This window comes from Megascapheus bottae, chromosome 12, assembly GCF_031878675.1.
Source record: "Megascapheus bottae isolate mThoBot1 chromosome 12, mThoBot2.hap1, whole genome shotgun sequence".
Classification (NCBI taxonomy): domain Eukaryota; kingdom Metazoa; phylum Chordata; class Mammalia; order Rodentia; family Geomyidae; genus Megascapheus; species Megascapheus bottae.
Window position 1 is genome coordinate 55,338,811 of NC_143520.1, and position 72,089 is coordinate 55,410,899.

The 72,089-nt window shown below is 40.0% G+C and overlaps 1 long non-coding RNA gene across 1 annotated transcript; it reads right to left on the reverse strand.

Annotated features, from left to right (window-relative positions):
• Positions 1-30,056: 30,056 nt before the first annotated feature.
• On the reverse strand, positions 30,057-31,163 carry LOC150056568 (uncharacterized). The gene is made up of 3 exons (XR_016537237.1): positions 31,051-31,163; positions 30,637-30,736; positions 30,057-30,133 (listed from the first exon to the last, which is right to left on the reverse strand). It is a non-coding gene; the product is annotated as an uncharacterized LOC150056568 (long non-coding RNA).
• Between the last annotated feature and the right edge of the window lie 40,926 nt (positions 31,164-72,089).

The window sequence follows — 72,089 nt, forward strand, 5'->3', positions numbered from 1 at the left end:
CACATACATAGAAAAAAGCCAGAAGTGGTGCTGAGGCTCAAGTGGTAGAGCTCTAGCCTTGAGAAAGTCCAAGGACAGTGCTCAGGCCCTGAGCTCAAGCCCAGGACTGGCAAAAAAAAAAAAAAAAAAAAAAACAACAAATGGGACAATGTCATTCTTTCTGATGCCAGCATGGAATTCCATTGAGTGCTAATGGCTTTAGTATGTCCTTTTTTCTGGACATTTGGGTAAATGCCAAGGAGTGGGATTACTGGGTCATAGGGAAGCACTATGTTTAGTCTTTTTTTTAAATTAAAGAATTTATTAACATTGATTTTTTACATCATATTTCAAATGACATGTTTAATAAACAGGTATTCAAGAAGGGAATCTCTATTATAAAATCACTGACACTTAGATTTTAGAACATAATCAAAATTAGGCTATGGGTTTGTATGTCATAGATATATAATAATCTATGTAATAAAATATTGTGACTATAGAGTCATAAGTTTTTATAACTATGTAGTTGTGTTTATATTTCCAATACCATAGCATTAGGTATACAAGTTTTGAGTCCTCACTCTTGAACTGTTTGGATCTAATAGCCACATATTAAGGAGACCATGTGCTTTTTGTTTTTTTGGTCTTGACTTGTCTCACTCAACATGATTCACTTTAGATTCATCCACTTCCCTGCAAATGTCATTATTTTATCTTGTCTGTTAACTGTGTAGAATTCCAATGTGTGTGTGTGTGTGTGTATATATATATATATATATATATATATATATATATATAATCACATTTTCTGTATCCATTCATCTGCAGTAGGGCATCTGGATTGTTTCCATCGCCTGGCTATTGTGAATAGTGCAGAGGTCAACATAGCTGAGCAGCTGTCCTTATCATATCTTGGGTTATGATGTTCAGGATAGATGCCCAGAAGTGGTATGGCGGGATCGTAGGGAAGGTCTATTTTCAGTTCTTTAAGAAACCTCCACACTGCTTTCCAGAGTGGCTGAACTAGTTTACAATCCCACCAGTAGTGCAGTAGAGTTTCTTTTTCACCACAACCCCACCAGCATCTGTCATTATCTGAGTTCAAAATCTTGGCCATTCTTGTTGGGGTAAGGTGGTATCTTAGGGTTGCTTTTATTTGCATTTCCTTTATGACCATGGATGATGAACATTTTCTCATATGCTTTTCTGCCATTTTAATCCCTTCTTTTGATAAGTCTCTCTTTAGTTCCCTTGCCCATTTAGTGAATGATTTGTTGGATTTGGGGGGCATTAGTTTCTTGAGTTCCCTGTAGATACTGGATTTTTAGCATTTGTCTGATGTATTATTGGTAAATATCTTTTTCTAGTTGGTTGGCTTTAGTGGCTATGCTTTTATCTGTGCAGAAACTTTGTTTTCAGGTAGTCCCATTTAGTCTCTCTCCAGTCTGCTGTGACCCTAGGATTCTGTTCAGGAATTTTTGCCTGTGCCTATGAGTTCCAGTGTCTCTCCTACTCTATCATGTAGCAGTTTCACAGTTTCTGGTCTGAAATTGTGGTCTTTGATCCACTTTGAGTTAAGGCTTGTGCATGGCGAAAGGCTAGGGTCAATTTTTAGTTTTCTGCATGTGGCTGCCCAGTTTTGCCAGCACCAATAATTGAATAGACTGTGTTTGTTCCACTGTATATCCTTGGCTCATTTTTCAAATACAAGTTGACTATAGGTATGTGGATCTATTTCTGGGTCTTCTATTCTGTTCCACTGATCTTCTGTTCTATTTTTGTGCCAATACCATGCTGTTTTTGTTATTATGGCTCTATAGTAGAGTTTGAAGTCTGGTATTGCAATACCACCAGTATTGCTCTTTTTGCCTAGAATTGTTTTGGCTATTCTATGTCTTTTCTTGTTCCATATGAATCTTTGGATTATATCTTCTATTTCAGTAAAGAATGTCTTTGGGATTTTGATGGGGATTGCATTGAATTTGTATATCAATTTTGGCAGTATAGCCATTTTCATTATGTTGGTTATTCCTATCCATGAGCATGGGATGTCTTTCCATTTCCTGGTGTCTTCTTTAATTCTTTTGTTAGGCTTTTATAGTTTTCATTGAATAATTCCTTTACATCTTTGGTTAAGTATATTCCTAAGTATTTTATTCTTTTGGGGGCTGCTGCAAATGGGATCATTTTCTTGATTTGGCCTTCTGTTTGTGTATTGTTGGTGTACAAGAAGGCTACTGACTTCTGAAGGTTAATTTTGTACCCTGCCACTTTGCTAAAGTGGTTTATTAGTTCTAAGAGTTTGGGAGTGGAGCTTATTGTTTCATTCAAGTAGAGGATCATGTCATGTGCAAATAGGGATAATTTAATTTCTTCTTTGCCTATGTGGATCCCTTTGATGTCCTTCTCTTGCCTTATTGCTCTGGCTAAGGGTTCCAGCACTATATTGAAGAGAAGTGGAGAGAGTGGGTATCCCTGTCTAGTTCTTGATTTTAAGGCAAATGGTTCCAGTCTTTCACCATTTAATATAATACTGGCTGTAGGTTTGTCATATATGGCTTTGATTATTTTGATTATTTCTATTTTTTCTCGTGCTTTCGACATGAATAGTTGTGTTTTTTCAAATGCCTTCTCTGCATCTAGAGAAATTATCATATGATTCTTATCCTTATCTCTATTGATGTGATGTGTTTCATTGGTTGATTTGAGAATGTTAAACCAGCCTTGCATCTGTGGGATGAAGCCTACTTGATTGTAGTGTATAATTTTTTAAATTTGTTTCTGGATTCTGTTGGCTAGTATTTTATTGAGGATTTTTGCGTCTGTGTTCGTTAGAGAGATAGGTCTGTAGTTTTCTTTTTTTTTTTGTTGGGTCTTTCCCTGGTTTGGGGATGAGAGTAATATTAGCTTCATAAAATGAGTTTGGTATTGCTCCTTCTGCTTCTGTTTCTTGGAAGAGTTTCAAGAGTACAGGTGTTACTTCTTCATCTTTAAACGTCTTGTAGAATTCTGCAGTGAAACCATCTGGACCTGGGCTCTTTTTGGTTGGTATTTCCCTGATTGCTTCCACAATTTCATTGTGAGAGATTGGTTTGTTCAATTTGTTTACCTCTTCATTGTTCAATATGGGTAGCCTATATTTATTTAAGCAATCATCCATTTCTACTAGATTTTCTTGTTTCTTTGAATATAGGCCCTTGTAGTACTTACTCATAATGGACTGAATTTCTTGGATATCAGTTGTGATTGTTCCTGTGGGGTCTCTAATCTTGTTTATTTGAGTCTCCCCTCTCCTTTTTTAGATTAATCTTGCCAGGGGTCTCTCTATTTTGTCGACTCTTTCAAAGAACCAACTTTTTGATTTATTAATTTTGTATATAGTGGATTTTATTTCAATCTCTGATATTTCTGATTTTATTTTTGTTATTTCTGTCCTTCGAGTTGTTTTAGAATTCACTTTTTCTTGCTCCTCTAGGTGTTTCAATTTCTTTTTTAGTTTATTTACATGCTCTTCTTCTGTCTTTTTAATATGTGCTCCTAGTGTGATAAATTTGCCCCTTAGAACTCCCTTTGCTATGTCCCATAAGTTCCTTTGTGATGTCTCTTGATTGTCATTACATTCAAGAAAGTTTTGAATTTCTTCTTTGATCTGATCTGTAACCCAGAAGTCATTTAGAAGTGTGGTGTTCAGCTTCCATGTATTTGAGGATAGAAGTAAGACAATAGGCCAGGTCAAAGCTATAGTGATTCAAGGTGTCTACAAAAATGAAGACTCATGCCAATTGTCAGTCCCCCCTTTCCTCATATTTTTCCTTTACTCTATCCTGCTTCAGTTTTCAAAAATGACTCTGGTTCCTTTATTGTTGGATTGATGGGTGAAAACTCATCTTCTATAACTTCTTCCAGGTGACACAGGGGCATGGCCCCTCCCCAGCCAGAAACCTATAGCCTTAGCTTATTTTTCCTATTCATTGCTAATCATTGCTTTAACTCCTTATACTTCAACTTTTATTTTCATCTGAAACCTTGAAGTTCATTTCCTTGGAGTCACCTATTTTAAAAGAGGCATTTTTTTCCCCATTAGAGAACCTTTGAACTCAAATGGTAATTTTTCTTTAATGCAAGAATTATAAGTACCATCACAATACCACAAATTCCAGACTAGCATATGCCTCTTATTGTAAAATAAATAAATTCAATTCCAAAATAGTATTGAAACTAAATTATACCGATAAACCTTTTAACCCTCTTTCTAAAGTTTAGCCCTCTTTTCAAAGTTTCCGAAAGGAAAATTTTTAGAAATACCAATCACATCATCTACATCAGATTTCCAGTGTCAGTCTGCAATGAAGTCTACAATGAAGAGTGTGAAATTGGTCCACTCAGCCCCTCCAACTAGGTTTAGATGAACCATCTTCATGCCAGCTTATTCTCTTCCACCATGTGTGGACTCTTCCTAGGGCCTGCCCCACTATATATGGACTTTTCCTAGGTCTATTCCTTTCTCTTGATACTTAAATACCCAAGTGGTTTTGGATGGACAGACAGACTAAAAAGTTTCTAATACTAATAGACCTTCACATTTAAATTTCTAATGCTTGAAGGATTGACCCCACCTGTTTTCTCAAGTGCATACAGAAATGAGGTAGGCCACTGAAGTGTAGACTGTCTCACTCCAGCAGGCCAATCTAAGCCCTAATCTTGCTGTGAACATTCTATCATGAGTCCAGTCCAAAAGCCCTTCATGTCCCTTGACCTAGTTACTTTTTCATTAGCCTTTACCTCCTTGCTTAGACCTTGTAGAAACCCAACTTCTGTTTCCAGTTTGGACACACAGTCTCCAAGGTTAAGGCAAGGCTGTGTCCCTTGTTGCTTGATCTCAATAAATAGTCATCACTCGTAGAAGATCAAGTCCACCGATTCCTTCATTTGTCCTTCATTTTTAAAAAAGCAATATTTGACCATAGATTTTAGACAAAGAAAATAAATCTCAAATTTCCCTGATGTTTTTTCTAAGTGGGATAACCTGATTACAGTATAAACAGCTTTATCCCTTAAAATACCAGATTTCAATTTGCAAAATGCTAAAACTTGATGATCTTTTTGGAGTTTAAACTCACCAATTTACCTTTTGGAATGTCAAGCCCATTGGTTTTTTTCCAAGAGATTTAGTGACATGAGCTACGAATGCTGTCCCATTTTCAAGTCCAATTACCTGTGGGAGACTAAACATAGACACAATCTCCTGCAGCAACTTCTTAACATCTGGGATGTCTCTATCTTAATTTGTTAAGCCTCCAACCATCCTGAGAAAGTGTCTATAAGGACAAGCAAATACCTATATCCATACTTTCCTAGCCCAGTGAAAACTACTTCCCAGAACTTTCAGGCAAAAGTGCAATGAGCTCTGACTCCTTCTGCAACAGAGGTTGTTTGGTTATTTACTGGTTGTCAGCTAACACCCCTAGAAACAATACTATGCCCAAGATTTTACAGGTGGGGAATAAAGTAGGTTAGTAACCATTGGTAAAGCTTTTCCCCTATGTTTGTGGTTTGATTTGCTTGTTGCACAAGTTGTTTTCCTAATGCACAAGGAATTAAAATTCTTTCATCTTCTAATGTCTTCCAACCACAAGGCTAAGTATCTAGAATCATTTGTTCTTCCACCTGTAAGTCCTCATTTAAATAAAAAGGATTTTGGGAAGTTCTGGAAGAGGGATCATAACTAAAGTAGAGGGGTCATGACTGAACTATCACTATGCTTTACCTCTCCTTTTTGCTGCCAGCCTGACTTGTCAGTAGCCTGTTTTCCCCTTTCCTCTGGGGAATTATTCCTTTGCTGGCCTTGGCAATATATAATGACCACCTTTCATGGGAGCCAGACTGCATCCAACACCACCAAGATCTCTTCCACATTCTTTGTTTTACTGTTGACATTAATGGGCCTTTTTCTTTGTACATGGACATGGGCTGTGACAGAAGCATATTTGCTATCCGTGAAGAAGTTTTACAGTTTTTCCTTTTGCCTACTGTAGAAGTTGACTAGGACAATCAGTTCTGCTTTCTGGGCAGAGGTGCCTCTACTTAGGGCCTGAAATCAGCTCTCCAGGGATCCAAGTCAGAGTTGGAAAGCTGGAAAGGCTTTCGCAAATTGGGAAGGGACAATACTGGTGCCAACATCAGGGCCAGCTTTAAAGAGTCAAAGGCCTGTTGTTGCTCCTCCCCAATGCAAGAGATTATCTCCTCCAGCTGTAGTCCAACACAAAAGGCTTAGCTACTTCAGCAAATCCCTGAAGGTGGTAGTATCTTTAGAATGGATTTAGTTCTCCTTTTGGACAGAGTTTGATGTCCCTTCAACTCATAGCCCTGATAAGCAGCCTGGTATTCAAAGCTGTACTTTTTAAACTGATACCTTGTAGCTCAATTGCCCAAGCTTTTTGAGCAAGTCTCACAAACCTCCTTGCTTGAGGCTGCCAGTAGGAGGTCGCCAACCTTGTTAAGAGTTACTTTTGGATGATCTGTATAAAAGTCTGCCAGGTCTTGACTGGTCTTGACCTGGGGCTTCACCAAAGAGAGTTGGAGAGTTCTTAAAACCTTGCAGAAGCCTTGTCCAGGTTAGCCGGCTGGAGAAGCCGTCCTCTGGGTCTGCCAATTTGAAGGTAAAGATGAGCTGACTGGCTTTTACCAAGGGCAGACGTCATGCTGGTTTCAGTCTCCTGGAAGGTGGATTGTGGCATGCAGCTTTGAAGCCACCTGATGGTTCTGATCTCACACCTTGGAGGTAAAGAGGATGTGTAAAAACTGTTGTCAATCGTTCTAAATGGGTTAATGAGTCAAGAAAATAGACTCAAGGAGTTAAAGCCTGGAGTTTTCAGACAAAAGGGGTCATCATCCGTGAGGTTCCTGTGTTTCTGAAGAACTGGGGAATTCCGAAGCACTAGGGGATCTGGTTTGGGTGACTAGATCCCTGGAGATGATCCTCTGAACTGAGTAAAGAAGGGGCAGATTAAAGGAAGCCTTGGGAAAGGGTATCAATGTATGTGAATTAATGTACCTTCTATCTGGCAAATATCATGTAACCCTTTTACTAATTACAATAAAAAATTAAAAAAAAGAAAAACAAAAGGAAAATGTAAAGAAAAAAATTGAAACAATAATAAAGAATGTATAAAAAAAACAAAGGAAGCCTTGGATGGCCAGTTTCCACTGAACTCCTGCCGTTCAAGCTCACAGAGAGCTCAGTGATGGCCCATGAGCACTGGCTTTACTCCTGAAACCAGAAAACACTCAAGCACCAATTCCACTGAGAGTAGAGACTGATGTCAATTGCCTCATGTGGTCCTGTTGGTAAATGGAAGCAGCTATGCACAGAGACAAGGCGTAAACAAACAAGTGGCCACACAGACAAGCCTCAGGTGGGACTCCAACCAACCCAAGTCAGCACTTACCTATCCTGGTCCGGTTCTGATGCTGGTTCAGTTCAGGTTTAAGTCCAGTTCATTTGGTATACAGAACATAAAACACTCACCAGTCTATTTTTCGTTGTTGTTTTGTTTTGTTTTGTTTTAGGTTGGTCGTGGGGCTTGAACTCTGGGCCTGGGCATTGTCCCTGAGCTCTTCAGCTCAAGGCTACCACCCTACTCCTTGAGCCACAGCACCACTTCCAGTTTTCTGGTGCCTAATTGGAGATAAGACTCTCAGGCTCTTTAGTGCCCAGGTGGCTTTGAACTGCAATCCTCAGATCTCAGTCTCCTAATTAACTAGGATTACAGGTGTGAGCCACTGTGCCTGGCCATCACCAGTCTATTTCAACTGCTGTCATCCTGTTTCAGTTGGTCCATACCAAATGGGACAATGTCTCATCACCAGCTGAGTTGGGGTATACAGCCATGTCCAGCTCACCCACGAACCCATCCGAGGCCAGCACACACTGGCCTGTTTCAGCGAGTATACAGAACATGAGAGATGCCCACCAGAATGATTCAACCAGTGCACAGGACACAAGACACCAGGCTATCAATCAGTACCCAAAACACAAAATGTTCATCAGTCTGTCAGTCAGTACACAAAATGCTCACTTCCAGAGGATTTTAGACAGACTCCTGCTTAACACTGACCATGGGAAAAATCTGACTGGGAAAAGCTACTGCCATTCTCTGCAGCTGAGAGGAATTTGTCTCAGAGGCCACTCCCTTTGAAAGGTTGGGGTTCACCCATCCTGGGCTTCCTGAAATCAAGGCCTGAGGCTGGGATCTTGTTGCCTCCATATGTAATATCCCAGCCATTTTGGGTGGTCCCAAATTCCCCGGTAATAGTCACCAGCACTCAGTGAACCAAGCTAGGGAGTCAGATAAATAGAAGCACAGTGTCTACTCTTCACCCTCAGGAGAGAAGCCCTGACTTTCAGTGGGGCTGAGCTTTTAAAGGCAAACACCACAAGCAGGTGGACATCCCCTTATGATTTCCATAGTCAATAGCCACAAGGATGAAACCACTCGCAGGTGGTAGAGCAGGTTAAGCATTTTTACAATACCCAAAACAATTTGGCAGCTAAGCCTGCCAGGTTATTACAGGGAGAGCATCCAGGCCCTGAGTTCAAGCCCTAGAACCAGCAGAAACACAGAAAAATCTGACTAATAACTATGTTAATTAAAAACAGCACAAAATTAAGTATTTCTTTCAAAATCTTTTATATCAACCAAGTGCATAAAACTACATGCCAATTATTGCAGTGTATATATTTAAATTGCCCAAGTACGAAGGCTTGACATTCACCAAGCAGGTGCCCTTTCAATCTGTGATGCACACTAAACGAGCTTGTACCTATGTGTTTCTAACTTTAATGAGAAAAGCTTAATGGCAGCCACAATGCTACCAGTCTTACTCAGCATTTTAAAATGATATGTGCAATGAAAACAACTAGATTACTTGCTGTTTCAAACATTCACCACTGTCATTGCAGATTTGATCTTCTGGAGCATTTGACCCTAAAGGGTCTTCTTGGCACAGACTCACACCTTACCTGTCATTCACCCCCTCTTATACGGAAGTAGACTATCTGGGACTTCTTATCCCAACAATGAGCAACAGTCTTTCTACTAGTTTGCCTTTCAGGTAGAGTTTTTCCCTTCTTTTAGGGTAATCTTGAGTCATGATCTTCCTCCTTCTGCCTCTTGGGTCGCCAGGATTACAGACATGCAGCACAATTCTTGGAGAAGTTCTATCTTTTAAAAGTAATACTTCTTCTAGGCCCTGGTTGCACATAATTTTTTTTTGTCAGTCCTGGGCTTGAGCTCAGGGCCTGAGTCCTGTCCTTGGACTTTCTCAAGGCTAGAGTTCTACTGCTTGAGCCTTAGCACCACTCCCGGCTTTTTCCTATATATGTGGTACCAAGGAATCGAGCCTGGGTCTTTGTGCATGCTAAGCAAGCACTCTACCACTAGGCCCAACTCCCTGCCAACATACTTTTAATCCTAGGTACTAAGAGGCTGAGATCTGATGACTACAATTCAAAGCCAGCCTGGGCAGGAAAGTCTATGAGACCCTTATTTTCAACTAACTAGCTAAAACCTGGAAGTGGATATGTGGTTCAAACGATAGAGTACTAGCCTAGAGAAAATAAAGCTCAGAACAGTGTCCAGGCTCTGAGATCAAGCCCCCAAAACAACACACACACACACACACTCACACACACATAATTCCAGAGGTCAACAGGGTGTGAGAACAATGAAGGAGAATTTCTTACATGTAAAAGTAGTTTTTAATTGTTATCACATAAGATCTAAGAAATTCTGGGTCTTGGGTTCCCCAGGAACTACATAAGACAATTTTCAATGTATATGATAGATCTATGAAACCTATGGATTTCCCAAAGCTGGTCAGGGCTCTTACCACTTTCAGCATTTTGGTATGCATTGACACACACGCACGCACACACACACACACACACACACACACACATGCACACACACACTCCACTGATAACTAATAAATTCTCCATTGATTATTTTCTTTTTTAATATCTTACTCTGCAAATTATATGTTCAAACTACCAACTCTTTAACTGTTTTGTCACATGTTTGTATTTTCTGGTTATTGACTTGTTAGAGTTCTTTTTATAGTCTGATGTAAATCCTTGATAAAAAAATTTTCCCAGTGTGTGGCTTCCTTTTATTTTTCTTTTATGTCTTTCAAAAATCAGGTTTTAATTTTGATAAAGTCTGATCTACCAGTTTTTGTTATAGTTCATACTTTTTGTATCATATATAACAAATCTTTGTATACTCAAAGCCACAAAGCAATTTCTTTTCTGCTTTATTTTAGAAATTTCAGAGTTTTAACTGTTAGGTTGATATATTTAGACTATATAAAGAAAGAGTTTTATCAATGGCTGGGTCCATTCTTCATTTACGTGTTTAGTTTTTCTGATACAACTTGAAAAGAGCATAATTTCTTCACAGAGTTATCTCTATAGCTTCACCCAAAACCACTGAGTGTTGGAAATGAACTTTACAACTGGTGTGTGTGTGGGGGGGAGGATTGGGAAGAAGGGAAAGTGGGAGAAAAATGAGGGAAGAGTTAACAATGTTTGACAAGAAATGTACTCATTACCTTATATAACCCCTCTGTGTAGCACCTTGGAAATCACATTGAAAAAAATGGAGTAACTATATATAGATACATGAACTATATATATTTTCTTTTGGCCAAACAACTTTGTGTTTATCATAACAGCTTCAGAGTAAGTTCTGAAATCAGATCATATCCTTCCTATCATTTTTTTCTTTTTCAAAATTGTTTTGACTATTTTAAGTTCTGTGTACTGTTCTATAATAAACTTCCCAATCCTTTAAAAAAAATCTGCTTTCCTTTAGATTGTATTTCATTGAATCTATAAGTGAGTTTAGAAGAGTGAAAACCTTAAAAAATGAGCATTTCAGTCCCTGGATACAAGTTGCCTTCTTTATATCTTATTTAATTTTTAATTAGCTATTTATATCTTATTTAATTTCTCTTAATTGAATTGTGTATATTCCTTAGTATTCCTTAGCAGACTTTGAACATCTCTTGAAAACTCTGTTGCTGTAAATTTAATAGTTTGGTTTAATGCTATTGTCCTTAAATTATGTTTATTAATCATCCAATCATTCATATTTATTTAAGATACAGATGAAGTAGAATGGACTGGTAAGTGAATGTGTAATCTGTGATTTTGTCAAATAACAGACTGGAGCAGTACTTTCACAGATTCTCTGCATTTTCTATGTAGATTAACATTTCATCCACAAATACAGATATTTTTACTTCAGTCTTTCCAGTCTCCATGGCTGTAACTTATTTTTATTTCTCTATTATGTCAGGAAGGGCCAGAATATAATGTTTATAGAAGAGGCGAACACTATCATTCTTATTCTGAACTTCTCCTCTATGGTTTTAATAGTATGTTTATCATAGATACTCATTATTAGACATATGAAGCATACTTTATTTCCAAATTGGTGACACTATTTAGTTAAAACTTTATTGGATTTTTAAAATAAATTTCCGATCTCTATTGAGATGGACAGTTATATGATAAAAGTGTCATCTAACCTTCCTCCTTTATTCTCTTAAGGTGCTAAAAGTGTTGTCTGATTTTCTTTTCTTAAAATGTAACCTAACCTAACATTCCCAGGGTAAACCCTGTCTAGCAACAATAACAATTACCTTTGGGTACAAATTGCAGAGGTATTCTTTTATACAAAACTAGCTTTGTACAAAATCTTTGTAGGGCTTCTGCTTTCTTGAAGATGGTGCATATGTATATTTTTTCTCTTCAGTTAACTAACCCTTGATGTGTATATAATCAAATTTGAGGAGGTATGAAAGGAGAAGAGAATGAAGCATCAACCAAGGATTTCAGGATCCAGAGAACACTGTGATGGTAAATGCTCTGAATTTTATTTTCTTCCTGTATCCCTGCCACACAACCATAGTAGCTGGTAACTTGGGAATGCTAATAAGCACAGATGGAAATAGTCCCAAGAAGAACCTGCTCTTATCACTAGAAAACTAGAAAAATCACTTAGCTAGACAGAAAATTTTCATACAATAGCAACTACTCAGCTTGCATGTCTCTGAGAAAGGTAGTTCCTACTCCCATATCATCAGGTAAGCCGCCCAGCCTTCTGCCCTTAGCAGCCTGTGACGAGGCCTCAGACTTTCCATGGGCCAATGGGAATTGGAGTTTTGTTTTTTAACCTGCTCTTTTATAACCATTATTTTTATAGTCTTATTTAAATTATTTTCTTTTAAACTTTATTGTAAAGGTGATGCACAGAGGGGTTATAGTTACTTAAGACAGGTAATGAGTACCTTTCCTTCTGAGCAGGGTCACCCCTCCCTCATTCTCTCCCAGCTTCCCTTCCCCATAAGTTGTATAGTTCATTTTCAACACAGTGCTCAGTGAGTAGCACTGCTGAATTGGCTCACCCTCTGTCCCGCCATTTTTGTGCATCTCCTCCCCCTCCCTAAATCAGATATATGCAGGGGAATTGTAGCTTTTGTCTTTACTAGTTCATACCAAGGCTGCTCTTGCTTTCCCTGTTGGGATACTATTAGAGGAGGCCATGGAAACCAGGGTTTTGATCTTACTGGGTTGGAACAAAGCCAGTCCCACCCACATGTTGTGAGCAATGGCTGTGTAGAGAGCAGTAATGAGGTGTGTCTTTGCTCTAAGGCTGTGTTTTTACAAAGACCCAGTGAGGCCTGAAGCTCCCTCCCAGCCTTTTTGAAGTAAGGAGAAATCCTTGAACCCTAATATCTGTGGAAGCTGAAGAGAAGAAACCTGAGACTTCCATTGTTGATGATTGTCAATGAGATAAGTTCTAACACTGGGCTGGAGAAAGAAGAGGATTATTAAATTGCCAGAGTTGTAATAGCCCAAATGTGCATATTGTAATAAAAATCACATGCCACACCCAAACTACCCATGTCCTTGAAAGAAAAAAACAAGCAGCATATATCTAAGATGCATTGTAATACGGCCTACTAAAGATGTTCTAAAAAAGACAAAAAGTTTAAATGAAAATACAGAAAACATCGGTGAAAAAAGAAGACATAAAAGGAAAGAAATGGAAATATGAAACTTAAAATATAAGGGAAACTAAAGAATAAACAATCCTGGCTACATAAACTCAGTGGCAAAATCAACTCCAGAGGAGATGTCAGGGAACTTGCAAATAGAGCAACAAAGATGGCTTGATCTGAGCATTGAGTAGAATGCCCTGATCTGAGCCTGTCCACTGAGAGGCCTGGGTTACCCCGAGCTGGGCCTGTCCACTGTGAGGCCTTGGACACAGTGCAGGGCACAGTGCTCATGCTTCATTAATTGACTGAATGGCTCACTCTACTGGGTCTGCCCAGACATGTGAACATGATCTTACCTGAAAGTCATTTTTAATGATAGAATAACAATTATGATGATGTCACCCCAGACAGTATAAACTTTTTATGATTTGTATTTTTTATCATGTGAGAAGAGGAAAATGATAGAGACACACAGAGAGGGTGACTTATGATGTTGAAGCAAAGGTTGGGCTGATGTGTCAATAAAGCAAAGACTGCCATTAAAAAGGAAGAGATTAATAACATGACTGTATCTATGGCATGGAACCTGGCAACCATTGAAAGTTGTAAGGAAAGATCTTGTCCTGGAGACTTTAGAGAAAGCATGGCTCTTCCAGCTCTATGAGTTAGGACTTCTGACTTTAGAAATTTGAGAGACTAAAGTGCCATTGTTTTAAGACCGAGTTCCTGGCATTTGTTACAGAAGTAACTTGTATATTGAACTTAAATCTTTGTGATTGAGGTAATGTTAAGGTTCAGAGTACACTGAAGTTGTATGCATGGAAATCATGAATACAACTGTTAAGGGAATGTTTGTGAAGGTTGAGATTGCCAAGACATTGCAGAAATGTCAAGCATGTGAGATAAAGATGTTAGAGTCAAGGGTGTCATTGTCAAAGGAATGAGTGACAAGTATGTGACTAGCGAGGATGTGGTTGTCAAATGTGTGACTTTCAAGGTCATTACTATTAAGGATCTAAATTTCAAGGTCATGAGTATTTAGGGTGTGTTTGGCAAGGACTTGAGCATCCAGAATGTGACTGTCAGGCGAAAGAGTGCCTGGGGTGTGTGTGTGTGACTGTTTGGCAGTGTGATGTCTAAGGCACAAATTCCAAGGGCATAAGAGTCAAGGACATGTATATCAAATCATGACAGTCAAGGTCATGAGTGCCAAGGATGTGAATGTCAAGGACCTGAGGGTCAAGGTAATGAGTGTCTAGTTAAAGATTGGTCCTCAAGGCTGTGGTCAAGGGCATGACTTCCCAGGGCGAGATTGATGAGAGGCAAGTGCATGGAAGCCATCTTAGCATTCCACACACAAGCCTGATCCTAACTTTGCATTTGTGTTTGTCAATTCTAAGAATCCCAGGTCGCCAACTCAGACTATGCCTGTTACAGAAGACGATCCTGGACCGCAGAAAATTCAAGCGAATTTGATACTATTATGTTTAGCTTTGAAAACTCACAACTGAAATTTAGATATTAAAGGTGGACTCTCAGATTGGGAGCTCATGCACCTATCATTTAAGAATGGCTTTTATTGAGCCGGGAGTTTGGCCTAGTGGTTAAAGTGCTTGTCTAGCATGCACGGAGACCCGGGTTCGATTCCTTGGTACCACATACATAGAAAAAAAAAGCCGGAAGTGGTGCTGAGGCTCAAGTGGTAGAGTTCTAGCCTTGAGAAAGTCCAAGGACAGTGCTCAGGCCCTGAGCTCAAGCCCAGGACTGGCAAAAAAAAGAGAATGGCTTTTATTGATAGAAGACATAAAACCATATTTAGTGAAAGTGTCGTGGAGATTCTGACAAGTGGAGGAGAAGATGAGAGGTATGCATTCATTTTTTCTGCCTTTCTTGAGGTGATGATTATTTCCCGCTTTCCAGGGATGGATACAGAGCCATCAGAGGCAGGTTCCATATAAATTGCCATCGCCATCCACCAAGGGAGTGGTCTTCTGTTCCCCAGTCATGCAGTGTGTCTTCTCAAAGTAAAATCCATCCACTAAACTATGATATGCAACTATTGGTTTTATATAGAATTATAAATCCCAGGAAATTAAATTGCTCTAACATTTGGCCTGTGGTAGCTGTCAGCCATGAATGTTGCCTGGGAGATTTAATTATTGAATGAATGAAACTATTTAATTATTACCTCTCCCTCTTTCTGTCTAACTAAAAAGTAAAACTCATGGAGAGGTAGAAAAAAATGCTGATCTGCTTTTACTTCATCAGGAAAGCAAATTCTTCTCCCAGGGGTCTGCAGAGTCTGGGTTGTCTGGGACAAAAATGAGGGAGAGAGGGGGGGGGGGAGAGAGGGAAAGGGGGGAGAGAGAGGGAGAGAAAGAGAGAGAGATCTCGCTTGTGACCAGTGGAACATTGCATGTCCCATGTGCATGGAGAAGCTGGGAAGGGCTGGTGAGTGTTAGTGGTCCTGCCTTGGCTGCACAGAGATGGGGGTGATGCCTCAATTGTCATAGGATGCAGGGATTGTTACTTAGAATCATTACTGACCTTACTGACCTTCTCCTCCCCCATGTGGAAGCTTGAACCCAGGGCCTTGTGTATCCTAGGTAAGTACTCTACTAATGACACCTACCTCCCACTCTAGCTTGTATTTGTTTTTGAAATTGGGCCTTGATAACTTTGTGTAGCCTGGCTTCAAGCTGCCATTTGCCTCCCTCCACCTTGTAGTTGGGATTGTAGGAGTGTGGCACCATGTCTGGTGGCTTCTGCAACATTCCTAATTGAAATACAGTGGACACTGCTTTCAAGGCTTTCCTTTTTAGGACTGAAGCATCTTCCCTTTTGCAAAAGGGATTGTCTAAAGCTGACATCTGCACTTGACACTGGAGAGAGCAACTCACCTGAGGAGTCCAGCTTCATGCCTGGGAAGCTGGCCTGCAATGACCAATCAATGCAGGGTCACTGAGGCTCATCCCCAGCCTCATACCAGCAGCCACCTCAGTGCATAGTGTATGGATGCTTCCTTGTGTTCCGCCTTCCCTCTCCTTCCCTGCCCTCCCCCCACTCTGCCAGATGCTGGGTCTTTTTCTCCCATGTAAGTACCAGTTCCCAGAGTATGCAGAATAAACTCCATCTCTGGATGAACATCTGAGGGAAGTCACCAAGCTCCTAGTATAAAATACACAGGTGACCATAGCTGCCACGGAGGCCTATTGTGTCTGCGCAGAGGAGAATGTAAGAAAGTTCAGCACATACGTTCTAATAGGTGCAGTCATGAGACCACCTCAGTGGAACAGGCTATAGGCTGGCTTTGCCCTTTTGTCCTCCTTGTCTGTTAACATTCAGAGAAAGAATATCTTGTGTAGAGAGATGCTGAGGTGAAGGTAATGCCTGAGGAATGCTTATTCTTTTGTTGGGCTCCACAACTGGTCTTTGAGATAATTTTATGATTTTCTATTCTTATATATTATTTCTTTAACATACAGTATAAAATTAGTTTGTCCTTTTTTAGGTTTCCTTATTCTTCTTATGTAAACTTGCTTTTTGTCTAAGTATATGTGCTGTAGGTTTAAATGTGTATGTACACACATATTTGAGGCTATATGTGTTCTTCAAGCAATTTAAGTTGTATCTCACACATTATAATATGATCTTAATCATTTCTTGAAGTTTGCAATGTTTCTCATCTTCACTTGTAATTTTCTTTGACCCATAAGTTAGAGGTCACTGCTTGGTCTTGAAGCAATAGAGGGCTTTCTTTTTCTTTTAGTTTGATGCTTGGCTTCAACTTCCATTGCAGTGTGATATGAGAAGATATTCTAAATGAGTTGAATCACTTGAAATCATTATTAATCAGCACAGGATGATTTTTTTTAATGTCCCACCAGCTGGGGATTTCTCCACACTGGAGGGAATCCACTTGGTTGTGAAATTTTTCCACTATGTTCAGCATTTCTAAAAGGTACCACATATGAAGGTACCACATCAGAACCCTGTGCTTAGAAACATGGGTCTTCATAGGGCCGCATCAGTAGTCTTTAGAAGTATAGAAGGTAGAGATTGGTGGAAGATGGCGGCGGTTCAGGGTGAGACATACTGAGCTCCTGCCAAGATTCATGTACTGGCAGTGCAGGAGACAGTCCTCTAACAGAAATTGATCCTATGTAAGCTTTAGGACCACAGAGAACTCAGGCAGAGAGGAAAAAAAGGAAAAAAAAAGGAGGAATACCAGTGCAAAAAGAGAGCATGGAGCTCCAGCGGAGTGGCCAGGGAGACAAAGGCTCTTCTGAATCAGAGCAGAGAAAGCACTCCACAGCAGCGCAGACCCACCGGCTGCAGACAGAGCCACACAGAGCCTGCGCGAGCCCAGAGCCAACACCTGGCCGTGCACAGACCTGCCAGCTTCACAGAACCGGAGAATCCAGCAATTTGTGAGTAGCTCTGAGGAGAAGTTGCCACTTCTCCTCAGGGAATGGCATTGGGAGGGAGCCCCTCTCCCTCCAGCTGAGAGCAGCGCCATCTTGACTGCTGGCAAGAACACAGGCCAAAGCAATTGGAGCCTGAGAGGTGGTGCCGACAGTGCCATCTTTCTAACTGGCAAAGGATTTCCCAGAGATCCCCTAGCCAGAAATCCAGTCCCAGCGCTGCTGAAGTCCGTCCCCTGTGCTGCGGGCAGACCTGGTAAACAAAGCCGCCCGTGGATCTTTCACCTTTACTCTACCAAAGAAGCAATCTCATCTGAAAATCCGCAAAGACAAATCACAAGAAAAAAGACTTTGTGAAGTGTTTAGATTCCAAATTTAGTGGAGACACAAGTTTCCTATCCTGCCCCCCCCACCAAAAAAACCCCCAAACCTGAAGAATGACCTTTTTAAATTTTTTACCCCATTTCATTTGCATTTTTAAAAGAATGTTCTCATTTTTCTCTTTGCCATTTAACCTACATTTTTTTTGTTATGATTCATTCCTTTTTTTCTTTTTTTCTCCTCTCTTTTCCCGCAATTCTGCTGTCACTGTGGTCATTCTTACAAACACAGTGACAGCTCTGGGTACAGTCTGAATAAAATGATATCCATATTGATAGTCACCTGCTTTTTAAACTCCTGGTTCTCAACCCTAGTATCTCTTGGGTAAGAAATCAGAACAGTGAGTAATCTCCCTTCACCTTTTCTTTTCTTTCTTTCTTTCTTTCTTTCTTTCTTTCTTTCTTTCTTTCTTTTTTTCTTTTTTTTGTGAGTGTGTGTTCTGTTTTCTTTTATTTTGTTGCTGTTTTCTTTTTTTTCTTTCTTAAATTGGTATCATTGAAATCTCCTATATCAACCTCTCTCTTTTCTCTATATATTCTTATTACTCTTCTTATTTTGATAAGTTTTATCTAAGTTCATCTAAACTTTCTACACAAATACTCTACCTGTCTATCACCTTAGGTCAGTTATCCTTACACAATACCCTTTCTTCATTACTATAATATTCTTATACTTCTGTATTATTCTTTTCCTACCTCCCTTGTCATCTTTCATACTATTTTTCTAACTCTGGTCCTCTGTTCATCCTTCAACTCTTATAATGCATGGATCTACATTTGATGGTTGTTGAGCAATGCTGTGTATCTAGGTGTTCAATTATAGTCTAGGTCCAGAGGGACTTAAATACAATAGAGATTGGATTGAGGGGCTTATTGTTTTGGTCATAAATTGGTCATCTGTGATTGTGTTAGATTTGTATGTAAGTGTGCAAAAAGAAAGAGAATGTTATTACCAATCTAAAAGAGCTAATATCTATTGTCAGCCAACTAAAAAGGCCTAGGTTGATTATATTTGAAAAATTATAACCTTGTTTAGTATTAATCTTGCTTCCATCTTCAAATGGGCAGAACAAGAAACTCAAGAAAAATGTCAAATCAAGCAATAGCATCTCCCACCCAACATAAAGAGGCAATGGAGCAGTCAGGGGCAAATCTAGAGGAGAGCCTTCCAAGTGCTATACAAATGCAATTGATAAACATCATTTATGAAAAATGTGAAAACAAAAAGAAAGAGATAAGGGAAGAAGCCACAGCTAAACAAGAGGAAACCATAAACAAGGTGATATGTGAAAAAGGGAAATCCATAAAGGAGGCCATAATAAAGGGTTTTCAAGGAAAAATGGACGAATTCATAGAATCCACAAACAAAAAGGTGACTGAACTCCAACAAATGTCCAAAGAGAATAAAGCTGCTGAGCTAACCACTCAAATGGAAATCAAGGAGCTAAAGAAATCCATACATGATCTAAAACAAGAGATGCAAGGCATCAAAAATGAGCAATTAGAAGCAAGGGAGATGAAGAATAAAGTAGATAGCTTTGACAGCAGGTTAGACAATGAAGAAGAGAGAATTTCCGGGGTTGAAGATAATTTAGTTGTTATAGAAAAAGAACAGAAAATGAGTCAATTCAAATCTAAGAAATATGAGAAAACGCTACAGAAGGTCCAAGATACAATTCAGAAGCCTAATTTAAGGCTAATTGGTATTGAGGAGGGTCTGGAGAAAGAGGTCAATGGTATTGGAAATATACTTCAGGGAATCATCTCAGAGAACTCCCCAAATATCCACAAGGGCAGGCCCATCCAGATGGGCTTTTAGAACCCCAAACAGACCTGACTAGAAAAGGACATCCCACCGCCACATTATAATCCGAATTGGATCTGTAGAGGCCAAAGATAGGATCCTAAAAGCAGCCAGGGCGAAGAGAACAATCATCTATAAAGGCAAACCAATGAAAATAACCCCAGATTTCTCAGCAGAGACCATGCAAGCAAGAAGAGATAGGAAGGATATATGCCATGCCCTGAAGTCAAATAATTACCCACCAAGAATACTGTACCCAGCTAAGCTCTCATTCATAATGGAGGGAACAATAAAAACATTCCATTCCAAGGAAAAGCTTCAACATTATGTAGCAACAAAACCAACATTACAGAAAATTATCAAAGATGTTCTACACATAGAAAACCAACACAAATGTAATTCAGAGAAAGACATGGCACCTAAAACGCATAACATCTAAGTACCACAAAAACTATCAAGACACAGGCCCTAATGAAAGCTTGTAAAAATGGCAGGAACTAATAAATATTTCTCAATCCTGACTCTCAATATCAATGGACTTAACTCTCCAATTAAATGACATACATTATCTAGTTGGATCAAAAAAACAAGATCCATCATTCTGCTGTCTTCAAGAGACACATCTTACCCCCAAAAAACAAACACCTTTTGAAAATGAGAGGTTGGAATAAACTCTATCAAGCTAACGGCCCCCATAAACAGTCTGGAATTGCCATCCTCTTATCAGATAAAATAGATTTCAAAGTAAAATTAGTGAGAAAAGACAAAGAAGGTTACTACATACTACTAAAGGGATCTTTCCTCCAGGAGGACATACCCATCCTAAATATCTACACACTGAATCGCGGAGCTCCAAACTTCATCAAGCAAACTTTACTTTCACTGAAACCATACATAGATCGAAGCACAGTGATTGTCGGTGACTTTAGCACACCACTCTCACCTTTGGACAGATCAACAAGGCAAAAACTCAACAGAGAAACCTTAGACTTGAACAACTATATAGACCAACTAGATCTAACAGACATCTGCATATTATATTATTCCACACAGCAACAATACAATATACGTTTTTGTCAGCAGCACATGGAACATTTTCCAAAATAGACCACATTTTAGGCCATAAAACAAACCTGGACAGATTCAGAAACACTGAAATTATTCCCTGCACTGTCTCAGACCACAAGGGCATCAAATTGGAACAGAACACACATCTTCACCAACGAAAACCCTGTAACTCATGGAGATTGAACAACACATTGTTGAATCACCAATGGGTCATCGAAGAGATCAGAACAGAAATCCAAGAGTTTATGAAATTTAACAAAAGAGCACACAAAATTCCAGCTCCTTTGGGACACGGCAAAGGCAGTACTCAGAGGAAAATTTATAGCTCTGAGTGCCTACAATAACAAATGGGAAAAATCGCAAACAACAAGTTAATGTGTCACCTTAAGCTCCTGGAAAAAGAGCAACAAACTAATCCTAATCCCACTAGAAGGAAGCAAATTATCAAAATCAAAGCAGAATTAAATGATTTGGAATCCAAAAAAACTATAGAAAGAATCAACAAAACAAGGAGTAGGTTCTTTGAATCAATTAACAAAATTGACAAGCCCTTAGCAAATCTTACCAAAAAAAGAAGGGAGCATACAGAAATAAACAAAATCACAGATGAAAATGGTAATATCACGACAGAAATTACCAAGATCCAGAGTGTCATGAGGGAATACATCTCAAACCTTTATGGCAACAAATTTGAGAATGTAGAAGAAATGGTCGAATTCCTAGCCAATATTAAGATACCTAAACTGAACCAAGAAGAACTATCCAAACTAAACAGGCCTATTTCAAGCTCTGAAATAGAAATGGCAATAAGAGAACTTCCACCTAACAAAAGCCCAGGGCCAGATGGATTCACAGCTGAGTTCTATAAATAAGGTCTTCAAAGCAGAGCTCACACCAATACTCCTCAAGCTCTTCAACGAAATGGACAATGAAGGTTCTTTACTAAACTCATTCTATGAAGCCAGTATAACCCTCATCCCCAAACCAGACAGAGATTCATCAAAGAAAGAGAACTATTGACCTATTTCTTTGATGAACATCGATGCAAAACTTCTCTACGCCAACAGCGAGCGGAATGAGGCAACAATCAGGAAAGCAACTCCTTTTGCAATAGCCTCAAAGAAAATAAAGTACCTAGGAATTACCTTAACCAAGAATGTAAAGGACTTTGTTGATGAAAACTTTAAAACCTTGAAAAAGGAAATTAAAGCAGAACTGAGGAAATGGAAAAACCTCCCATGCTCCTGGATTGGAAGAATCAATATCGTGAAAATGACAATCTTGCCAAGGTCTATCTACAAATTCAACACAATACCCATCAGTATCCCAATGTCATTCTTTAAAGAAATAGAAGAGGCAATCCAAAATTTCATATGGAATAATAAAAGACCCCATATAGCGAAAACACTTCTTAGCAGAAAGAACAGTGCAGGAGGAATTTCAATACCAAACTTTAGACTCTATTACAGAGCTATAATTATCGAAACTGTTTGGTACTGGTGCAAGAACAGGCCTGAAGACCCATGGAATATAACTGAAGACCCAGATATTAAACCAAAGACCTATGGCCACCCAATCTTTGAGAAGGGAACCAAAAAAAATAGAATGGAAGAAAGATAGCCTCTTCAACAAGTTGTGCTGGCAGAACTGGTTAAGCACCTGCAGAAACCTAAAGCTGGATCCTTCTTTGCCACCCTGCACTAGAATTAACTCCAAATGGATCAAAGACCTGGAGGTAAAAGCCAACATTCTGAAAACTTCACAAGAAGGAATAGGAGATACAGTAGACCTCCTTGCACAGGTCGAAACTGTCTTAATAAGGACCAAGAATCACAACAAATCAGAGAAAGGCTGGATAAGTGGGACTGCATTAAACTGCAGAGCTTTTGTATGGCAAAGGACATAGCTAGTGAATTAATTAGGAAGCCTACAGAGTGGGAGAAGATCTTCACCAACCATACAACGGACAAAGTCCTCATATCTAAAATATATCAACAGCTCCAAAAATTGAATCACTCCCAAACTAATCTCCAAAGTAACAACCATCCCATTAAAAGATGGGCCACAGACTTAAAGAGAGACTTCTCTGAAGAAGAAACAAAAATGGCCTATAGACACATGAAAAAATGCTCAACATCTCTGGTCATAAAAGAAATACTAATAAAAACAACTCTAAGATTCCAACTGACTCCAGTTAGAATGGCCAGCATCAAGAAAACTAATAACAACAGATGTTGGAGGGGATGTGGACAGGAGGGATCACTACTACACTGTTGGTGGGAGTGCAAACTCATTCAACCACTATGGAAAGCAGTATGGCAGTTCCTCAAAAGACTAAACATAAAACTACCCTATGACCCAGCAATTCCACTACTTGGCATTTACCCAACCATCCAGAAACAAGGACATACTAAATCCACCAGCACAACAATGTTCATTGCAGCACTATTTACCATAGCAAAGATATGGAACCAACCTAGATGTCCCTCAGTTGATGACTGGATCAACAAGATGTGGTATTTGTACACAATGGAATTCTATGCTGCTGTCAGAAAGAATGACATTGCCCCATTTGTTAGGAAATGGAAAGACTTAGAAAAAAATCATATTAAGTGAACTAAGCCAGACTCAAAGGAACTTAGGCTCAATGGTTTCCCTCATTTGTCATAATCAGTAGAAACCTTGGGTTCTCCTAGCAGAGATTTGCAATACAGCAAAACCTTGATACAAAAGGCCATATAGTAGGATGCTAAATGAAAGGATCTCTAGGATATAGAAACATAAGCCATATAATGAATGGTTTTTGTTCTTAAGGTACTATGTTATCTCTCATCTCTTTTGCTGTCCCTTGTCTCATATTGTTACAGTATCTCACTTTGTTACCTGATATATTGGATATATTTGTATTTGGTTATTTGATATTGGATAGGGAAGGGGGGAAAACAAGATGAGGGTTGGGGGTGGAAGGGAGGGAAATGGGGACCAAGACATGTGAAAGGGTATCAATGTATGGGAATTTATGCACCATCTATCTGGCAAATATCATGTAACCCTTCTATTAATTACAATAAAAATATACAAAAAAAAGAAGTTTAGAAGGTAGAACTGAAAGAGTTACAGTTGGAAATACAGCAGTTATTGAAACAGCCTTGAAAGGCTGGTCGTGAGTGAGGTCCGTAGACATGAATACAGTCACAAGATCTTATTAGTTTTCCATCACAGCTGTATGCAAGGACCTCAGTCTTAGTGACTTAAAATAATATGGCCTTATGTTTTTGCTGTCCTGGATTGAAGTTGGTTGCATGAAGCTGCAGCAATGTCAGAGTCCTTTCAGACTCTAGTGGAGACGTGCATCCCTGACGTTGTCCAGCTTCTACAGGTAGCCTACATTCTCTGGGAATAGTAGTCTTATTTCCGTCTTCAAAGAATATTGGGATGACTCTCCTGCAGCTGTTACCTCTCTAGTTTTTCCTTCTCACCCTTCCATTCCACATTCCTTGGTAATTACATGGGACTCATCCAGACCCTCCAGTGAACCTTCCATATTGGAAGTTGGCTGATGAGGAATGGCAGTGTCTCTATAGCTTTAATTTCCCTGAACTGTCACGTCACTCAACACATGTACAGGGTCTAGGTAGTCAGGCATTGTTCTGCCTAAGATAATAAGATCTTACAATTCTGCCACCATCATAAAACCAATTCCTGATGCATGAATGCATTGTTCCTGTCAAGATTTTAAACGATGAGAAAAGTCTAACAATATATTAACATGGACAATGGTTCTCTGGAGAATATACATGACTAATATATATCTTTAGCTTGAAGCAAATGAAAAATAAAATAATGAATCCAAGTTCTTAATCTCATTTCTTTTGGAAGTACTTGATTTTGAACTCAGGACCTCACACTTGCTAGCAAGCTGTTCTAACCTTTGAGTCATGTCTCCAAACAGTTTTGCTTTCGTTCTTCTTCAGATGGGGTCATGCATTTAGTCCTAGGTCAGCTTAGACTGTGGGTTTCTTATTTAGTCTTCCTGTGTAGACAGTGTGACAAGCAAATGTCACTCTCACCCAGTATTGGTTGAAATTAGGCCTTGTGACATTTTTTCCTGTGCTGGAATTAAACCACAGTCCTGCTACACTAGCTCCCAGACAGGTATGAGCTACTGTTCCAGGCTCAATTTCACTTTGCAAATCAGATTTGAAATAAATGTTTGATTAAATGAATTTTATTTGAAAATGGGAAAATAGTTGTAGGACACTGAAAAGCAGCTATTTCAGGACATGTGAAATCGAGTGCCCTGTGGCTGCTGGGCAAGCCTCATAGGACCTGTAACCAGTTCTGCAAGTGGTCCAGGCTGCAGCAATGCTTTCAGCACAGTGTGGTCCTCCATCTGGATGCCCTGAGTCAGCCACCTTACAGATCCTGGCAAATGCCAGAACCTTCCAAAGGATAGAGGGAGCAGAGATGTCATCTAGTAAAAATAGTGCCATTCTAAACCTCAGCTCTCAGGCTTTCTCCCACTTCTCTTTTCCTTCTCATAAATAAAACTTGGAGAACCCAATAAAACCTCTCACCAAAAGCAATCAATTCTGGGAGACAATGTATCCTATTTGTTATGCATATGGTTTTCAGCCTGAGCACATTTTATTAAAAAAAGAAAAGAGCTCTTCCTGTATTGTATTAAACACCATTGTCTGGTATTGATTTTTTTCCCTATAATAAATGGAATAAAGGTAGACTGCAGGCGAGAAACAATCCGCTCATGAAGTATATACTATACAGGAAAATTAGATTTCCCCCAGTAATCCTGTTTAAAATATATGTTTGCAAAGCAGAATTCCCAGCTGGAAAGAAAAGTATTCAGGAGGAATTAATGTCATGTAGGTCACAAAAGGAAAGCTGAAATATATAACCTTAAATTGAAGCCAGCGGCGATGACTTTCATTTGGATGTTGACTGTCTCTCAGGGCCAATCCAGGGATGCTACTGGGAGGTGGTGGGACCTGGGGAGGTCTTAGATCAGTGCAGACATGCTCTTGTAGGGACTGAAGAGCCCAGGCTCTTTCTCCTTCTTTTTATTCCCTGGCTTCTGACATGAGTGGATTTGCTCTGCCTTATAGTTCTGCAACAATGTCAGGCATCTTTCACAGGCAAAAGCCTCTGATCATGGGCTGGGATCTCTAAAATCCAGAGGAAAAAGAAACCTTTGCTCTCTGTAAGTTAATTGTTTCTGGTGTTTCATTACAGTGACCTAAGACTGCCTAACACCTCAGTGATTAGGCTCATCAGGTGCTCCCACTCCACCCCACCCCCTACTTTTCCTTTTGTACCCATCCTTGCTGCCTCTTCAGTTCAGTAGGTTGCAGACCTGTCATTTGACACAATTGTACTGTAAGGAATTCAGTCCTAATCATCCTTTCCCATCTTTTACCTAATGAGGAGGAATACCAAGCTCAGTATTCACATCTGTGGGGTTGTTTAGGGTCTCCGTGGTATCCCTGGTGCGCAAGCCCTCAGCCAGGCTGTGTTCTCTGATGGGGGCCCCTTCTCTTCTCACTCTCCTTTCACCAGCCACCCATCCAGAATTTCATGTCCTACTAAGAATGTGAGAGAACGAGCAGAGATCATTCATCAAACAAACATAAACAAGCCTTGGGAAAGTTATTTCTAGAAGAATATTAGCTCCAAGAATATGCTAATTACCCCAGGAAATGCTAACATCTACAAGATCTTTGGAAAGGTTATATTAAACACAGTTAAGTGAGTCTCTTTACACCAGAAACCTCCTCATTCCTGGAGTTTCCATAGTAGAATTTATTTATCAGAGTTTTTAAAGTGTTCACTTTGCCATATTAAAATCAGAACTCACAATAAATAACTGTTTTGAAAAATAAACAGGATTAGGAAGAGTTGATAGTTACTGTGCAGTAATTTCATGTCTATATTTAATCTTCATAAAGTAACAGAATAGATTCCATATTATTTACACTGAACTAAAATGTTTAAATGCAAAGATAATTTGCATCCCTGAATTCTAATATTAGTCAACTTTAGGTGTCAATTAAAAAAGGGAAGAGTTAACTATGCAGGGACATTCTTCTAAGAGTATGAATCAGTAATGATTTATGATAGCTCAATTTAATGGCTTGACTTTATGCTGGTGCAAAGCCCATCAGAAATAAAAACTGTATTTTGAAGTTTGATTTTTTTTTTTGCCAGTCCTGGGGCTTGGACTCCAGACCTGAGCACTGTCCTTGGGCTTTTTCCTCAAGGCTAGTGCTCTACCACTTGAGCCACAGCATTACTTCTGGCTTTTTCCGTGTATGTGGTACCAAGGAATCGAACCTGGGTCTTGGTGCATGCTAGGCAAACACTCTACCACTAGGCCATGCTCCTGGCCTGAAGTTTCATCTTTTCTTGAGTGACCAATATATGGAATGCATATCCCCTTGGATTCTAGGTAGCAGTAGCAGTAGCAGCTGGAGCATGAGGGGAAACCACAGACACTGCAATGTGCTGGAGTGCTAAGCCACGGTGTTCAGTATATCAAGTACATTACATGAATTTTCAACTTCTGATATTTTCCCCTTTTGGTGAGTTTACTGATCCATAGTCAAGGATGATTTGCAATGAGCAAAGGTGGTGTGGTGTAAACTGAGCCCAGAGTAAGACGCTAGGGTCCATTGGGAAGCTTGGATCCCTCAGAGTGAGTAACAGAGGAAAGCTTAAGGAAGGGATACTTACAGAATGTGGGTGGGCAACGTGATCAACACAGGAGTCTGTAAAACTGAAGTCCAATAGTGACCAGGAGCTACCATGATGCCCTAGCCTGGATGGGAAAGCCATATTACTTGGAGTGTAGAGAGCTATGATTAGGCAGAAGGAAGGGAGAGGGAGGAGGACAACATGTGTGGCTGTTGGAGGAGGAGCAGAGTGAGAATTTCGTTTTCTGTGCCTGCCTTACTTATTTTCTTACTTCTTTATTTACTTTCTCAGTTGCCTCCCAGGCATTCAGAGAAATGCCTGGTATACTTAATGCAGGAATGAAGCATTTATAGCTAGAGATTCACTGCCTGCTCATGTCTAGTAAGACATGGTTCCTGTTTATGACTGGTGAACAGGAAGCTGGAGAGTGCCTCCGGAAGCATTCTGGAGTCCTGGAGAGGCTCATAATAAGGATTTGGAAGCTTTGCCTTGCCCCTTTTTATTCTTACCAGACATGCAGCTTTAGTCTAGTAACTTGTCTTTGCAATCTTGTCTTAAAACAATCATGATGATTTTGGTGATTACGATGATAATACAGACATAATAGAGTTTTTGGAAGTTTGAATGACAGATAAACTATCCCAATTATCTTTATGTGATTGTTGGTCTTTCCTTCCTTTCTCCCTCCTCCCTTGTATGTGTACACATTTTTTAAAATTATAAGCAGGGGATAGTGATGGAACCTTATTATTTCCTATTTTAAACTTTCAGATTATCTAGAAAAAGTGGTAGTCAACATTGCGATCAGAATAAATAAAAAGAGGGCTCTCTGGGACTCTGGCACTGGCAAGGTAGTTCTTGATGGTGAAATCAAAGTAGAACACATCTTCACACAGGACACTGACTGTGTGGAACTTTAGTAAATAGCGTCATTTCAGTACGACAGGCATCACTTGAGATGGAACTGAAATAAGAATGAACTCAGTTCCCCCCCCGCCACCCCCACTTTTCAACTCACCTTTCATGGCACTTGAACTAAGTTAACAGAAAAAGACTAATTTAGATTCTTTTATGTCACCTCTAAGCCCTTAGCGGAAATAAAATTTGAGAGTAATTCTGCTAACGTCATTTAAAAAAGAGCTAAAATAAAAGTAAGGTGTTTTTTTTTTGGTCACTTTCATGCTTTCTCATATCCAACTGTGGTGCTTACTTAAGCTCTACCTACTCCAGCCCTTCAGGTCAGCAGTTCTGTGTTGCTGGTCCTCTGTGAATCATGTAGTGTCTCTTTAGTTGAGCAGAATATAAGCAGCTCTCGCTTTCCAGAGTCCACTACCCAATAGGACACTGACCATCTCCATCAGGAAACCTTCTTGGTATTATGAGTCACCTCAGCAGCCTTAGCGATGACGGTGGCATGATGTAGGGGGCATTCTGTAATGACAGTTTTAGGACTTTCCTTCCAAGGGGGAAAAAATGTAATCTAATCCGGGCCAGTCAAAGTCTGAGTTCCGGGTTACAGAAGACCATCCAGGCTGGTGTAAGCAGAACAAGGTTTGTGTTGGTGACACTCAGCAAAGAGCATGGGTTCTTTGGAGGGCCAGAGAGCTCCAGAGACAGGGTACCTGCCAGCAGAGGCTGACTCCTCAGCCTTCTTCCATGCTAACCTTGCTCTATGGTTACGTGCTGCCCGCACCCTTATTGCCAAGGAGACCTAGAGGACACATTTCTTGTGTCTGTCTGAAGGAGTAGACATGGAGAAAGGATTGTCTTGACTGTGGAACTAGACCAGGATGACAACTGTGCATGGTCTCTCTTGCTATCCAAATGCTGGCATCTGCCTTCTCCTATTGTCCTCATCACTCTCAGCTTTGTGCCAGCCAATCCACAGTCATAAGGCCCTCAAAGTCTTGCCCTATTCAGACCAGGTCAACAAATAGAACACTGCATGGCCCTATAATTAATATGTGCAGCCCTCCATGAGTGTCACAAAGCTCCATGTCATTGGGAATGCTAATGGAAAAGGATAGGGAGCCAGAAGAGTCACTGCCAGTTGGCACTGCCCCCTAATGACTATCTTCATATCTGTCACCATAACATCACCCTTGGAGTCCAACCAGTAAGCAAGGGATTTTACCCAAATGATCTAAAACCCACAGTGGTGTGGAGAGTGACCTATGCACATGGATATAGACAGTAATAAGGGCAATAATGGGGACAATCAGCGATGAAGAATATAAGTCATGTTCACATACCCTGGTTAGCAATAAGGATTGAAAATAACTTGTTTTCCACCCGCAAAAAAAGACACATTGGAAAAGTCTAGTTTAATTGACCTTTTGCTGTCTAAGAATGAAGCAGGAGTGCTTTGGAACAGGGCAAAGTTGGAGCAATTTCCACATAACACTGGCAGTAGTGGGGTCACAGTCACTGTGGCCCTTGTTCACATGCCTTCCTAGTATAAAAACTAGACAGTGGTCTCCAACGCACATTGCATGTGATACAGAATAAGATGGGAAGAGAGCCCAAGGAGCTGTCTCTGTAGTTGACTAAGAAGATTGTGCTGAACTGCAGAGCCTAGAAGTCTGAGATATGGAATCTGGCCATTGGGCTAGAGATGTTCTCAGTGATGATCTCAAGGTGTGTTCATCTTCTCTTCTTTTCTGGGATCTATTCTATTTCATGGTGGGAAACCTTAAGACCTAAAAGGAGAAGAAACTCGCACTCATTGGGTTAATGACTTTAGAACTTTGACTAGAGAGGCTAGAAATGGTGCTGGCCTGGCATTAATGTTATTCTCTTGAGACCTTGCTATTATTAAAATGGCAATTAACTCAAAGATTACTCAGAATTAACAAAGCAGTTAGGTACAGCCACCATGCCACCACTTGTGAAAGGGTAGCATCATCCTTCTCATCCTGCCATCTTCCTATGAATTGTTTCACTATGTATATGACAGACAAGTGAACATGAATAAGATACAGTTCTTAGGGACCAGTTGAGTTAGACAGGCCAGATTCAGTATGAGTGAATGATGTACAGTGCTGAAAGCATGGAATGGGGTTTATATAAGAAGTCAGAGCAGGGATGTAGGACTTTTCTAGGAGAGAGAGAAAAAGACACACACACACACACACACACACACACACACACACACACACACACACACACACAGAGATAGGGAGAGAGTAAACACAATACTGACCACGACTGAATAGCACAGATCAGGAGATACTCTTACATGGCATGCAATAACTCTTCATTGGCTAATGCCAGGGGAGACTAAATGTGAGCAGAAATCCAATCTGAAAAGAGAAAAAAGAAATGAGCATTGGAATAAAAAGGTATAATAAGAGTTTATGAAGAAGTTAAATCATATTGTATTTGGGGCTCTATCATCTGGGAGTTGACTACGTATAGAACTCTTTAGGATCTCAGATTTCAAATGTTGCATACCAAAATGTGAATTTTTTTCCCTGTGACCTTGCCATTTATGTGACAGTGTGAGGGTGGATTGCTGTTGGAAACTGGACACCTGCTACTTTTCTGGCCTTTTGGACATAAGGTGAAAAGCAGCAAGCGTGAAGGTTAGTACCAACTGGGGACCAGGCAAACCTACCACAAAATTTCACAAAGTCAGAGGGAGATCCATTCTGAGCATTCCATTCCTTCTTCTAGGATAAGCTTGTCAGTGTCAGTGGAGGAGGACTGAGATTCTTCCTTGAAGGTAGAGACTGACTTTGTGGAAAGACCCCAGATAGGGAAAGAAAAGAAAAGCATGAAACAATTTAGTGACTTTACAAGAAGTATATGGAGTGATTCTTAGATCATTGTTATAATAGATAAGCATGTCTTCCATATCTTTATGATACTTTATAATTACCTAAGATTGTCAGGTAAACCTTAATGTCATTATAAACACTAAAGAGCAAGAGATGCTTATGTATTTGTAATATAAAATCCAACTCTGTAGGAAATAGGACAATGCCAACATACAGTATAGCTCACACAAGAGCATAGGCTCTGGCTACAAATGGCACCGACTCCAAGCTGATTAGCTTATATGATAGTTGATTGTTTAGATGACAATATCAAAAAGCCAATTTTTATTATTATTATTAGTAGTAGCAGTAGTAGTAGTAGTAGTAGTAGAAGTAGTATTTTGCCAGTCCTGTGGCTTAAACTCAGGGCCTGGTCACTGTCCTTGACTTAAGAAAAGTCATCGCTCAACCACTTGAGCCACAGCATCACTTCCAGCTTTTTCTGTGCATGTGGTATCAAGGAATTGAATCAGGGTTATATGCACTCTATCACTAGGCCATGCTCCTGGCCCTACATTATTATTATTATTATTATTATTATTATTATTATTAGCCAGTTCTGGCATGACATTCATTTACTTTGCTTGTTTATATTTAGCACTCCACCACTTGAGGCACCCCTCCTTTTTGATAGCAATATAGGAGATGAAATCTCACAGACTCTATAAGCATTAGCTTCAACTCACCATCTTCTTCATTTCATCCCTCCTGAGGTAGCTAGGATTACAGGCATGAATCACCAATACCTGTCAAATTCATTTTCTTTACCAGCACACAGTAAGTTATATTATTGATACAAAGGGTCATTACATGCAATGCTTTAGTTATATGTGATATGCTTTATAAATTTTATAACAAAACCCTCTTCTTATGAAAGGAGATAGTTTAGTTTCCTATTTTTTCACTTTAACAGTCTGTGTATAGCTATTGGACAATACTCTTATCCCTGATCTGCACAGAATTTAGGCAAAAGGACAGGTAGAGTTTCATGTTAGGGATCTATGAGAACACAGAGAACTACACTTACTTCCCAGCTCCCAGTACAGCATCAAGATGAGTTTGATTTCCATTGGTTCTTATGACTGGAATACTGGATGGTTAGAGTCACCAAAGGCCATGCCACCAGTACTTCTAGGGTTTTTAGATCACCATGTTGGTATCATAGGGTATTTCTACATTTTAAATGAGGAATTGTTAGACATATAAAGTTTAAACAGATCATGTGTGTTAACTGACATTTCAGGGGTTAATTGCTAATCTTATAACCAGTTGAGATTTTTTGTGTGTGTGTATGTGTGGAACTGGGGCTTGAAATCAGGGAGAGAGCATGCTTGGGTAGTTCCAAGAATAAGAAATATAGACAACTAATGAGCACATCAACAGCTTTGTAATAAAAATTCAAACATAAATGCTAGGCCATTATTTTGCCCATAAAACTGACATCAATTTCTTAAATAACTCAAAAAAAGCAAAATGTATGCTGGGGACTGTGGCTGTTAAGGAATGAGCAGGTCTAAGTGTGGAAGAGAATGAGGATTTCTGCCACTGGAACTGATGACCTGTTATATCTTCATCTAGAAATTCACTCTAAGAGAACTTAAGATGTTCTGACAATTAATTACTTACCTAGAAAGGAAGCCAATATGGTCAATTCCAAGGTCAGCTCAGTGACAAGCATATGGGACAACTGTGCCCAGTTTCTTGGGCTCTTCAGCATCACAAGATGTCTGTTTTGGCTTGAACAAGATTTTTGTGCAAATCAAAATCGCTTGCAGCGATTTGAATCTGTGATCATTCCCAGTCCGCTTCTGAAGTGACGTGTTGTTGCGGTGGGCAGCGACAGAGAGAGAGAGTCACATCAAGTGTTCATGCAATTAATTCATCAGTGTATACATAATGATGCTCAAGCAAGATGGTGTATCGGATGCCGGTGGCTCACACCTGTAATCCTAGTTACATAGAAGGCTGAGATCTGAGGATAGAGGTTCAAAGCCAGCCAGGGCACTAAAGTCTGTGAGACTCCTATCTCCAATTAACCACTAGAAAACCAGAAGTGGCACTTTAGCTCAAGGGGCAGAGTACTAGCATTGAGCTGAAGAGCTTAGTGATAGCACCCAGGCTCAGAGTTCAAGCCCCATGACCGACAAAAAGAATGTTGATGTGCAAAAATGCTCATACATGAAAGAGTATATATATACTGGTATATTATAGCCAACACAGATAAATATCCATACATCTTAACTTATATATAGGTCAAAGAAAAATTTTGAGATGTCCTGAATTTTCTTACAAGAGATCAGGGATATGGGGTGAGATTTAGGAAGAAAAGGAAATCTAAATCAGTTAATAGACATGAGCTAAAACTGACAAAGGGCCATTTCATGGGGCCAGAAGTTTGGCCTCGTGGTAGAGTGCTTGCCTAGCATGCACAAAGACCCAGGTTCAATTCCTCCGTACCACATATATAGAAAAAAGCCAGAAATTGTGCTGTGGCTCAAGTAGTAGAGCTCTAGTCTTGAGAAAGTCCAAAGACAATGCTTAGGCCCTGAGTTCAAGCCCCGCTCTGGCAAAAAAAAGACCATTTCACAGTTCAAATTATCAATTCAATCCCCAGACAACCAACTGGCAGAGCTGTGTATACCTATGTGTACCCTATTAACCCTATACGTGTGTTATCTTGTATCTATAAGATGACACTTGATCCAATCTAACCTATGAGCAATAGTACTTCTCCTAAGGGACTGTCCTCCTTATACAAACCTTTCTGGCCTCTTGTAATCCCACCACTCATATCTGCTGTCAATGCATGTACAATGTGAGCTATTTGTGCTTTCCTTTCCTAGCCCCAATTAAAAAATGCTTGACACCTGCAGAAAACTAAAGTTGGATCTTTCTATGTCACACTTTACCAGGATTAATTCCAAATGGATCGAAGACCTTGAGATAGAAGCAGATACCTTGAAAACTTTACAAGAAGGAATGGGAGACACACTAGGTCTCCTTGGCACAGGTCAAAACTTTCTTAATAAAGACCCAGAAACACAACAAATTAAAGAAAGTTTGGACAAATGGGACTGCATTAACTACAGAGTTTCTGTGTGGCAAAGGACATAGCTAGCAAGCTAAATAGAAAGCCCACAGAGTGGGAGAAGATCTTCACTAACCATACAACAGACAAAGTCCTCATATCTAAAATATATCTACAGCTAAATAAATTGAATCTTTCCAAAGCAAATCTTCAAAGAAACAACCATCCCATTAAAATATTGCCCAAAGATTTAAAGAGAGTCTTCTCTGAACAAGAAGTAAGAATGGCCTATAGACACATGAGAAAATGCTAGACATCTCTGGCCATAAAAGAAACACAAATCAAAACAACTCTAAGATTCCACCTCACTCCAGTTAGAATGGCCATTATCAAGAAATCTAATGAAAACAGATGCTGGCAGTGATGTGTCCAGGAGGGATCGCTACTACACCGTTGGTGGGAGTGTAAACTTGTTCAACCCCTGTGCAAAGCAGTATGGCCATTCCTCAAAAGACTAAACATAGAGTTGCCCTATGATCCAGCAATTCCACTCCTTGGCATTTAACCAATCATTCAGTAACAAGGACATACTAAATCCACTAGCACATCGACGTTCATTGCAGCACTATTTGCCATAGAACAACCCAGATACCCCTCAGTAGATGCTTGGATCAACAAAATGGGCATTTATACACAATGGAATTCTATGCTGCCATCAGAAAGAATGACATCGCCCCATTTGTAAGGAAATGGAAAGATTTAGAAAAAATCATATTAAGTGAAGTAAGCCAGGCCAAAAGAACACAGGCTCAATGGTTTCCCTCATTTATAATAATTAGTACACACCTAAGACTCTCCTAGCAGAGGATTAGTGTAAAACCTAGATACGTAAGGCCATATAGGATGGGGCTAAATGAAAGGATCTCCAGGATATGGTAACCAGAGATTTATCTTGTGTGATTGTTGTTCTTAATGTACTGTGTTATTTCTCTTTTGTTGTTCTTTGGTTAATCTCATGTTGTTACAGTATCTGACTTTTTTTTTTTACCTGGCATATTGTACATGTAATAGGAAAGGGAAAGGGGGAAAACAAGATGTTCGGGAGGGGTGGAAGGAGGGGAATGGGGACAAAAACATGAGAAGGGGTATCATTGTGTGAGAAGTAATGCAACTGGTGAATGTAACTGTAACTGTACCCCAGTATACATTGCAATAAAAAAACGCTTGAGATTCATAGGTTTGGTAGACTAAATGCAGGGGTGACTACACCCTGTTGCTGGTAATTTCAGGGTACATTTTCAGAACCTGTTCCCTTTCCACCTGACATTTGTAACAGTTCCATAGGCCCCTGTATTTTAGTCTTCCATCTCAAAAGTTTTGTCTTAACAACAGTAATTTAGACATATAACATATATATATACATACATACACATGCTCTCATAGTTGTACACACAGGTATGCTTAAAAATAGCCATGGGTCCTTTATTGTGAAGTGGAGATCCATTGTCCCTTACTTTATATCTGAGCTGGCCCCTGTCCTCTTTAATTAGTTGAGAACAGCAGGCTGGACACAGTGCTAGTTCAAGTCTTTGCGAGGACCTTGCATTTCCACCAGGGCTCTTTGAGGCAGTCTTAGAGACTGCTAATACCTGGACACAGGAGCAACTCTTAAGCTTTTAGGAAGAATTTTTTAAGATAGAATTTTCGTGATTATAGCTTGAAATTAGCAACATCTGGCAGGGCACTTCTAATTACAGCCCCATGCCATGAGAAAGTACTACTCACTATCTGGAAAGGCACCAAGCCTTCCTGTGGAAAGTGAGGAGCTTGGTGGAACCTTGCCTTCCAGCTGTCTCTACCAAGGAAGCAAGAACTCTCAGATACCCCTGAGCAGCCCATCACATCAGCCTAGCTAAGCTCATGAGGGACTGAAGAAACTCCTAGGTGAAACTACCACATTTTCTGACCAAGGAAATTCTATGATATAAAGTCATTGTTCTGTTTAGTAGATTAAAAAATTATGGTATATTTTAACCCTAACTGTTCAGTGGTATTTTTGTGACTAGTGCCCTTTCCTGAATTACATGGTTAATATTTATTTTGCTATATACAAATAGAGCAACAATAGGCAAACAATTATCTTCATACTTATAGGACTTTCTATTACAGTATTTACTAAGGGTAAATGGGCTCTCCTGTAGGAGACATTATATACTGGTAGAAGTGCATAGTGCATCTAGAAACAGATGTGTCTTCCTTCATTGTGGACTTGATCGCACTGTTGTGGCCAATGAACCTTGGACATGATTGATGCTGAATATGAAGAAAAGTAGAGGACACTTCCCACAGGTGTGCATAGAGCATTTGGTGCTGGAACCTTCCAGTAGCTCAACCTCTTTTGACTACAAAGTGAAAGGGAAAGATCTGCTTAAATATTTTTGCTGGGCCCACACACCAATAGGTACAGTACAGGACATGTTACATACATTATTTATACATATTCCAAAACAATGTCATCTTTTTTTTTTTTTTGCCAGTCCTGGGCTTGAGCTCAGTGCCTAAGCACTATCCTTGGATTTTCTCAAGGCTAGAGCTCTACCACTTGAGCCTCAGCACCACTTCCAGCTTTTTTCTATGTATGTGGTGCTGAAGAATTGAACCTGGGTCTTCGTGCATGCTAGGTAAGCACTCTACCACTAGGCCAAACTCCCAGCCCCAACAATGTCATCTTTAAGGAACTTACAGATTTATGGGACACCCCAGACTGAAGCCTCCACACGGGTCCCAAAAGGAACATGAGAAGGAGAGAAAGCTGAAGAGGCATATGACTCCCAAATAAGGACTAGATTTTCTTTGTGGTCTGCCTTGTAAGGTATCTATTGATGAGGCCGAGGTCCTAAAACAAACACAGTGATCTTTGCTTATTTCATTTGATAAGAAAGTTCTCTTTTGTCTGCAGAAGACCACAGTGCTATATTAACACTGTGTGGAGTGTTTGGGATGAGGGGGCCCTGAGGAAGATACTGAGCTATTTTCCATTATTATACAGCATTTACACTTGCCAGTTCACACACACACACACACACACACACACACACACACACACACACGAGTTTTCATTATGCTGATCTGTAGGTTAAGGCCATCTGTCACTCTTACTTCAGTCTAGTAGTTTCTGGTTCTGAGTGGCCTGAAGCCAGTCAGTGCTGAGTCAGGTCTGTGATCCTCAAGGTCATGCAGGTGAGGCTTGGAGGACACCAGATGTTGACAGAGCTCTGTGAGAAGGAAGAAAAAGGCTTGTCACAGCTGTGGGAACCCTCCACTCCCAGCCACAGGCAGCACTTGCTAAGCAAGGCTGAGTTTTAATTAAAATATTCAATTATAATTCTGTAATTGAAGATAGAAAGGAACATCTTGGGATGTGTTTAATTCAAAATGGCAAAAAAAACTCCACTTAGAGCATTGCTTATTCTAATTTTCCACCAGGAGACCATGCATTAGATTAAATGTAGTATAAAACAGTATACATTTTGATACACAAAGGTATTTTGGGGGTGGGGTGGGATGAACAATTGTATGCTTTTTTTTTTAATTATGGGAGACATACACGCTCACTTGAAAAACAACAACAAATAAAGAAATACAAAAGGAAAACAAAAAGAAAACTTTCTTTAAAGATATAGGTACAGCATTACTAGGAACTCTTCATTTTGGGAAGATGGAGTATTTTATTTTCATTTATCTAATATTCCTGTAAGTACAATGGAAATTGCCACCATTATACACAGGACCAGCATAAATATACCTACATGATGGAGGGAAGGTGGCAAGCTGAAGGAGGGTATACCATGAGTCCTCTGACCTTCCTTCTTGCCCCATATATCCTAGACTGGAGAGTGGAGAAGACCCTAGACTAGAAATGGCAAGGAATACAGAAGAAAAAGTATTGCAATGACAACAAAACAACAACATTAATTTTTCTAGCCAAACATCCAGGAAAGGGGTAACACAGAAAGACAGAAACTCTTTCTAAAATCTACTATCTACTACAACCAGACAGCACAGGAAAACCTGGTGTCATACCACACTTCCACTACAACAAAAAGCAAATTAAGATCTTCATATGCACTGTCTAAGCTGCAATGAAATATACCTGCTGTAGGTCTGCTGTTTGTTGGGACAATGACAGAGGAGGCTGCATAAGGGAGTTTAGATTCCCATTTGTGTTCTGTAGAGCACTTCCTATTTCCTCATGAAGGGCAATGTCAGAGAAAATCAGAATGTTTACCCCAGCAGCAAACAAGGCCCCTTCCCATGATATTAGAGGAAGCCTTCTGAAATACAGAAAGAACTATATCCAGGATCTCAGCCTAAGATGCCCAAAGCTCAGATTCCAATAAAAAATCTCATTCCCTACACCAGGAAACAGGAAGATGTGACAGAATAAAGAAAACAGCCAATAGATGTTGATATCACAGTAACAAAGATGGGAGAAATGGCTGACAATGATTTTAAGACAATTGCGCCAGCATTGTAAAAAGTTATTAATAAACTTGAAACAAAGACACAGTAATACACAAAACTCTAAGCAAAGAGACAGATGATCAAAAAAGGAAATAGATGAACATTTTAGAACTGAGAAATACAATAATCCTCTCCCCCTAATAAACTGGCCTGAGGGTTTCTAAAGCAGACCAGAGAGATGATAATAAGTAATCCTGGAACATCAACAAGATACAGAAATTACACAGATGGAATGACTGAAAGAAAATGCTCTGATTCTCAGGGAGGGGGGGAAAGGATGGGGATCAAATCAGAACAAAATAGTCATCTCATGGGAAGTTCCAGAAGAAAAGTGAAGCTGGGCTGAGAAAACTCTTGAATAGACAACTCCTGGGAACTTCACAAGTTTGACAAAGACATTACTTTTAGGCTCAAGAAACGGAGCTAAGCCTAAACAGGAAAAACACACCGAAACCCTCATCTAATGAAAGCACAGTCACACTTCCAAAGAAAATAAAACACACCATGAAATTCTATGCTTCCATCAGAAAGAATGACATTACTCCATTCATAAAGAAATGGAAATACTTGGGGAAAAATCATACTAAGTGAAGTAAGCTAGACCCAAAGAAACATAGGCTCCACGGTTTCTCTCATTTGTAATAATTAGTAAATGTCTAGGATAGTCCTAGCAGGGGTTTACAGTAGCTCAATAACTACATAAATATGTCCATATAAGATGATGCTACTCCAAATGAACTCCAAGATATGGAAACAAGAGCCTTTTCTTTGTTTTTGTTGTTTTTAATGTACTGTGTGAAGTTCTTCCTTTTTTCTTTCATTTTTCTCCCCTTTGGTTTAACCCCTGTTGTTACTGTATTTGATTTTGGTACCCTCTGCCTCGTAGATACATTTATCTGATTAGGGGGAAGGAAAGGTAGCAACAAAATGATGAGACAAAGTAAATACTGCAGCAAAGTGAATAGCCCAGGGCATCTGGTAGCAGCACCTCAGTGCCCTGCACTGGTCTGAGAGGGGCTGGAGGGACGTGAAGCTGGGAAGGAACTGAGCCATCTCTGCAACAGTATTGGCTGCTATGCGTCATGGGGATAGCTATAGAATTTCCTGTGGTCCCTGGAGCCTGCTGGCTGTAGAGCTCAGGGCCACTCCCCCTCCCATGTGCTAGTTTGGTCCTGGAGAAGCTTCTAGGTAAGTAAGTGAGGTGAGCTCATAAGGGAAGAGTTGGGAATAAAGGAGAAGCCTTCCCAAATCAAATTCTTCCAGCCCACACTCTTATCACCAGGGGGTCGCTAGAGATTCTTACTCAATTACAGGATGGGAGGCAAAGCTCTCCTAGTTTGTGTGATGAACTCTAGCTAACCACTTATAACCAATGTGGTAAGAAGGAGATAAAGTGACATCACGTGCACGAGGCAAATATGAAAAAGGAAACCGAGGAAGGAGTTTTTCCTTTAATAAAGACAAAAGGCACATTTCAGCTACCACAAATGAGGGAAACCATGCCACCGGTTTCTGTGGGTCTGGATTAACTTTCCTTAATACAATTTTCCCAAGTCTTTCCAATTCCTTATCATTCTTTCTGATGGATGAGTAGAATTCCATTGTGTATGCATACTACGTTTCCTTGATCCATTTATCCATTGAGGGGCATCTGGGCTGATTCAGTAACATGGCTATGGTAAACAATGCTGCAGTAAAAATCATTTGTAAACGTGCCTACAAGTAAACACAGTGGATGATATAAAGAAATACACTGGGTCAGGATAAATTATACAGGTCTATAGGCATGTAGTGAGACCAAAGGAGGATATTAGAGTGGCAAAATACTTTTGTGTATTTGATTATATAAAAATATTTATGGAAATGAATTGCAGAAAATGAAAATAAGAGGTTTATTTTTTCCTTTGCTGTTGTTTCGGTTTTCTTTTCCTTTTGTTTTGTTTATTCATTTATCTGTCCACGGTAGGGTATGGAAGGGCACAGAAATAGTGGGACAAAGGCTGAACAAATGCAGCAGTGATACTCACTAGACGCTATGTTGAAAATGAACTATACAAGTTGTGGATGGGATGGGAGGGAAATTATACCCCTCTCACTGTATATCACCTTTACAATAACAATAAAATGCATAAAAAAGGCAAAACTAAACCAGGAAGACAACAGATGTTAATTCAAACACATCAATACTTACTTTGGATGAAAATGATCCAAGGACAATAATTAAAAAGACAAAGAATTGTCAGAGGGGATACAACTATAAGGCTTACGGTGGTGTGGGATCAAGGGAAAAGGGGTAAATGAATGAAGAGAAGACAAGGAAAATACAGACAAGGATTCAATACATATCACATATCCTACAAAACTGAGAAGACTGAGGGAAGGGGTGGGTAGGAAAGGGATAGGTATGAATGTTAAATGTGATGACGATCAAGATATATTGTATTTGTAAACTTCTTTGTTAAATGGCAGCAACTCTTTTGTATAATGATTTAAATATAATAATAATAGAAAACTACTTAAAATATTAGGACTGAGAAGGTTGAAACATAAAAAGATGGAGAAGAATATAGGTAGCAATCAGAAGGTAGTGGGGGCTGCTTTGTGAATGTCAGACAAAGCAGTATGGAGAACCAGGCATATTATTGGGAGAAAAGGAGAGCAACAAATAATTGCAAAGAAGTCAATTGCAAAAGATATAGCCATCCTTAATGACATGTATCTGACAACAAAGCATCAAGATATAGGAGATGAAAAATCACAGAAGTGCAAAGCGATATGGACCAATCTACCTTCCTAGTGGACCAATCTACCATCCAACACCCTCCTCTCAGTAACTGATAGGGAAAGCAGGCAGAAAATCAGTACGGATATGAATGGCCTGTGAAGCACCATCAATCAACCCGAGCTAATTGACGTTTATGGACTAGCTCATGCAACATCAACAGAATACACAATCTTCCCAAGCTCACAGGAACCAAAATAGATCCCATTCTGAGCCATAAATACATCTGAGCAAATTTAAAAGAACAGAGATCACAGAAAGTATGGTCTCGAATCACAATAGAATTGAAGTAGAAATAAATAACAGAAAGACACCAGGAGTATATAAACATTTTGAGGTGAAATAAGATCCTTCTAAAATGATAAGACAATTCAAGACGTATTTTAAAATATTTTGTTTTACATAAAACTGAAAATATAGAATCAAAGCATATGGGATGTTCGTGAAGTTGAGAAATTGTATAGAACTCAGAGAAAAGGAGAAAAATACAATCTCAAAAATTAAGTTTTAGATGGGTGCCAGTGGCTCTTGTCTGTAATCCTAGCTATTCAGAGGACTGGGATTTGAGGACTGTGACTTGAAGCTTTCCTGAACAAGAAAGTTTTTGAGACTCTTACCTCCAGTAAACTACTCAGAAAAGTCAGAAGTGGCACTGCTACTCAAGTGGTAGAATGCTAAGAAGCGCAGGGACAGTACTAGGACCCCAGTTCAAGCCCCAGGACCAGCAAAAACAAACACACAAATAAATAAAATTAAGCTTTAGCCTTGGGCAGCTAGAGAAAGGGGAAGAAAACTCTAAACTTAAAGTGGATAGAACAATAAGAAAATAATTAGAAATGAGAATAGGAATTAAAGACATTAATAATAAAAAAGATTATAGAAAACTAACAAAAATTAAGTTTAGTGTTGAAAAGATCATAAATGTTTCTTTTCCTAGCTTATGAAGAGGCAAGAAAAGGCACAAGTTACTAGTATCAAAGTATGAGTGGGATTTTCACTAATGATTTCAGAGACATGAAAGTATTAATAAAGAATGTAATGCAATAGCCAAAGTTGAGGGTGGGGAGAAAAGTGGAGTACTTAAAAGATAAAAGGGAGTTATGTGGTATCAGAATTATTTAGCATCCTGACTGAAGAGGAGGATATCATTAACAGGTGATAAAACTGTATAGATACATGCATGTTCACACACACAAGGAAAAGAGAGAAAGTAGTAAAAGCAGAATTTGGGTGCACATTCTACTATAAAGCTTCAAAATGCTACTTTCAGTAGAAAAAGACCATAAAGAACAGAGGAGTCTTGTTCTGTTATTCTATACAGCTTCATGTGATTCTAAAACTCATGATATAAAAAGGAAAAATTCATTGCAATTGTTTTTGTATGTGAATCAATTGATTTGTCATGATGACACTGATAATGTTTAAAAGTTCTGTTTTTAATGTTATATGAGGCTTCGACTAAAATATAATTTGATTAGGATTAATTAAGAATTTGCCACATGTGTAAATATTTATAGAAGTATTACTTAGATTACCGAGGACTTTTCTTTGAAAAAATCCAGAATAAGCAGATTTAGAGAGACAAATTATAGATTAGTGTACATGAATTGAGGCTATAAGGAAATGGGGTGACTGTTATGAACATGGGGTTTCTCTTTAAGGTAATGAATTATTCTAAACTTGTATTGTGGGAGGCTGGCACAGCTTTATCAGTTTATTTAAACCATGCATGTGCTTTTTCCACTAGTTAAATCTTAGGGGATGCAAATTAAACCCTAGGAGAGATGTAAAAAATAGTCAGCGACAACCTATTATACAATATAAATTAAAAGAATTTACACTAGCTCCTCTTATATCTTCTAATTTATTTAATAATGCATGTATAAGTTCTATATATGGAAATGTATGCCAACTGACTAAATATAATGACTTAAACAAATTAGAAGGCATACTAAGATCATGGTATATTAAGCAATTTTTATTCTTCTCAATTTAACCTGTAGATTTAATAAATTGTCAAGATCTCTTGGGCTACTTTGCAGAGATAAATAATATATAAATAATCTGGATTCTATTTTTTTGCCAATCCTGGGACTTGAACTCAGGGCCTGGGCACTGTCATGAGGCTTTCTGAAGGCTAGTGCTCTATCACTTGAGCCACAGCACCACTTCTGGCTTTTTCTGTGTATGTGGTACCAAGGAATTGAAGCCAGGGTTTTGTGCATGCTGGGAAAGCACTCTACCACTAGGCCATGATCCCAGCCCCTAGATTCTATTTTTTAAAAGAAAGTATAAAGAACAACTAAAATAAAGATGCCAAGTTAAAAGGTATTGATTTCAAAATTTACTATCAAGCTACTATAATCAAGGAAGGAAAGATCCTTTGTATCCACTACACAGCACAGAAAGGTTAGACATAGATGTCTGAAAACATAATCAGCCAAACTTTGCCCAATCCACAGAGGCAAGTCAGTAGATACTGGATGTCATTCAGCAAAAGACTTTGGAGAAATCATATATTTCTAGGCAAAACAATGAATATGGACCTCACATTTTTCACAAAACTAATTCAAAGTGGGTAAGAAACCTAGATATAAAGCATAGAAATATAGATTAACATATGAGAAAAGTCATGTTACTTTAAGAGTGGTAATGAGCTTTGAAATACAATTCCTAAATCTTGATAAATGTGAGCTTTTAGATATAGCTTCCAAATCTTGATAAATGACAGAGAAGGTAGATAAATTAAAATAATTAAAACTGGAACTTTTGTTCTATGAAAGACTGTTAAGAAAATGAAGACAAGTGATCAAATGGGAGGATATTATATATATATATATATGGTAGGAAATTTGTATATAAAACATAAAATGAATTCTTAAATCTTAACAAGTTGGAGTTTTGTAAATCAGCAGACTGCTGACAGTCACTTTGCTTTGTCTCCACAAACCAAAGCAAGTATAGTTTAAGGGGAAAACAAGCTTAGATGAAAACACCAAGAAGAGATAGGAGGAAGATGAGGAGGTAGAGAAAGGAGGAAGAGGAGGAGGAAGAGGAAGAGAGAAGGAGAAGAAGGAGAAGGAGGAGAAGGAGGAGAAAGAGGAGAAGAAGAAGAAGAGGAGGAGGAGGAGGAGGAGGAGGAGGAGGAGGAGGAGGAGGAAGAGGAGGACGAAAAAAGGAAAGGAGATAGGAACTTGGCCTGAGCGCTATCCCTGAGCTCTTTAGCCCAAGGCTACCCTTGAGCCAAGCCCCACTTCCTGTTTTGTAGAGGTTAATTGAAGATAAGAGTCTCAGGTTCTTTTGTGTCCTGGCTGGCTTTGAACCTTGATCCTCAGATCTCAGCCATCTTAGTGGCTAGGATTACAGGTGGGAGCTACTGTGCCACGCTGGCTCTGTTTCTTTCTTTTCTCTTTGTGTGAAGGCCTCTATTTGTATCTTTGGCTCGTAAGCAAACAAGAGGTTTGTCTTTGTGGTTGTTGTCTTTAATGTACTATGTGAAGTTATTTCATTCCTCTTTTGTTTTCTTTTTTTTTCCCTTAAGGTTTATCCCTTGTACCTAGTGTATTGTATATACATTTATTTGTTTATTTGAATTAGGGAAGGGATAGGGTAAAACAAGATGATGAGAAGGACAAAGGGTGAACCAATGTAACAGCGATATTCACGAGACAATATGTTGGAAATGAACTTTGCAACTTGGGAGGTGGTGAGGGGAGGGAAAGTGGGAGAAAAACATGGGAAGGGGTAATAATGATCAAGAAGTAACATACTCAGTGCCTTATGAATGTAACTGTAACCCCTCTATGTATCACCCTCACAGTAAATGTTTTTTAAAAGTGGATAACTGTTCTTACAAAGTAGATGACTGGAAGGCAAAATTTAAAGAAAGGAAGATAGAGAAAACCTAATAGATGATGAAGAAAATACTGCAAAAGGAAGAAGTAAAAATGGGGTTCACAAGAAATTAAGGACTCAATATTGTAGATACCAAAATAAGAAGCTACAACAGCTAACGGCAGAAAAAGTAATAGTAGAAAACTTCCCAAGTCTTGGAAATGAGCCACCCATCCAAATATAAAGGGATTATAGAACAAGCAAACTTCCAGATGAGAAAGCAACATCTAGTAATTCTAGTAATTAAAGTCATGATTTCAGAAAACAAGGAAAGAATACTAAAAGCTACAAGAGGAAATAAAAACTTGCTAGGAGATTCCAATCAGAATAACAGCAGATTTCTCAACAGAAACATTAAAACAAGGAAGGCTTGGGATGATGTATTTCAAGCACTGAGAGTTAATAGCTGCTAATGTAAAATATTATTCTCAAATTTTAGTATTCAATAACAACAGATTCAATTCCCTAATTGAGAGACATAGAAAGAAAAACTGGATTATAAGGCAAGAGAAAACCATCCATTGACAATAAGAAACACATCTATCTGACAAAAATCCAACACTGGCTTAGAATGAAAGCCTGGAAAATGTTTACCAAGCAAATGGAAACTGAAAGCAAGCAGCAAACACATTGAACTTCAAATCAACTACAGGGAAATGCAGGAAAAATGTTAGAAGGTATAGGAAGACCTAACATTTTCCTGAACAAAACTCCAGAAGCTCGGAGAATGATGAAGACAAGAATTGACAAATAGGATTATATAAAATCAAAGTGTTTCTGTGCATTGAAAGAAACACTCATGACAACCAAGAGATAATCCATAAAAAAGGGAAAAAATCTTTACTAGCTTTTCAACAGATAGAAATTAATATCTAGAATATGCAAAGATTTCAAGCAATTAAAAAGTAAGAGAATAAATAATCCTATCAACAAAATAGCAAGCGAACCAGAAAGACAATTCTCACAAGAAAAATACAAATAAATTAGAATATTAGTAAATTCATCAAAAAATGTTCAATATCCCTATCCATGAAAGAAATGAAAATCAAAATCACACTGAAATTCCCTCTCATTCTAATCAGAGTGCCATCCATCAAGAATAAATGAAACAGAAAGCAAAAAATTCCAGAGAAGACATGGGAAAACTATATTCCTTATATATTGTTTGTATGAGTGTAAACTAGTGCAGCATATTTGGAAATCAGTACGGTAATTCCTCAAAAGCCTAAAACTTGATCTTCCCTATGACCTTGTTATATCATTTTTGGGCACATATCAGAAGGAGACTAAACCAACACACAAGAAAAACACCTGCATTTCCATGATTTTTCAATACTTTCACATTACCCAAATGATGGAATCAACCAAGATGAACAACAACAAATAAAGAAGTTGTGGGATATATGTGTACGTATATAATATATAACATGGGCACATGATGGAATATTACATAGCATAAAGAGAATGAAACTATGTAATGTGCAGGAAAATGAATAAAACTCAAATACATTCTACTTGGAAACTATTCAAGTTCCCCGAGCAAACTATTATATGATTTTACTTACATGTGAAAGCTAGATCTAAAAGACATTTGTACTCATAGACATGTACATAAAATATCCATACACATAATTACTTAGATGGTTAAACAGAACATGAATCAAGCCAGGACACTCCACAGGAGGAGAGAAGAGAATGAAGAAGAAGGATGTTTGAGAACAGCACAGGAAAACTGAACAAGCTGATGATTAGTAGGAGTAGGAGATAAGAGAAATACACACAAAGCTGGTAGGGAGGGAAGGAAGAGAAAAAGACTGGGATGTCAGGGGGAGCAAGGTGGTAGTATCCTGGACAAAGAAGATGGAATATTGTCAGATAAACTATTAGTAACTATGAAATTAGGATAAGGAAAATTGTTGGGAATACCATTTTTTAGGGGGGAAGATGCAAGGAGTAGAAAAAAGGGGTAAAGTAGGTTGGAATATAACATTAATGTGGCACGGATATAACAACTGATTCAACTGATTCAAGCCAATAAATTATTGTCTTAAATAGTTGATATGTTCTGACACAGCAAAAGATTTAGCCATTAGAATGAAAGGACAATTTACAGAAGAGTAGAAAATCTTTACCAGCTATATATCTGACTGCTATATATCTGATTAACAAAGAGAATATATAGAAAACTCAAAAAAATAAAGCTCCAGGAATCAATAACCCAATTAATGACTGCGCAAAAGAGTTAAAAAGAAACTCCTCAGTAAAAGTGGAACTAGGGACCAATAATTACCTAAAGAAAAGAGATGAGAAGCAAAACAGCATGGAGATTCAATCTCATTCTAATCAGAATGGCCCTAAAAAGAATATAAGCAAAAGCAAATGTTAGTATGGATGTGGGAGAAGGGAACCTTAATACACTGCTGGTGGAAAAGTAAAGGCAGCCACTATGGAAAGCAGCATGAAGGTTCCCCCAAAGATTAAAAATTAAACTAGCAGCGATCCAGTAAACCACTCATGGGCATTTATCCCAAAGACTGCTAAGCTGGGATTCAGTAAAGGCACCTGCGCACTCATGTTTATTGCGACACCATTTACCATAGCCAAATGATGGAAACATCCCATGTGCTCTGCAATGAATGTCCACAGTGGTAAATCAGCTTGAACATATGAAGGGTGCACACACAACCACAGACACACAGACACACACAAAGAAATGTTATTTAGCCATTACAAAAAATGAAATTATACCATTTGGAGGGAAATAGGTGGATGTGGGGAAACAATCCTACTGAGTGAAGTTAGGCCCAGAAAAGCAACAAACACATATTGCTCTCATATGTGAATCTTAGACTCAAATACAATCTCCCATGTAAACATACACAGGGGAAAATAGACATGTATACGATCAAGCTGACACAAATATGGTATGAGCAGGGGTAGAATTATACAGTATAACCTCTGAACCATTAACAATTTAACGAAGCAAATGTAAGGAAGCTGCAGCCTGTCTTAAAAGGGAGGCAAACAGGTAGGTGGCAGACAAACAGAAAAAGGAATGGTGGAAGAATACAGTCATAATTTTCATATGCACATATATGAATATGGAAGCAGGAAATGTGATGCAGCCAAAGGGGAAGGGGCAGGTAAGAAGAGTAGGGAGAATGCTGGAAGGGATGGCTTTGAGAAGGAGGCACTCTGCATAAACAGACATATTTAGTTGAAATTCCCTTGTACGGCTATTTGAGGAGAATGAGAAAAAAAATCTGAACAAGATGAAAATGAAAAACTCAGTTTAAAACACAGGCCATACACTGGTGGCTCACTCTTGTAATTCTAGCTACTCAGGAGGCTGAGATCTGAGGATCCAGGTTCAAAGCCAGCCCTGGTACAAATGTCTACGAGACTCTTATCTCAGTTAACCTCTAGAAAACCAGAAGTGGCACTGTGGTTCAAGGAGTAGGGCAGTAGCCTTAAGCTAAAGAGCTCAGGGACAGCGCCTTGGCTGAGTTCAAGCCCCACAACTGACCAAAAAACTAAAACAAAACCCCCAAACACCATAAAAACAAAAAACAGGCCATATATTAACAATATTAACACACACACACACACACACACACACACACACACACACACACACACACACCCCAGATGGGCATTTGAAAGGATATTAAACTTTGTCATTTTAGAGAAATTCAAATGGAAAGAAGTGGCTATCATATATTTACCCAATCATCCAGAAACAAGGACATACTAAATCCACTAGCACAACAATGTTCACTGCAGCACTATTTACCATAGCAAAGATATGGAACCAACCCAGATGCCCCTCCGTAGATGATTGGATCAAAAAGATGTGGTATTTATATACAATGAAATTCTATGCTGCTGAAAGAAAGAACGATATTGCCCCATTTGTAAGAAAATGTAAAGACTTAGAAAAAGTCATATTAAGTGAAGTAAGCCAGACTCAAAGGAACATAGGCTCAATGGTTTCCCTCATTTGTCACAATCAGTAGAAATCTTGGGCTCTCCTAGCAGAGATTTACAATAGAACAAAACCTAGATACATAAGGCCATATAGTATGATGCTAAATGAAAGGACCTCTAGGATATAGAAACAAAGGCCATATGATGAGTGATTGTTGTCCTCAATGTACTATGTTATTTCTCATCTCTTTTGCTGTCCCTTGGTTATCTCATATCATTACAGTATTTCACTTTGTTATCTGATATATGTATTTGGTTATTTGAAATTTGATGGGGAAAGGGGAAAAGAAGATGAGGGGAGGGGGTGGGAGGTGGGAAATGGGGACCAAGACATGAGAAAGGGTATCAATGCTTGTGAAGTAATGCACCTTCTATCTGGTGAATATAATGTAACCCTTCTACTAATTACAATAAAAATATATTAAAGAAAAGAAGTGGCCATCATATATGCATTATCACTACTCCCCATCAGAATAGCTAATACTAAAATGTTGACAATGCTGATTTATGTTGAGGATGCAAGATGGAATTAATGGAGGATTTTCTTTTTTGTGACTCATGGGGCTTGAACTGTGCGTCTGGTTGCTGTCCCTGAGCTCTTCAGCTCAAGGCTACTGCCCTAACCCTGGGTCTGGGTGTTGTCCCTAAGTCTCACAGACTTTAGAGCCCCGGCTCGCTTTGAACCATGATCCTCAGATCTCCTTCTCCAGAGTAGCTAGTATTACAGGTGGGAGCCACCATGCCTTGCTTTGATGGAAGATTTTCTGTTGTTATAATAATCTGGGAAGACAATCTGCAGCATCATGGAAGGTAAATGTAGTCTCATCATTATGAGAATGCTGACAGACACAAACATCTGCCTCTGAATCTCACTTATATAGTTATCCCAAACCCAAAGCAATCAAGATGTTCTTTAGTAGATGAATGGAAAAGCAGTTTATATTTATGTATCTATACAGTATAGCACTAGTTAGCAGTGAACTAATATCCATACAGAAACATAAAAAAGTCCTTAGTGGATGTTGCTAGGTGAGACACACCAATATGAATGGTACATAATATACTACTCTTTTAATATGAATGCTATATAGTATACTGTCCCATCGATACTGACTTCTGCAGTAAAGCTGACATGGAGAGAAAACATGGACCAGTGGCTTCCAGGGATTTGGAGAACATGGGACTCTCATGATACTGTTCTGTTCTGTTTTGTAGGAGGCTGTAATGCTCTATATATGCCACTTAAAATCTAAAACGCTTTAAGAAGAAAGAAAGAACCTTTGTCAATATCTGAAAGTTAAAAAAAATCCATGTATGGTAGACATTATGAAATTATAGAGTCATTGATATGAGTATATCTGCATATATTTTAGTTTTGGTGTCTCAATATAACATACATTTTGTTTTTGTGTCAGCTGACAAGACCTAGATATAACCAGTGTCAGTGAGCATATCCAGAGCCAGATTTTGCTTCTAAGCTCATTCTTCAAAAGAAGGGTCAGAGCTCCTGGAAGACCTGGACAATTTGTAGGTCTGAGAAAAAATACACATGATGAAAACAGCCAGGAAGGAGGTGTTTAAAAAATGGTTGTGGAAAGAGATAGAATTGTATTCCAACCCAATGCACTTATTACAATCCCACCTGAGCAGAAGTTCAGTTGAGTTCCAAGCAGGTCATTTTCATGTGATAATGTCAAGATTTTAATCTACTTCTGTCTGTCTTGAACTCTGCATATAATTGGAGAGATGTTTGATTCTCAGTGCTCTTTTACATCTCTCAGTAGCAGTTGGAACAATTGGTTCTTTCCTCCCTTTGAGATTTCTACTTCATAAAATTTTCTTAACAATTTTTATTGACCTTAAGTTGTTGTACAAAGGAATTGACTTTTTAAAATTGTATCTTTATTTTTTCTTTGGGTACTGGGGATTGAACCCAGGATGCTGTACTTGCTAGGCAAGCCCTTTGCCACTGAGCTACACCCTAGCCTAGGAGTTGACTTTTAACAACACAGTTTATGAATATAATTCATCTTGATCAATGTGATCCCTTTCAACATTTTCACCTATCCCTCCCCTACTTAATTTTGTAGGTTATACATTGTAGGATATACATTTTCTCCCTTATCTTCTCTTCATTTGCTTGCCCCTCCCCCCTTCATCTCACCTCACAAGTACCTACCTGCTGGTATTTATTTTTGTTGAACTTTGACTTGGCCTTTCTAAGGAATTACATTATGTGAGTCCTCTCTTGAATCTATCATATTCCATTTATGTTTGTATACACTTGCATGCTACCCAATGTGTTTACATAAAGTTTATAAGTTAAATCTATCATTGACATATAAGAAGAAAATGTATCTGTTGTTTCTTTGGGCTTGACTTACTTCACTTAATAAAAGTCTTTCCATTTTCTTACAAATGCTACAATATCATTATAATGGATGAGTAAAAATTCCATTGTGTAAATACACCATACATTTGTCAACTGAGAAGCATCTGGGCCGATTTTATACTTTGGTTAGAGTGAATGATACTGCATTGAACATGTTTGTGTAATCTTTGCAGTAAATGCCTAGGAGTGGAGTTGCTGGGTCATAAGGTAGTTCTATATTTAATTTTTGAGGAAACTTCATATTGCTTTCCAAAATGGTTGCATAAATCAGAGAAAGAATAAATCAGATCTCAACAAACTTAAAAGTTTCTGCATGGCAAAGGACATAGCCAATTGGCTGGTTTTTTTTTCCAGTCCTGGGGCTGAACTCTGGGCCTGAGCCCTGTCCTTGGGCTTTCCGCAAGCTAGTGCTCAATCATGTGAGCCACAGCACTACTTCCAGGTTTTTTCTATGTATGTGGTACCAAGAAATCGAACCCGGGTCTTATTGCTTGCTAGGCAAGAACTCTACCACTAGACCAAACTCCTGGCCCAGAATGGGAGTTTTTTTTCAAGCTACACATCACACAATGGCCTAATATCCAAAACATACAGAGAACTTAACCATCAAAACCCAAAAACCTAATGAGTAAATGAGCTAATGAGCTAAAGAGGACTTCTCTGAAAAAGAAGTAAAAATGGCCAAGAGGTATATGAAGAACTGCTCAACATCTCTGTCCATAAAGGAAATCCAAATCAGAACAACATTGAGACTTTACCTCACCCAATGAGAATGACTGCTACAAAGAACACAACTAACAGATACAAGTGAGGATGCAGTAAAAAAGGAACCCTAAATTACTATTGGTGGGACTGTAAACTTCTAAGATTCTTGTATGTGTGTATGTGTGTTAGTACTGGGGCTTAAACTCAGGGTCTGGGCACTATTCCTTAGTTTGTTTTTTTTTTGTTTTGTTTTGTTTTGTTTTTTACTGAAAGCAAATGTGCTATCACTTGAGTCAAATCTCAACTTCTAACTTTTGGTAGATTTTGGAGATAGGAGTCTCATGTCCTGTCTGGCTTCATACTGCAATCTTTAGATCTCTGCTTTCTGAGTAATTGGAATTACAGGTAAGAGTCACTAGCTCATAAGCTATTTTGTTGGGGTCATTTTTTGTCCTGTCCCAATATTTCTTTTTTTTATGTACTTTTTATTGTAAGTAATAGAAGGGTTACATTATAGTAGCCAGATAGAAGGTGCATTACTTCACATATATTGATACCCTTTCTCATGTTTTTGTCCCCATTTCCCTCCTCCCACCCCCACCCTTCATCTTGTTTTCCCCCCTTTCCTATCCGATTTCAAATAACCAAATACACATATATCCGATATATCAGATAACAAAGTAAAATACTGTAACGCTATGTATGAGCTAACCAAGGGACAGCAAAAGAGATGAGAGATAACATAGCACATTAAGGATAACAATCACTCATTATATGGCTTTTGTTTCAATATCCTGGAGGTCCTTTCATTTAGGGTCATACTATATGGTCTTGTGTATCTAGGTTTTGTTCTATTGTAAATCTCTGCTAGGAGAGCCCAAGGTTTCTACTGATTAGGCTCTCAGCTTCTTATACCCTGGTGACAGAGAAGCTTACCCACAGATTAACTGTTTGCTCACCCCTTATTTTGGTTGTTAGTTTTGGAAGTTATTTACTTAAGTTGGTCTTCAAAGCAGCAAAGTCTACACAATAGTACTCCCTATTTCTGGAGTGCATGGAAAGCATGTACTAAAAATATGCAAATATCTTGGGTTTTGGCTGAATTTAAACAATACCCTCCTTGACCATCTGGATCTTGTTTTATCACATAAAGAAAGGGAAAACGCTTATCCTTAGGATGGTGTTGGATTCCAAGATGAAACATGTCTGGTCTACACTCATCCTCCCAAAATGCACTGGGCCCCTGCCTTGAGAGAGATCAGTGTTTACTTGTCCCCCCACATCTGGCTATTTGCCACTTTGCCACTTTCCCAAAGAGGGAGGCTCTGCTTCCCACTTCCATTCAGTCTTTCCCTCAAATATTATCTCAACAGTCTGAGAATACTCACTAGTCTATTAAAAGAAGCAACCTCCCAGTGTTAATCTCCTAAATTAACCTGTTGTGTACACACACACACACACACACACACACACACACACACACACACAGAGGTTTATTCTATCTTGTTCTGCTAGAATGGAACTCTAAGAGAATGGAACTTGCTGGTTTTCCTATATAGTTTTTCTACACGGGGCTACATACACTGGGTAGCAAACAGTACTTGGTATACAATAAACCCAAGGTCCAGATTCAGTGAGGGAATTGAAAAGGCTGTTCTATATAATCTCATCATTCTCTAGGTTAAAATGCTTTAATGTTACTGTAGAAAGTAAATGACCTACCTCATCTACCCTTTCTTCATTCTCATTCTCATGAACACGTTCTCTGATGATTGGTTCAAATTCCAGGCAACTGAATTACTACAAGATGGAATTCTATGTGAACGCTGGTTCTTGGGGATCCCCTTGTAGCCTTCACCACTTTGCCTTCTGGGCTCTGGGCTCTTGCTGATGATACTGATAAAAGTAATGATCTTCAAGGTCAGACAACTTGTCTTACTCTTTAGCCATCCAAATTCAATTCTTACTCTTTTCTGTTATTTACTTGTTTATACATAATATTTCAGTGACTTGTGTTGTCTTAGTTTCCTTTGTTTTCGTCAAGGTTGAAGCTATACCACTGGAACCATGCCTCTACTTCTGGACTTCTCATAGACTTTTCTGCCCAGTCTGGCTTTAAACCTCAATTCTCAGATATCAGCTTGAGTAGTTATGATTCCTGGAGTGAATCACTAGCACCTAGCTAGGCTTCATTTAAATTTAAGTTAATTATTTATTTTTACATTTCTATATGTATTTCTAGTATATGACCAGATGTATTGATAGGGTTATATACAGCAAAATGAATAGCTAGAATGAATTAACATATCCATATCCATATCCATAGCCTCAAAAGACTAAACATAGAGCTCCCCTATGACACAGCAATTCCACTACTTGGCATTTACCCAATCGACCAGAAACAAGGACATACTAAATCCACTAGCACAATGATTTTCATTGCAACACTACTTGCCATAGTGAGGATATGGAACCAACCCAGATGTCCCCCAGTTGATGAGTGGATCAACAAGGTGTGGTATTTATACACAATGGAATTCTATGCTGCTGTCAGAAAGAATGACATCGCCCCATTTGTAAGGAAATGCAAAGACTTAGAAAAAGTCATATTAAGTGAAGTAAGCCAGACTCAAAGGAACATAGGCTCAATGGTTTCCCTCATTTGTCACAATCAGTAGAAACCTTGGACTCTCCTAGCGGAGACTTACAACTGAACAAAACCTAGATACATAAGGTCATATAGGATGATGCTAAATGAAAGGACCTCCAGGATATAGAAACAAAAGCCATAAAATGAGTGATTGTTGTCCTTAATGTGCTATGTTATCTCTCATCTCTTTTGCTGTCCCTTGGCTATCTCATATTGTTACAGTATTTCACCTTATTATCTGATACATTGTATTTGGCTATTTGAAATCAGATAGGGAAGGGAGGAAAACAAGATGAGGGGTTGGGGTGGGGGAAGGGAAATGGGGACCAAGACATGAGAAAAGGTATCCATGTATGTGAAGTAAATGCACCTTTAATCTGGCAAATATAATGTAACCCTTCTATTAATTACAGTAAAAATATATGGAAAGAAAAAGAAAAGGAATCTACAAAAAAAGGGAGTTAAAAACCTGGAGCACACTTAAAATATAGTCTCAGCAATTTTCAAACACACAAAACACTGCCATTTACTGCAATCATGAATTGTAGTAGATCTCTAGAATTGACTTACCTTTGCTAACTAGAACTTTGTAACCATTTACAAACCTTCTCAAACTATCCTCTCAGTTACTGGTAACCTTTTACTCTCTGCTCCTGTAAATTTGTCTTTAGATTCTACATATAAAGTGAGATCAGACAATGTGTGGATGACTTTGCTTAACATAATATTCTCTAGCTTCACCCAGTTTCTCTCAAATGAAAGGCTTCCCATTTTTACTAACATCACTCTTTCACTGTCCATATCTACCACACATTTTAACCTATTTTTCTGATACACAGATTTCATTTCTTTTGATTATAATCTAGTAGTAGAAATGGTGGGTCATATGGTAATTCTAGTCTTAGTCTAAGAAATATCTGTTTTTCATAATGATACACTAATTTATGATCTTGCCAACAATGTATGTTTTTTCTTGAATTGTCACCAATAGTGGATATCTTTGGCCTTTTGCCCCCATTTGTTTTAATACGCAGGATAATTCCTCTATTAGATGAATCAGAACAGATAAGCTCCAATGTGGTATCCATACACTAGAAGCACAGGCAGAGATGAAATTATGTCCATCTGTGGTTGAATCTCAACTCTTGTCTGTACTCAAGGGAGATTTGCAATTAGTCATTAATTTTCAGACCTTAAACTTCTTATTCACCTCATAACATGAACCAAATTGGAAATTAATGTAAACTGCCAGGGGCAATGCTAAGTGTGATCAAGATTGTTAATAATGAGTCTCTCTTTAATTTCTTTCCCAAATGTTCTCAGTCTGAACTAAGGTGTTTCATTAGCCAAGCAAAGACAGAAACCAAAAAAACTTAGCAAGTATCTCCAACTCCTGGTCAATTTATTCCAATCATATGAGTTCTCTCTATAGCAATTGGTTCAGATGACAAAGTGACCAAACTTCACATGTCAGACAGAAAGATGAACTAGCTAATGAACTTTTAGGTTTAATTTAAATAATTTCATTCAATACTCACTCTGCTTAGATAGTAAGCAACAACACGTGAAAATGATCCCAATGATAGTAAAGAGTAACAGCTACTCCAAAATTAAAAACATAAAAACTTTAAAGGATTGTCCATTTTTTTTCAGCCTGTTTTCAGGTAAAATTTGATCATCTTGCAATTCTTTTGGTGATCACACTTTGCATAGCTTCTAGAATTGCTGAATAAATAGTCACTCATTATGGATTCTTTGGGACTCATTTTAAAGGCAGTTCTGTTGAATTCACCTTCTATTAAATTACATGCCAAATCTTGTTCTATGGGCATGGTAATATAATTTGAGGATAATTTCACAGATAATTGCTTTAATGTTGCTAATGTTAGCATAGCTACACAAAACAAAGAGGGTCATAATATGAAATAGGCTTGAAATGTTTACTGAACCGTGGGAAATGACTTCTGATTTCTAGCATCTTAGCTCTACAGTATTGCACTGGGATTGTAAACAGGAGTTGTGGAGACAGAGTTTGGGGCTGGGCAGATCTGTGTGTTTTAGTGTAAGCCGCTTGGCTTCTTTGGGCCTCAGAACTCCTATCTGTGCTACATGGAATATGAAAACAGAGACTTGATATCTGTCTAGTAACACGCTTGTATTTTTGAGCTCATGCCTTTGGAATAACCTTCCAAGGCTTGTGCCTATTCCCCCTACCACAGAAAAGAGACCTTGTTTTTATGGGTCATGAGGCTTAAACTTAGGCCTAGATGCTGTCCCTGAGCTCTTTTGTCAAAGGCTCGTGCTCTACCATTTTGAGCCATAGCACCACTTCTGGTTTTTAAGTGATTAATTGGAGATGAGGGTCTCATGAAAACTTTTCAGCCTGGGTTGATTTCAAACCACAATCCTCAGATCTCAGCCTCCTAAATAGCTAGTATCATAGGTGTGAGCCACCAGTGCCCAACGAGAGATCTTATTTTTGATAGAGTAAATTGCTATTGTTATAGCCAGCCCCTTGGGGCCCTGTCTCAGACATCTTGCTTCACCTCTTTAAGCAGCCCCAAGGATCCTTGACCTAGGCCACCTCCTCACCCTACACCACCCATCACCTGGAGTATGCATATTGGCACAAGACCTCTGAATTTCCAGTACACCAGAACAACAAAACAGGAAAATAGCTTCCCTCACACATGCCTGGGATAAAGGCTCTTCTCTTGAATCTGACCATGCCATAAAGGAGAATTTTATTTCATATTCTTCCTACTGGAATTCCAGTGTTTTCCAGAATGCTGTTCACCATTGTCCTATCCTCAAAGTATCTTATGCTACATGCATGCATTTCATGCCCTTGGTCTGATAGCCCTCATAACCAATGTCAGGGTTTTTTAGCACTCTTTGCCTCCTGACCAGCAGGAAGGGCAAAGAGAACATGCCCGACTAAGACGAGACCGAGAAAGGATAGGGCCGGCTGGCCGCCTTCACCCAGCCCTCCCTTCTCCAGAGGGAAGACACAGACGCCCCAGGGACAATGTCACAGCAGACTCGTTTAATGGGAAGATACCAGGGGCTAAAGTAAGAAGCAGGAATCTATTAACATAAAAGTAGGCAGGACAGGGGGAGGTAGGTGCGGTCAGAGAGGGCGGTGAGGCCAATCCATGGGTTCAAGGTAGCCTTATTTTACATCACAAACCATAGCCAAACCTCCCAACCAGGAGACAGGCAGGTTGAATCTCCAAAACCAGGAAATGAGCACTGGGGCATGAGGTAGGCCTTTTACCTTTGATGTGACGTGCCCCACATCTCCTCCCTTTTGTTTTATTAGGCAGGTATTTGCCTTACTCAAGAAGTGTGACTGTCTTAGGTTGTCTCCCTCTGGAGATCTTACCCATCATTGACTACCACTCTAGCACTTCAGGCAATTTACCTGTAGGGTTGGCAGACCCAAACAGAGGTTTGAAATAAGGGGGGTAGCCAACGTCAGCAAAGGAAACCCTTCTGTACACCTGCACATCCTGGTAAAGGCCGGTGTCAACCTCACAGAGTTCCCAGTCCGCCATTTCATAGCACAGCATATTGTTGCCAGACCACCATTAGCTGAACAGCTTTCCCTGATCCTGCTTTCTAAGACACTGAAGGAGCTTATTGATTACACAAGATCTGAATGTGAAGACAAAACCCACTGTAACCCAGGGGCCCACCACAAAGGGGAGAAGATAAGGGAGCCAGCCATAGTCCAGTCCATAGATAGTTTGTATCGAGTTCATTTTGGAGGCATTTGGGAACCTCCTGTAGCCTTTTTAAGCAGATCAAGGCCTCGACTATTCGGAGGACTCCTGCAGTCAGGAAATCAAGTTGAGATTGTAGGTAGCATCTTTGTGGGCGGCGTGGATAATGATGCTCAGGATGAGGAGAAGGAAGGTGAGTGAGTATTCCAACCACAGCTAAGCAGGGCGTCCAGTATGGTCTCCTTATTCCTGTGAATGAGAGGGAGAAAGCATACCTCAAGAAGGGGTGCTCTTGGGTAATTAATTTTTTGTTTGCTGACAGTATTTTAAATCTCTAACCGGTACCCAAATTGGGTTTGGTTCTCCCACTGGGAAGACACATCCAAATCCTCTCCCCACACTAATGAGGGGATCAGGGCCTCTCCAGTAAGAGGATCTCTTCAAAGGACTTCAACCTTTAAATAAGGTGTCTGATTAGACCAATGTCTCTGAAAGGCAGTCAGAGGCTGATCCTTGGAAAAATTTAAAATAATGTAAGTATAGCTGTCCTCAATTGGTCATGAGGGTTGCTTCCCCCATTTTGTTTTATTAAAACAAGGCCCATTATCCATTTTAACCTGTAGGGGTAAACTCAAGATAACAAAACATTGTAAAGAAAGGCTTTCAGCGTGTCAGGCTCTTTTGCCGGAATGCGCAGTGGCCCACAAGCATGTGAATGAGTATCTATAGACATAATTTTCCAAAGGGTGCTTAGTAGGTTACATCAGTCTGGCAGATAATGTTAGGTTTAAGGCCCCAGGGATTGACCCCAGGGGATTGTAGAGGTGGGACTTGTAAAAATGGCATACAGGATTTACATGTCCTTACGATCTTTTTTCTTTCTAAATGCAGATTTTAGAATCTTTAGAAAACTCATATTAACCAGTTTCTTGTGTTACAATTATGAATTTATCCATTGTTTTGGATGCTGACAATTTAACCTTGAAGATGTTTGCTCATACCCATTCACACACACATTCATAAAGATCTTAAAGGGTGCAAAATTAATATCGGCCGTTCATTTTAAAAGGATTCTCATACACACATCACATAAACCACAAGGATCCATATTTAGGATGGTTATCAATTTTATCATAATACTTTTTGCAGATGGAAGTTGGGTGGGAGTCTTAAACCTAGGAGAACTAAGACTGAGGTCTGCATCCTGCCACCCATGGTCTCTAGACTGTCACTACTAAGCCTGCTGAGTGGGAGGGGCCATACCAGGCCCTAGACCTACCCCAGGTGGGGACAAACTTTTGTTTTAAAGACAGAGAAGCAGACTTTTAAGAAACTCCTAAACTTCTGATGGCATGCCTGGCCTTAAATTACCAGAGTGACGGAAAGACCGTGGGCCCTGGAATCGGGAATTCAGGGGGCGCCTCCCCTACAGAAATTTCCATTCCTTGGTAGCTGGCTGGCGGAGGCCATCCTAACCTCCATCCTAACCTACTCTCAAACAGAACCAGACATTTAACACAACATTTAGCACAACAACACAAACTCAGATGAATGCTCTCACCAAACAACTTATTTAGACAGACATACAGGGTGGTCAGCCGACTTTTACTTACCTCCGGAGGCCTTTGCTTTAAATCTGGGTGTCTTTTCCAAAAAGGGTTGTTAAAGGAAAACCACTGTTTCTAGAAAAAGCAATCTTTTATCTCAATAGCATAAATATACAAATTATTAGGAATTGATGAAAGACTTGGGAGCCCTGGTCGGGTGGCTTCCATGGGTGTCATTACTGCAGGGAGATCATGAAGAAACCTGTATTTGAAATTTTCCTGATCCTTATTAACTTTAGTAGCTCCAACTGTTTTTCTGGCCAATAAGCCACTGCTCCCCATGCGATTAGACTGTGGCCTCTAGAATTGGGGGAGCAGTTCTATGCTAATTTTTTCATAACTAATGCAGTCATCACAGAATGTCACACCATCTGTATCTTGTCTCTCCCTAGAGATTATAGGCCAGGTCCTCTTTAAGAGCAGCAGCTGAATGGCTCTGGCCAGGACAGGGGCATGCCAATTGCTAAGATGCTGCTAGGCCAGCTAGCTGGGGCCTGCAGCAGTTTTTTGGTGGAGTTAGGCCTTTTGTCTGGCCTGAAAGACTTCCCTGTGGGGGATCCATCCCCCAGGGCAATCTCTTTTGACTTGGCCTTGCTGGCCACACCCATAACAAACTCCTCTCCCAGCACCAAGGGAAGAGGTAAGCATGCCTAAGCCTTTTGGGCTTGTAGGGCTGCAACCAGCGCCTGTGACTGGTGGGCCTGAGTGTCCACAGCTCTCCAGCTCAAGGCTAGCACTTTGACACTTTGAGCTCCAAAGCAACTCTGCCCCAGCATTCTTCTGCTGGCAGATTAGACACCACAGTCTCACAGTGACTTTGCTTTGCCCGGATTGTCTCAAAACTGCAGCTTTCAACTAAGCAATCATTTTGGTAGTCCTAATTTTTCTTGAAATATTTAGGACAACTTCACTTTCAAATTTTGTTCAGAAACCCATTTCTAATGTTCTTTAAAACTTTTACAGATTTTTGCTTAAATGCTTAACACTTTAGTCTTTATTTGCATTTGAAAAACCTTTAAGGGCTCAAGGAACTTCCTTTGTCTCCAGGCCTCCTAGGGCTCAAGGCACTCCCTTTGCTTTTTAGAAGAGGCTTTTTGTTTGTTTTTCTGCAGTTTAGATTACTGTCTAAAACTCCAAAAGTTCAAACTCAAATAAGTTTTTCTAAGTCTGGACTTAGTTTCCTTCTTTTTCTAAGATATGTCCAATTGAAGGAGATAAACTTTTAATCACATTAGCATCCCATAAGTCACAGGAACTGGGGGATTAACAGCCTGGTTCCTTTCAGCCTGGGCATGGCACTCCTAATTAAAAAAGGCACACCAGTTGAGATACAGGGGGCCAGGAAGCTCAGCCTTAGTTAAATTTTTCCAGTCCTGGGTGGTACACTGATGAGCCAGGCCTTGAAGGATGGTTTTGGCCTAGGGCGAATTAGGCCCATCTTTGGAGACTGCTTTCTTAAGCTCTTTTAGGGCTGGTCTGTTGCCCCCAGGGTTAGCATTTACCAAGCATGGTGGGAAGGAGTTGCCGTTGTATGGCGGGTTAACCTCCTCTTCCGGTGCAGGGGAGGAACAAGATGCCGACTTGACCTCCTCTTCTGGCTTAAAAAGTGGTGAACCCTGGGAGGAAGGATAGTAAAATGGCCGAGGTCTCTCTACACCCCAGTTGTCTGCAGCAAATTCTGGGGCAAGAGCACTTGGTGTAGGGCTCTGGGGCCCGATCCCAGGATCAAAGGGGCCCAAAAATCCCTCCTCAGGGTGAGGCTCTAAACCCTTCCTTTCCTGAGCAGCGGGAGGGCCAACTCTCCATGAAAGACCCCAGGTCAGAACCATAGTGCTACCATCTTAAAGTTTAACTCATGCTTTTGCTAACTAAGGAACTGTGGCCAGTTGGCCATAGATTAAGGGAGCCAGCAAGCAACTTGTCCACTCACACCTCAAAGCAGTGATGCTGTGAGGTGCGGGGGAGAGGCTGATAGTCAGGGTTTACACAGTCTTTTCAAAGGCAAATGTCACAGATTTACACCCATCAGGTGGTCGGATGAGATAATAGTTTGTAAGCATGCCTTACTAATACCCGTACCTCTCATAACTGGGCAGAAACTTGTGTAAAACCCGACCCTGCCCCTTCCCCATGTTAAGGAGTAGACTTTTGTGCCTGACCAAGCGATTTCTGGCCTCTGTATAAAATATACTCTGCTAAGAAAATTATATTATTATTAGATCACTTACCCCACCCTCTCCCCTTGGTAAATAGGTAGTAGCCTCACAAGCTAATCAGTAAGCTTGCATCCTACCTCACAAACAACAGGTGCTACCTCAGATAAGGGTCGCATCCCTTAGTCCACATCCTGTTGACCAGTCTCTGCAGCTGGCCATCCTACCTCACAAACAACATGTGCTAACTCAGATAAGGGTCACCTCCCCACACAAAGGACATATTTCCCACCGGGCCCTGTCTGAGCGATTATTGGTCAAAATGTATAATTTGTTTCACAAGGATTGGCTGCCTGCGTGCAGACCTTGCTGTAATACTTTAAACTTATTGGCTGTAGAAGCACGGACTCTGTTGTAATGGACTGTAGAACTGTATAAAAAGTCACTCTCGAGACAGATCGGGGCTCTCAGCCACTGACCCGAACCTCACGGATCTCGAGGTCACGTGTACCTGAGAAGCCCGAGCATATGCCCGAATAAAATCCTCTTGCCTATTGCATCCAGTGGTCCCTGTGTGCGTCCTTGGGTGCGGGTCTCCGCGGGTCTTTCAGCCTGAGAAAAGGAGCTGACGAGGTCGGTCTTCTCCCCTGCCACCCTGGGAGACGTCCCAGGGATCTGGGGGGCCCGATTTTTCGGTGCCCCGAGCGTATCGGAAGGATGCGTTCATTTGTTGGTCGAGGAAACGGCTTTTGCCCCTCCCCGACCGTATGACTTTATAGCCTCGGTTTGTCGCCGAAGCTGCGCAGTACGTTTCGTGACCGGTCTGTCTGTTTTGTTGCTCAGAGTCTAAAATGGGACAGTCTGTGACTGCTGCCATGCATGCCATCAAAATTTGGGTACTTAAAGGTCTCTGCTTCTGTCTTGTTTTGTGAGGTGTTTTTTTGTTGTCTAGTTTTGTTTTCAAAATTGGTACCAGTCTTAAATATGGATCCTCGCAATTTTTGTGTGTGTAAATCACCGCTAAGTTGCCTTGTAAAAAGTTTTGTTTTAAACCTGGTTCTCACCTGCAAGAGTAAAATTGGCAAAACTCTCTTGACACAAACTTCCAGAAAATGAACGGCCAATATTAATCTTGCGCGCTTTAAGATCTTTGAGTATGAATGTGTGAATGAGTGAGTGACCATGTTGAAGGTTAAATTGTCAGCATGCTGAATAAAACAATGGATAAATTTATACTTGAAATAAAAAGGCAATTGGGTAAATCTAAGTCTAAACTTCAAGAAAATTATTAGGTTAAAATGTTTTACAATGTCTCAAAGGGTTATTGCATTGTTTTAAAGAGAAACTGGTAAAAAGTATTTTTCTAAAGTAGAAAAGTATTTTCTAAATGAAATTTGCATTAAAAATAATTTGATATTGAAATGCATAGAGCTGTTTACATTGTAAACATTGTATCCTGTTTAGCCCAAAGGTATTAGGGAATTTGGAATTTATTTCCTTAAGCTAAAATTTGGAGATAAATATTAGGAATTAAAATGTAAATTTATTTATTAATGTCAGAGACTTTACCTATCTTTCAAAACTGTTTAGGTAATCGAATGCTAAGAGAAAGGATGGAAAAACTTAGGATAGTCCTGTGTGACCATCTTTGGGGGTGAGAGGTGAACTGGCACAGGTGCAGCTCTGGGTAAATAAGCTGGAATGAAGGCGGTTCACTTAACCTGGTCAGGTGGACTGAGATCCACATCTTCGCTCTTTTTCTTTGCAGACTGACACTGAAAATCTGATGGTAAAATCTGGGTAATATGATTAGCATTTTAAAAGGAATGTTTAAAAGTTTATCTCCGTATGATTTGGGTTCATGTTACTGGATTGCAATTGAACGTATTTTAGAAAAAGAAGGAAACTAAGTCCAGATTTAGACCTTTGGTGCACTGATGATGTTTACAGTTCTTGCATTGAGGAAAAACTTATTTGGGTTTAAACTGTTGGAGTGCTAAGCAGTGATCTTAACTGCAAGAAAGAAAAAAAAAAGGCCTCTTCTAAAAGGCAAAGGGAATTCCTTGAGCCCTCAGAGGTTTTTCAAATGCAAATGAAGACTAAAGTGTTAAGTGTTTAAGTTTTAAAGAACATTAGAAATGGGTTTCTGAACAAAATTTAAAAGTAAAGTCGTCCTAATGTTTGTTTCAAAAAAAGAGAAAAAAGAAAAATCAGGACTACCAAAATGGTTGCTTAATTGCTATTTCAGCTTATTCTTGTAAGTTACTTTATAGCAATCTCCAGCAGGCCCATGGAGAAGGACAGCAGATCCTCATTCAGATGTAAATTTGGCCCTCACCAAGTTCCAGGTAAGATCATGCTTAGAGACTATTTCTGAGTTGACCACCTTGTTGCTTCTAATTGGAGTAAAGTGTCCTTTGTAGGACTCATTGATCTGAAAGCCGCAGTTTTGAGCCTGCCCAGGCAAAGCAAAGTCCCTGTGAGACTGTGGTGTCTAATCTGTCAGAGTGCTATTGAGAGTTGCTTTGGAGCTCGAAGTGGCAGAGTGCTAGCTCTGAGCTGAAAAGCTGGGGGACAGCACTCAAGCACCAAGCTCAGGACTCACAGTGGCAGAGTGCAAGCCTAGAGCTGCAGAGCTGAGGAGTGGCACTCAGGCCCTGAGTTTGGGACTTAAAAGTGGCAGGGTGCTAGCCTTGAGCTGGAGAGCTGAGAGACAGCACCCAGATCCTGAGTTCAAGTCCAGAAACCAAGAAAGTGAAATGCCAATGGGACATTTATTACTGTGTGGAGAGACACTACTGGGACAATGAAGCATCCAGATGCAGTAGGCCACAGCTTCGATGGCAGAGATGGTGTCAGATCCCTAGAGTCACTTGTGCTTGGCCATTCAAAATTAATCAGAGCCAGGAGGTCATAGAATAGTTTGTAAGCATGCCGTACTAATGCCCATGCCTTTCATAACTGGGCAGGAACTTGTCAATCATCTGTGATAAAGGATAGTTTAAAGTCCTAACTGAGTGAAGTTTGATTTGACACCAGCCACAAATTCAGGGTGGATCTGAGGCTTGTGTCCCTATTATCTGTTTAGATCTGGCAACTGAAGCATAGAGTGCAGGGATTAAGTTCCCCGGACAATCAGGAAAATGCCTTTGCAAATGGGTGCTAAGTAAGCTACACTGTTGCAGCCAAAGAAAAAGTTTGTGCAGTTGTTAAATGCTTTACATGACCTCCACTTTGGAGTAAAATATCACTCCTGATATGTAATCTTGGCAGCCTGTTGGTAAAATAGCTAAGTTTTTAGGGTCCCTGGCTAGGTATAGAGACAACGCCCCTGAGTCAGCCTGAAGAAGTTATAGAAGACGGATCATTGCCCATCAATCCTCGTTAGATAAAGGGACCATAAAGTTGTTTTTTAAAAAATTAAGACAGCATAAGTTAGAGGCATGGAGAAAAATAGTAACAAATGTGCAAGAGTGGAGACTGCACTTGTGGGGAATGGCTACAGTTTCAAGTCTTCTGTGCCTGTCTAGGAATCCTAGCCTTGTTTAATCTGGTTATTAAAGTTGTCACCCTGGTATTACTTTGGATTCTCAACCCTAGATGGTCTTAAAAACCAATGGGTGCCAGCCTGCAAAAATGAGTGTGCTCGGGTAAAGCAACTCGGAAAGCATTGGGAGAATTCACCAAAGTCAGGCCTTAGGTTAAGCTTCTTTAGAAATTTTGCAGGTGACCTAGCAGGAGGTGTGACATTCCATTGGAGCTGCTGTGCTGCCTGATTCAACCACCACCTCACAGTTGTTTCCTGAGAGGACTGGAACTAAACTCTTGGTGATGGGACATTCTATCTGTGCTAAGCTCAAAGTCCCCTAGGTTTTTGCTGTGAATGAAAATTGGCATGTAATTGAGTCAACCATAATACAAACCAGGTTAGGATTGGTATACTGATGTGGAACCATTCTTTGTGCCCATCTGAGGAATTGCTGTGCTTGGATGTATATTTCCTAGTTGTGAGGGCTTTCTTGGGTGCAGAACTGGGAGGGCATGCTCTATGCCCCTCCAAACCAGAGAATGCTGTCTGTCCGAATCTGATAACAATTGTTGCCCCCCAGCCATGGGTTATCTCAGCTGGCACTGTTAACCATGATTCAATCCAGTCCTTACAGGCCTTATGGAGACCCACAAAAATTGCCATCATGCACTGTCCCAGTCATCGAAAAGGGATTAACGTGGTGACCAGAGAAAATATTTGGCCGATCGAGGAGCCAAGATATTCTGTCTCTGTCCCTACCCCCCATTTGTTCAGATCAGGCGGCTGGGTGCTCATCTGGAGACACCATCCTAAGACTCTGAAACCATGATGGAAAGGGCCCCACATGGTGTTGCCGACAGAGTCACCACCAGAATCCTTTGCCCTGAAAGACGATTATCGTGGAGATAACTGGAAGGCCAGCAGTAATGGTAATCCACATCTCCCCTGAAACCTTGCAGGAAAACTTCAGAATCCCTGGGATAGGACTCGTGCTCACTGCTCTACAAGAATCATTAACCTCCCTATCAGAAGTAGTGTTACAAAACAGACGTGGGCTAGACTTACTGTTCATGAAAGAGGGAGGATTATGTGCAGCCCTAAAAGAAGGATGCTGTTTTTATGCTGACCATTTGGGGGTAGTAAGGGAATCCATGAATAGACTGCAGGAGTGCCTTAGAGAAAGGCAGAGAGAGAAAGAAGCCCAACAAGGATGGTTCGAAAGCTGGTTTAATAGATCTCCCTGGCTCACTACCTTGTTGTCGTCCATCACAGGCCCACTTATCATCCTGTTATTAATCCTGACTTTTGGTCCTTGTATCTTAAACAGACTAGTACAATTCGTTAAGGATCGTCTGTCTGTTGTTCAGGCTATGGTCTTAACTCAGCAATACCAACTACTTAAGCAAGTGGAGCCTCAGACTGACCCACTTGTGGAGCAGGAAAAATGGATATAAGATTCTATCCATGATAAAGAAAAAGGGAGGAATGAAAGACCCCAGGTCAGAACCATAGTGCTACCATCTTAAAGTTTAACTCATGCTTTTGCTAACTAAGGAACTGTGGCCAGTTGGCCATAGATTAAGGGAGCCAGCAAGCAACTTGTCCACTCACACCTCAAAGCAGTGATGCTGTGAGGTGCAGGGGAGAGGCTGACAGTCAGGGTTTACACAGTCTTTTCAAAGGCAAATGTCACAGATTTACACCCATCAGGTAGTCGGATGAGATAAGATGGGGATTGGGGAGCTTCCCAGGCTGGTGGAAACCAACGGGAAGTTCTCATGACACCGGGTCCCATTCAACTGTCAGAGAGTAGTTTTATGGTTTGGGAAACAAATGCTATACAATGCTATACGTGCAGTCTAATTTTGACACAGAATAGGTTGGTTCCTGGAGCTTATGGACACCTGTGTGAACAATGGCTGACTAGGGCTCAGAAGTTCCTGTTTGTGCAGCCTCTGTGTCCTTGGAGATTTTTATTCTGCTTACTGATGGGGAATAATTTTGGGTCTGGGGGTAGTTATTTTTCATCTCTATACCCTGAACAGCTTACATAAACAACAAGACGGTTGCTGCTTCAGAATGGGGGTGCTTTTTAATAGTTTGTAAGCATGCCTTACTAATGCCCTTACCTCTCATAACTGGGCAGGAACTTGTGTAAAACCCGACCCTGCCCCTTCCCCATGGTAGTAGTTTTTACAAGCTTAGCCCACGTCCTGCTTGTTCTGTTATCTGTAACGTCCCATTTGCTATGCTATCTGTAGTCGACAACTAGCCAGCAGTAGCACCATCCAGGCCTTGAAAGGAGCTAATTCTATAACAGGACAAGGGTCATTTTCCCCAGGACGGCGGGCCCATTGGAATGTGCTACTCAGCGTGAAGACCCTGCTAGCCCATATTGTTAAGGAGCAGGGAGCAGACTTCTGTGCCTGACCAAGCTGTTTCTGGCCTCTGTAAAAATTGTTTAAACCCCGCCATGTAACACTTTCCCTGGGAGGTTGCTTGGAAGACCCCTCCTCCTCCTCGAGGCCTGGGATTAGGGCAAAGGGCAACTGCCCACGGCCTGTTATCTAAATCCTGCAGCTAACCAGCATCCTGGGCCTTGAAAAGAACAAACAACATGTGTTAACTTAAATAAGGGTTGTTTTCCCATACTAAGGGCCGGAGATGTGCAACTCAGCATGCACACTCTATTGTACTCTATCTAAATGATAATTGGTCAAAATGTATAATTTGTTTCACAAGGATTGGCTGCCTGCGTGCAGACCTTGCTGTAATACTTTAAACTTATTGTCTGTAAAAGCACAGGCTCTGCTATAACGGACTGTAGAACTGTATAAAAAGTCACTCCCGAGACAGATCAGGGCTCTCAGCCACTGACCTGAACCTCACGGATCTCAAGGTCACGTGTACCTGGGAAGCCTGAGCCCAAACACTGACCCGAACCTTGCGGATCTCGTGGTCAAGTGGAGTTGGGAGCCCGAGCATATGCCCGAATAAAATCCTCTTGTCTATTGCATCCAGTGGTCCCTGTGTGCGTCCTTGGGTGCGGGTCTCCGCGGGACTTTCATCCACAACTCTGAACATTCCTTATCAGGAGAGCCAACTCTCCACAACTCTGAGCTCTCCTCAATTAAATTTTCCTTGGCCCTAGATGTAACTGAGCCAGGATAGAAGCAGGCCTTAAGGGCAGACAAAGTCGGAGAGACCCCGAGGGGAGGATCCTCTCCCACGTTAATCTTCCTCCTCCTCACCAGGCGCTCTACGCCGTCCCATGCAGCCCAGTTGAAAAGAATGGCCGCCATTAACGCGGCATGTGTTAAGGCCTCCCAGACCTTCTCAGCCTGGGGGTCTCAAATCTCTAAACCTCTGCTTTTAAATCTAGACGCTGTGAGCGCCGGTTCCTCATTCTTGGTGTGAGATTGCCCCATCTTTTCAGGGAGACCCGTACCTCGTCATCCACATCCGCTTGGCTCGGCTCGCAGACAATCCCACTTCTGATGAGTGTTCCTTTCGTGTCCCACATTCGGGTGCCAGAAATGTCGGGGTTTTTAGCACTCTTTGCCTCCTGACCAGCAGGAAGGGCAAAGAGAACACGCCCTAAGTCGAGACCGAGAAAGGTTAGGGCCGGCTGGCCGCCTTCACCCAGCCCTCCCTTCTCCAGAGGGAAGACACAGTCGCCCCAGGGACAATGTCACAGCAGACTCGTTTAATGAGAAGATACCAGGGTCTAAAGTAAGAAGCAGAAATCTATTAACATAAAAGTAGGCAGGACAGGAGGACGTAGGTGCGGTCAGAGAGGGCGGCGAGGCCAATCCATGGGTTTGAGGTAGCCTTATTTTACATCACAAACCATAGCCAAACCTCCCAACCAGGAGACAGGCAGGTTGAATCTCCAAAACCAGGAAGTGAGCACTGGGGCATGAGGTAGGCCTTTTACCTTTGATGTGACGTGCCCCACAACCAAGAGCACAGTGAAGCAGCATTGCATAGAACCACAAATGCATGCAAAGTGGAGCTGAAATACTGGCCATGTACAGTCATGGTTTCTGCCCTATAGTGTCCCTGTGTATGTTTGCATTACGATGAGAGGTGGCTGCAGAGCCTGCAGAGGCATTTCTTGATTTGCTTCATTGTTCCCCACCCACCATCTCTAGAGTTCTCATCCCAGCTATATTATTGGTCAGCTTTGATAATGGATGTTTCCCCTCATAGCCTCTCTTTTACCTTTCCTTTTGGGGTTCCTGTGCCTGTGACTATAGGTAAAGATTGAAGTCATCTCTGGCAGGAAAGCCCATCATGAGTGAGATCATTACCTCCAATTAACCACCAAAAAACCAGAAGTGAAAGTGTGACTCAAGTGATAGAGCATTAGTCTTGAGGAAAAGAGCTAAAGAACAATGTCCTAGGCCCCGAGTTCAAGTTCAAGTACCAACACAGAAAAATACGGGGTGTTATTTTTGACTAGAAGTCTTTTCTGTCTGTGAGGTTATCTTCTCAACCTAGGTTCACCTATCTTCCTAACCAGATTGTATGATGCCCTGGGTGTAAAAAGTACAGAATTCTGTTCTCCTGTTCTAATGAAAATATGTTGCTTCTTGTTGCCCTTTGGGGGTGTTTAGATAATGAAATTTATTGCTGGGTGCATATAGTTATGCTTGGAGCCCAGGATGGAACAAGTTCTCACTCTGTTTTTCTCAACATAGCAACTCTTCTTTATCTCCCTTCATTCTATCACTTTTTTGTTCTTGTACTTTTCTTTTTATTATGGTAAAATACTCACAATGTAAAGCTTAACCATTTAAACGCTTGAAACCATTTTCTTAGTCTACAATTCAGTGTCATTCATATATTCACATTGTTTTACAGTGATCACCATCGTCCATCTGCAGAACATTTCCTTTTCCCTCCACTGAAGTTCTGTGTCCATGACCCGTGAGACACTCATCATCTGTTCTGGTTTCTCCAACCCGCTGACAGTGTCTCACTCGCAGTCACTGTGAGTCTGAATACTGTGAGTTAGTTGTGCCATTTTTGTTGTTGTTGTTTGTTTGCTTGTTTTTGCCAGTTCTGGGGCTTGAACTCAGGGCCTGAGCACTGTCCTTAGACATTTTGTGCTCAAAGCTAGAGAGCTGCCACCTGAGCTACCGAAGCACTTCCAGCTTTTTCTGTGTATGTGGTATCGAGGAATCGCACCCAGGGCTTCATGCATGGTAGGCAAGCACTTTACCACTATGCCACACTTCTGGCCCTCATTGTTCCATTTTTGAAACCAAGAGACAGAAAACCATATTGATGCCTTAGAAGAAACAGTGGAAGCAAAGAGTCTGGGGAAGGTGACTATAGCCAGGCACAGTGATCTTCAGCCCTCTATCACAGAGTCCAGGCATTGGTGGGGGAGGCAGGGTGGAGGTGGCCAGATGTTCTTCTTTGCCGCCATCATCAATCTCATTATCTCTTAATCACTAGGTTTCCTAGGATACAACATATTTAGTGTAAAATCTGAAATACTCTTAGCAAAACATGGTGTCTGGTTAGTTTGAATTGTGAGAGCAATTTTATTTTTTTGCTTCAGCACATAAAGGATGAATGTGATGTTTGTCTTTTTGTATGTGACTTAACCCAGTTTTCTCTGGGCTCGTTTATATTATTGAAAATGATAGTTTTATTTTAATGGATAAAAACTATCAATTTTATATAGATCCTGTCTTTTCTTTATGCGTTTGTAGGTTCATAGGTTGTTTCTGTATCTTGGTGATTGTGTATAGGATGGATCTCAGGACACAAGTAATGAGGGCTGTGTAATCCCTCAAGTGTCTCTCACACCTACAGATAATCCTTCATGAGTGGGACATGGACAATTC